The 72,089-nt window shown below is 40.1% G+C and overlaps 1 protein-coding gene across 1 annotated transcript; it reads left to right on the forward strand.

Moving 5' to 3' along the window:
- The first annotated feature begins 10,654 nt into the window (after nucleotides 1–10,654).
- TESPA1 (thymocyte expressed, positive selection associated 1) lies at nucleotides 10,655–50,844 on the forward strand. The gene is made up of 11 exons (XM_063115673.1): nucleotides 10,655–10,817; nucleotides 11,711–11,753; nucleotides 15,974–16,023; nucleotides 17,077–17,130; nucleotides 17,880–17,916; nucleotides 18,189–18,287; nucleotides 19,971–20,179; nucleotides 20,687–21,495; nucleotides 22,564–22,657; nucleotides 47,942–48,088; nucleotides 50,675–50,844. Exons 1-11 carry the CDS (start codon nucleotides 10,655–10,657, stop codon nucleotides 50,842–50,844), a joined length of 1,875 nt encoding a protein of 624 aa, XP_062971743.1.
- Nucleotides 50,845–72,089: the final 21,245 nt, after the last annotated feature.

Genomic DNA, 72,089 nt, shown 5'->3' on the forward strand with positions numbered 1-72,089 from the left:
GCCTTTGGCTCAGACCCCTTTCAAGGGGGCTATAGGGCCATAAGCATCCTCTCTGAGGTAAATGTGAGGTAAGTTTTGAGAGAGAGGTGGCCCGTTCTCGACACCTCTTCTCCTGAGGACAAAAAGCTTTATCTGCAGCAGTGAGATCCTAGATATAGGTAGGAAGACTTTCCTACACACGCATCATTAAATGGGCTCTACCTTTGCCTTAATAGGAGAAGGTCTGTTGTTTTGGAAAGACCGAGGCAGCTCTCTGACAGGAAGGGCCCCCTAGTGCTGAGCTCAGTGACTAGACCCGTTGCTCTTGTCAGTCCCCGAGCCAGAGCAAAGGATGTGGCTGGGGCGGGAGGCGGGACTGTGTCTACGCGTGTGTACGTGTGTGTGTGTTTTCTCATTTCCACTTCCCCTTTCGAGTGGGCAACAGCAGATGAATGAGACCAGAAAGGCACAGTCTACAACATGATACTTTCTCACTGTCCTCACTTCTGTCCCCGCTCTGGGGAAGGGCTCGGGCCAGCTTCAAGAACTGCCTTGCCTCAAACTCTTCTCTCCAGCAGCAGACAGGTAAGTACAGCGTTTACCTCAGGTTTAAGGTTGTACTGATATAGGATGATTCTAGGAGATAGAAGAAAACAGAGAAAAATCAGCAAGGCCAAGAAAAGGGAAAAGTCAAGAGAAAATCTTTCACCTCCCAGACTTCAACCTTAAAAACATTCATTATTGTGCCTATTGGAACAAGGAGATCCCTTCACTTTTTTTTCTCCTCTCTGTTACCACAGAGGTAATCTTTCTAGGGTCACAAAACATGGATGGGTTCCTTTGATGGCCTGAATTAATATTTAGGATTTTGTTTTACCTTTCTCACCTAGGAAGTTCTTCTCTTGCTGAACTCACTTTTGCCACAGCTTCAATCTGATTCTTACTTTGAAAAGTTCTGAAGGAGAAAAGTTTCCCAGCTTCACTGCACGTTCTGTTCTCATGTCCACAGCTCTGACTATTGGGAAGACCTCGCCTAAATCGAGCTTGCTTTCTGTGTGACCTCTTTCTTCAGAAGCTGTAGGAGAAAGTTGTTGAGGAGACAAACTTCAGCAAGATATGAGGGGTCTTCAAAAAGTTCATGGAAAGATTTGTATTGTCTTTTAATTCTATTTTTTCCACACACTTTGTGAAGTACCGTCATATGTTGAGGTTAGCGATGAGGAAGGATTTACACAGTCAGATCATGCCGGCCAAATTAACTGGGGGGCTCAAGATAGATAACCACCCATCAGGATTGATTTTTAGGCTTCATATCTCAGTTGACCTATCAATGACGGACATAATACTGGGGGGGGTCTGTTCTCCTCCAACACCCCCCTACCTCAGTGGTAGCCAGGCTGAGCATGTCACCACCTATATGAGTTTTGTGGAGGGTGGAGGATTGGAAAGATCCTCCATGCTGGGGCTTTCCCACACCCCTGCTCATCAGCCGCTGAGCTCACTGGTGGGTGGAGGAGAAGAGGAGGGTCCTTGAGGCAGAACTAGACAAGACGAGAGAGTCCCACCAAAGTGGTTTGATAAGGCTATGAGGGTTTAGAAGAAATATCCTGGGAAGTACTAGTGACTCTGTCTACCACAAATGGCCATGAGTAGGGAGGCAAGGGAGCTTTGCAGACAGTACAGGGAAGAACGTAGGATAGGGGATTAGAGGTTTGAGGCTTTCAACTTGTGTGTCCAAACTTCAGACTCAACAGTAGTTCACTTTGCGTAGTGAGAGATAAAGATCTGGTGTGATTGACCTGCAACATGAAGCATTATTAGGAAGAGAGGAAGACAAGTTTATTGTCTATCTCTACTGAGAACATCATCAGCGATAATCAAGCTGATGATATAACAGGAGGAAGAGAAAGAGATCTAGCACAGAATCTCGTATTCAGGCACTCCGAAGAGTTCAAACACTATTTGCAACCATACTAATAGCATGTTGTCATAACTCCTTTGTCCTCTGCAAGTTAAGACGGAATCCTTTGATTAAGCATTAGGTAGTGGCCGTGGAGAACCAACAGCCATTTTCAGTTCAAGGTTTGTGATTCGGATTCTAATAGAGAGTAGAGAGGAAGTTTGGTCTCAGCCCATAACATGGCTCACGAGGTTTGCGCTGAGCTACAACAAGGGGAAAACACCAAATGTTTATTTCCAAGTGCAAACGAATAATTGTTGTGTTTTCCACCTAAGGGCCAAGACTGAAGTGAGTACTCCAGTACCCGCAGTACTCCGTGCCCTGCCCACAACCTGGCCTAATGCAGAAGGGCTTAAACACAGATTTTGGATTGAGAATAGAATTTGATCAAACAAGCTGAGGGACAAAGAGAAGAGTGTGTCTAGATATTGAGAAAGAAAAGCGGGGGGATAAAAATAAGTACGTAAGGGAAAGAGCTTCATTACCAAGGAAATAAGACTAAAGATATGAATTTATAGAACTAACTCGATGGTCAAGAAATCTGCTCACTCTCCCTACTGTCTCTAGACAAAGCCATCTGTAAACCAGCCTACATGAGCTGCTGTTTCTTATTCTTTATGTCTTTGTAACCCATGCAGATGAAAAAATTTGGCGTTTCCCAAGACTGAGAACACAGGATTACTTTTTTTCTAAATGCATAACTTTAATATTTCCTGCAGCAATTTACAAGCCTTCCATAAAACTCGTCTCCATCATGAAAGTAGAAGTAAAGAAGAAAGGGAAAGAGACTGAAAGAGGTCTTAGATGGTCTTCTTTCAGTATTTAATCAGCTAAAATTATTTGTGGGAGAGAGGGTGTAAAAAGGGAGGGGGAAAAGAGTTATATTGATTAATTGCCATTTTTATTGCTATTACTTACCAAATAACATCCTCCTTTTCCCATGAAATAGATTGAACCGCTCCCTTAGTCCATAGGAGTCGCAGAATGTTCACTTGCTATACTCAGGATAATTTTTGTTCTGATGATCTTCCAAAGTACAGTGACATGGAAGAAGGTAAAAAAAGCTAAGATATTTCTTATCTATTAAGAAACGTGAGAGCCTGCTGCAGGTTAGGGATATATAGAATGGGGGACAGTCAGCCTGGCTTGAGGTGGAGTTTGTCTTGTCCACAGAGAAATGCTGGCTGTGCTGGGATCCCCCGCAGACCTTTGCGACGTGTGTCTTGGCTGTGGACGATGAAGGTCTTCTGGGCCACATCATGGAAACGCCATTTCCTTTTCTCTCCTCCCACGCTTGTTCTCACTCTCAGTCCCAATACAAAGTCACTGCTAGGGGAGTAGGCACAGAACAGACGGAAGAGAAGAGAGGTCTGTCTGATACATGTCGCTGGAAGGAGGCCCAGAGCATTTAAGGTAAACCTAGAGCCAGGCCCTGGAAACCAAGAGTGGCAGGAGGAGGGCTGTATGACACAAAGGAAAAAAGCACGCATCTTGGCCTCAAAACTGTGTTTGAGTCACTAGTATTATTTGCGAACCCAGACAAGCCTCTGCTCCTCCCTCTCTCTCTCTTTCTCTTCCCCTGCTCCGCTTCCATCTCTCTCTCTCTTTCTCTCTCTCATCCTCTATCTCTCGCTTCAGTTTCCTCAACTGCAAATTGAGTGACCAGAATTAGATGATCTCTCTGATCTCTTTGGGCATTAGGTAAGAATGAAGAACTTTTCATTGCTTAATTCTCTGCTTAATAACAACATCCCTCTTTCACCACCTGGATTTTGCCCTCTACTGTACCCTGTTGCTCACTTCTTCCTTCTGTCCTTATGCCTGAAAATGTTTCAACTTTCGTAAACGACTTAGACTGAGGGCAGATTAATAATAATCAAAGTTATCATTTATCAAGCACCTCCTTTTTTTATCAGGGACTTAATTACATTACCTGATTATAACCTTCAATAACCAAACAAATTTGTACATTATCTATTTTGCATATAAAGAAACATAGGTATAGAGGGGAAAATAATTTTACCAAGGACACATATGCAGTGAGTAAGCAGAACTATGATTCTAAACAAGGTTTACTCTGGTTCCAAGGCCCAAGTTCTTTCTACAATTTTCCTTCTCACTTGGTTTTGAAATAAAACTCTGGACTTTAAATAAAAAGAAGCATTGACCAACGTTAGTGGACCCCTTAAAAATATCCCAGTGATGAAATAGTGAACAGAGCTGATATTTGCAAGTTCAAATTAGTAGGCCCATACTTGTTATTAAAATATTAAAATATGTCCATAGCAAATTATGATAAATATCCATTGCTCCACACCTTCTGAGTGCTCATCACCAACCCAGCTATCCCAGCTCTTCCAGGAGGATTTCCCATGCTAGGCCCCAAAACTCAGTGCCATACCAGTCATGCACTTATAGGACCCAGCCACAGGGTTGTGACTGATGTCACGACTCCATAACCTTTGTTAATTGTCTAAATGCTGCACAATCTGAAAGTAACATGGAATTGCAAGCTGACTTTCTCTTCTCCACTAGAACCTAGCTGGTCCCTTGCCAAAAATCCCCTCTGCAAGCCTGAGGAAGATTCAACTGCTTCATAATCACCTAGTTGGAGTCAAGAAGAAAAACAACAACACAAACAAAGCAGCACATCATTCACTAGAATTGTTACAAAGTCAAATTACACTGGGTTCATGCTGCCTCTCCTATACTAGACTGTAAGATGAAGAGTTTATACAGCATGTAAAATACTTTACTAAAACAGTTTCTCCTTCCTTTATTCCAAATTACATTTACAAAGTTCCCTGGTGGTCTAGTGGTTAGGATTCGGCGCTCTCCCAAATTACATTTACTTTTGACACTTGGATGATATTAGGTTTTCTTTTTCTATTATTAAAGGAAAGATTATACTACATGGAATCAGACCCACTTTAGTTTAAATCTTAGCACTACGAGGTCCTAAATATATAACCTTAAACAAGTCACATATCTCTCTGAGCTTCACAAGTGGTTGTCAAGATTAAGTGAAGTGGTTTACAGGAAGGTTTATGGATAAATATAAGGCACTCTGTACATATCAATTATTATGAGTACCTATTGCTCTGACTTGCCCATGTCAATGTGTAGTGAGTCTCTGACTGCATCCCTTAGGAAACAGAGACTGGAAGCAGGTGATGTTCTCAGTGTAGTAGTAATGACATACCCCTTAAGGTTTTCTACTGCTACTACAGATATTGTTCTGAAGAAAATTTCTGTTGGAAGATACTCATTTCACAGCTCTTAACTTCCTACACTTAAACCACTAGAGGTGATTTCTCTTGTCTAACCTCAGTCCTCTCTGATACAATTTCTGCTTTTAATTATGTTAACCTAAACAAACAGGGAGAGGCTCTCTAGAAAAATAATGAGTTTAACTGGGAATAAAACATCGCAATGGGAATACATGTGTCATAGTAAACTATGTGTGTATTCAGGGAGGTAAAGGAAGACAAAGGTATTTAAAGGCAAAAGAGAAAAGTACACATAAGTTGTTTTGAAACAAGGAAAACATTGGTTACCAGCCTTATTGCAGGAGCCGACACCAATTCATTAGTAAAAACAGTATCAGGCCAAGAGCTGTTTTACACCTGACTGGCTGTCCTTGTGATTCCTGTGACAAGTTGTCCTTTGAAAAGTCCCTGGCAAAAGTTTTTGTTACAGGCATATGTGCGTAAGAGAGTCTTTGTAATAGCTTCTGTCATAGGCATGGAGGCCTGAGGGTCCTGTCTTCTCAGCCTCGCGCTTATTTATTTATCTTTTCTGGGCGTTTGACACATTTTGTTAGAGTTTGACTCCACTTTGATTCTGACGACTTTCACAACTATCACATCCTCAGAGCAAGGAGAATTCTCTCCTTCTCTATTTGGTTATATTCATATTTCAGAACTCTTGACAGACTCTGGAGAAGGAGTTAGGGAATGAACCTCTAGAGAAATGTAGAGAAACGGACAAAGGGCTGGAAATGGTAGCAGGTGGTGAAAATAAGGCTTTGAGGTGATTCAGGCAAGAAGCAGTAGAACCAGTGTGGGGTTTTTCTTGGGTTAGTAAGTGGGAGAAAATCTGCAGACTTCCAACTTCCATCCTCGCAGAGAATAGATTGAATACAATAATATAATACAAACCAGTATCAAGAAAGGTGGTAGTCAGATTCCAGAAGTAACTTCTGGCTTAAAAATAAATGAAACCTGAAATAGGGAACTCTGAAAAAACAGTGTTTTTTAAGATAAGAGAATTTTCTAGTTTAAGCTTTATTAAATTTAGTCAGATTTGGGTGCCCCCTAAAAGGAATTGGAAAGACTATGCCCCAAGCCTTTTCCTTTTCACTGCAAGTTATACAAAGTACATACATTAGGATCTGAGGCCATGAGGAAAGTCAGAAACACCTGTCCTATGACCTGTACTAGTTGAGAATAATTTTCCAGTGCCGGTGTGATTTTTGCTCCTCTTCAGGTACAGCATTTACTGAGCCCCTCCAGATACAAAGTGCTGTGCTATGCTCTGAGATGGGGTTTAGGGGAGAAGTTACAAAGAGTGGTGCATAAGGACAAGAGAGGTCACCACTTACTCTCCTGAATATGGTACAGGTACATGTGCTAGTTGCTAGAGGTGGGTCAGAGAAAGATGATTTCAGTAACCTTCAAAGGTGAATAGAATTTGTTTGGGGAGAAAGGAAGATGGTTGAAATTGTAAGCTAAGCAAAGAAGCAGAAAAGTTCAAGAAGTGCTGGGAGTCAGTGAGCAAATCCTGCCTGCCCCCCCTCCCCATTTGGGTTTCCTCTCAGCCTCCCTTATCCAGGCTCACCACCTTTCTGGATCAGTGAAAGCTGCAAGTCCACAAACCCCATAGTCACTGTTAATTTGCTCAATGGGAAGTACCTCCAGAGACCATTTCCTAGTTTTTATGGGGAAAACTATATAAATACATTATCTTTTACTGGTACTCTATTCATATGTATTTCATACTCAGCTAAAATGCATGAAAATAAATTCATAAACATTGGCACTGGAGGTAAATTTATACAACATCAATTCATTTTCACCAATTCACTTTCTGGAGGATGAAACTGATGTCCAAATTGAAAACCTAATTTAATTGCCAGAAGTCAATTAATTGGACAAAAAGGTTGAAGGACGTCCACATCTCCTAATCTCTAGTCAGTGCTCTTTTCACTGTACCAAACTCCATTGTGTTATAGGTGCATGCATTTGTATGAATAATCTGAAGGAAATGTCTTCATTCTCTTCTCTCTATTACAAGGGGCCCCAAGAGCTTGAAAGCTGTTATCTTGATTTCTGTGTGCACCTGTCCTTCATTTCTCTCTAACACACGTGCTGCTAATGTGCTTGTCTGTGCACTTGCTGCTTCCTCTAGATTTCCACGAAGAATACCCAGTTTCTTATCTCTCAGCAATACAGTTTCTTCCTGTATCACTAACCAGACACTTCCTGCCTCCATATATTGCTGTACTTACAGTATTCCCATATAACACCCCTTGGATAGGTCTCATCAACCCATGTGTGGCAAAAATTAGGCAAAATTAATGTACTCAATTCCCCAGTCCCATGTCCAAGGTGGTACAGTTGTGAAGATTATCTTAGATCTACCTTGTATCTTTTCACTTAGACTTGAGATTATTGTTGCTTTTTCAAAAGAAAAAAATTATCCCATTCTCACCCAAGTTGCCTGGAAAATAGCTGTCATAGTCTGTGGGCAGCAGAGTGCTTAACCTGTCTAGATTTTTGTTGTCATAACTGTAGTAGCCATTTATTCATAAGCCTTTCTTTGGAACTCTTAAGCACTAAGAATTGTTTTTGTAGGCATTTTCTTTTAGGTATTTCCATTAAGTAAATCTTCTATACATAGGACATAGAAATAGACAGTAAATAGAAGTATTCAAGAAAATACTACTTCTGTTCTCAATAGGAACTCCTAGAGTAGAAACAAGTCATAGAATAACCCTCTCTCTTTTCTCCAACTTTCAGCCCAAGACATTTTCACAAGTTCAGTAAGCACATGGTTATAAGTTTATTGTTACACTTTTGAAGCTGTTCTCTCTGCCTGTGTCAATGGTGACTCTGTAAGGCACTGGGCTCCTTTGAAGAATAGTCACCTACTAAATATTTGTTTAGAGAATAAATTTTCATTAAGCAATTACAATGGGTTAGATTCCATTTTTTGAAACACAGCAGTGAACAACCCAGACAAAAATCTCTGCCCTCTTGGAGCTTATACTCTAATCAGAAGAGCAAACAATAAATTAAATAAATAAATAAAATGTAAAGTAGTTAATGATGAGAACTAAAAAGAAAAAAATCAAGCAGGGAAGGAACTCAGTGAAAGTGATTGCAAGAGACTGCAGAAGCCAGGCCTGGCTTCCTGGAGGAAGTTGATTAAGAACTGGGATTTGCATGTTGAGTATGGCAAAGACTGAGGAATAAAAACAGGGAGGGGGAAAAGAATATGAGAAAACTTGGGGTTGAAAGAAGGAAAATTGGAGAGGGAATTAGCCTATATTACTGTGATATATTTTCAAAGATCTGGAAGGAACATAAAATAGATTCATATCACCAAGGATGTTGAAACCCTCTACCTACCCTCTCAGTTAGTGAGATTCTGGGACTGTGCTAGGCATTATGGGGATTCAGCTGTAAAATGGCACATGCGTAGTTTATAGTATGAGAAGCATCACATCTTAGGGCTGTAATGTCCTTGCTGACAAACTTAGACCAGAGAAGGGGATTGAATTTTCCAAGGTTACACCGTTAGTAAGTGGCACAGTAAAGTGTGGGAGTCAGATATCCCTCTCTCTTCTCTCCTTCCGTGCCTTCCTTCATTCGTGCCTTCCTGCTTTCCTTCATTCCTTTTAAATTCTCCTAAGCACCAAAAGTGTTTTTGTGAACTAAAGATTCCCTGTGATTTAGGTGAGGTGCGTTGCCTCTGGAACTAAAGACAATAGGCAAGTCAGCCTTTGCCATTTTCTTCTCTGGACTGACTGGAACCAAGTTATTAAATATTTTGGAGGAATGAAGCAAACAAACTCTGATCCAGGCTTTTTAGACTCTTTTCCTAAGTTCTTCCTAGTGGCAGTTTCTTCCTCTCTTTATCACCTCACAATAGTTCTGATCAAAGGACAGCAAGTCATCTCTGCTACCCTCTTTATAGGTTCTCTAAGACACAATCTTAATTCAATGATTTAAATTCCCCTAAATGGCACAGGCAGTAGGCCCAGGGTTAACCCTCAAAGTCTCATAGTGCTTGCTAACTGCTCCCTCTCCTGGGAGAAAAATATGTCTTGGACTGGTCCTGATGCGAAGGAATTTAGATCAGATGACAGTATTTATGCATAATATAATTTTCTGGATGTGTTTTGTCTGTAGCAAGCAGAGGCATCTAAAACAACTTTACTGCCCTAGGAATGCATTTTATGTTGAGGATGTTCTTTTCAAAAATATCTACGTTAGTGCCTAAATCATTAAATGCCTCACTAATGATTTTGTTTTTAAGTGCTGGAAGAACAGAAGTCTCTAGAAACTGGCACTCTTCTTTTTTTTTTTTTTTTTAATTTTATTTTCCCTCATTCCACAGTTAAAAATGTAGCTCTGACGATAAAATTGTTTATGGCAGCTCGAGGAAATACAGAGATAAGATACTGAAGAGTCATGGTCCCACTTCTACTTATTCACTCTGGTGGGATGTGAATGTCGCCCATGGGGAAGAGGCAACAGGCCGATGAATAGACATTAGCCTCAAGCCTTTTTAAGCTCTACCTGGACAATTGAATGATTCTCCCCTCTTTGTTCCTCTTGAATATGTGCCTAGTACCAGCATTCTGTACCTTTTGGAGGAATACAGATGTGTTGTTCAGGTAGTGTTAAATGAAATATAAATCTATGGAATCAGTAATTGCTTTAATGAACTGAGGAATTAACTCGTAGTTATGTAGAAATAAAAGTTAAAAATTAGAAAGTGATCATCCTCAAGGTGCTGGCTGCTAATTGCTTAAAGCATTGTCTCCTTGTTTTTATCATAGGATCTTTTTTTCTGAGAGAAATCCTACATGAACCCCAAGTATATTCAACAGGAAACAAAACAAATCAAGACAAAAAACAAACAGAAACAAAAATTAATGTAGTTGAAGTGGCTTTCCAGTTGTGAGACTGTTTAACATTTGAGATCCTAAACTTTTTCACGTATCTTGATGAGGAAAAAATAAAGTGAATTTTATAAATTGTAAATTTAAAGATATTTTAGTTTTAATGGAAGATTCTGAGGGACAAAATTCTTAAGGATTAAAGAAAAATGTTTTCTAAAACAGCATAACAACTATCATAAGAAGTAGAGATTTTTTAAGTACAAAGACCTTTCTCAGTGTCCCTTAAATCCTACAATGCTTGATGCTTCAAAGACTGCCCTGGCACTTATATATCTCAGAGCAATTCTTTTTTTTGCAGGGAGACAGAAGATGAGCTAGGCTTTTCCTCCCTCCTCCTGACTGGGCAGAGAGGTCAAGCTCCTTTGCACAGCGACAGGAAGATTTGGGGGTGGGGGGAGGAGGAGATTTGAGAGTGGAGATTTGAGAGTGGTGATTTCTGAGCAGAGGATGAGGGTGTTTCATTATGTTTCAACTCTCAGGACAGCGTTAGCGTGGTGAGAGGCCCTGAACTCTGAGCCAGGGCCATGCAGGCCTCTGTGCTGAGCCCCACATCCTGGGAGAAGCGGCGGGCCTGGCTCCGTCAGAGCCGTAACTGGCACACCCACGTCCTGGAAGAGGAGGCTGCAGCCGCCCTGCAGGATGTCTCAGATCCTGAGCCTTCCAGCCTGAATGACGTTTTCCAAGAAGGTAGGAGACAGCTAGAGATCACACAGACTTCCGCGTGGTCTTGTGCAGAATGTGACAACAGCGTGGGTCTACCGTGTGGACAGTGGGTCCCTTGTTTAGGCTAGGCTCTCACTGGACTTATTTTGACAGGTTTAAATGAGTTTAAGGGAAGAGGTGTAAAGTAATGCAAGATAAGAATTATGTGAGAAAGAGACAGGCATTAGAATGGGAAAAAGAAAGAAGCACATTTTTTGCATCATCCTGAGAAGCTCCTGTAAGAACTCGAGGCTAGAAGTTCTCTATGAATGAATTTGTCAGGGTGTTTCAATTTTGTCTATGTAACAAGACTATACTCAAGCTGCATGCCTGGACTCTGGCCACAACTCTGTCACTAACAGGCTATGTGACCTTCGGGAAGTCACTTGCCTTTTTCTAAGGTGTACTTTTCCAACTGAAGTAGTCGTACCTTTTCTACATGCCTCTCAGAGCTTCCTTGAGGTTCAAATGAAGCCACAGACATAAGAGTAAAAATTTCTGACAGAAATAAATTATTCCCTGCTTATTTGGCAGGAAACAAAAAGCACAAACACAAGATTGTGCTTTTCTTTTTTCTTTTTTTTAAGGAGAAGGATCCACCCCATCCCCAAAACTTGGGGAAGAGAGAGCAGTGGGCCTGACATCTCGGGCATTTTCCAGGTTCCTGGGAGGAAGGAGAAAGGGAGGCAGAGAGAAAAGAAATATCCACTGTTTTTATATATGAGTATAGTCCTCTCACCTTAGAGAAAAAGTTTATGGGGGGGGGTAGATTAATAGTGTGGCTTATATAAGGATAAACTTGTGGAATGGGGAGAATTGCAGGGAGGGGGTCTGGTTTCCTTCAGGTCTCACAGTGATCTGGGGTCTGACTTTTCCAGGGAATCCTATCAATAAGATTGAAGACTGGCTGCAGGAGTGTGGGTAAGTTCTGGACGGGCAATGGGCCAGATGTGGTGACAGCTGGATATGCTAACAGGCACAACTCTTAGGAGCTCAGAGACAGGCATATGGCTTGAATTGGGTCTAAAGATAGGAGGTTGAGAAGGCGGTGGGAGGGGGTGTTACAGGGGGTTGGAGTCAATTGGTGAAGGGGCTGTGAATCTGGTGCAACTTTGTGCTAAGACTAAATTAAGCTGGAGGTCTGGAAATATAGGCTGGAAATAGTCTAAAGCTAAGAATGCAGGGGAAAATGCATCCATGGGGAATGGCTGGGCTGAGTTCCAGACCCCTATTCCATTGATTTTCCCTTCAGACTGGAGTGTTATATTGTGTAACAAAAGGAGTTAGAAACCTGACTATTCTTACTGAAGAACAATTCATCACTGTGTTTCTTTCTGCTACAGAACATAGGAGGAGGGGCTAAGGGTTTACCACAGTCATTCAAAGCAGTGAAGAACTAGAGCAGGCACTTCAAAGCAAAGTATATCATCTCTGTCCTCAGAAATACTTTAAAATATGACACCAGCACACCATCAGCCTGTACCATTTTAGGCTCAGTCTACCCAGACACAAAGGGAAAGTTTCTGTGACCTATTTAAGCCCGATTGTTCATGTGATAATGAATTCTCAGAATGTATAATTCCTACCTGCTCTTTATTTTCACTCCAGTAATGTTTCAAGCTTTACACAGCCTTAATCTAAACTCATCTATTAACTGACATAAATAAACCCATCTTTGATTATTTGGTAGGAAATAAATAGCCCTGAATAATCCCAAGGTTGTTTATTTCAATTCTGCTTGTAAGGCAGTGCCAGGAAGGATTTATTTTGTGTTTGTTTTTGTTGCTTACAAAATATATTGTCCTTATTGTTCTAATCTTGTTCACAATTCATAAACTTCAAAGTTAATTAGAGTGTCCTCAAAATACTGGAAGATAAAGGGGTGGTGGTAATAGGAATGTTTGCAGATTTTGGTGAGAAACCTAGAATGAAAACTGCCCTAGGATTTAAAATGCTTTACCAGATATGTACAGGAGAAACAGTTAATGTCTTTATCTTATTAACTACTCTTGAGTCTTATCAATTCACATCAACGATTATTAATTGAGCATTTGCAAACTGTCTGATTGTCTGAGTGGCCTAGTGGGGTGCCAAATAGTTTAAAAAGTGCCTTGACTTCAAACATACTACAATCAAGTTGAAAAGAATAAATTCACAGAAATACAAGATTGTAAGCTCTAGGAAACACCTTTTCCCACCCATGGTCTACCAAGATACCTGAACCAAAACATAATGAAAATGTGGTCTGGTGAGTGAAAAGGCTCCAAGATGTGAGCCTAATTCTTACGCTACTACCTGTACAACCACCTGTAAGCAAATAATTAAAACTGTTTCCATTACAGGATCCTGATCTATAAAGTGGGAAACTAGAATAATAAAGTTTCAAAGTTTCTAGCGAGGTTTAAATGAGATGATACATGTGTATGTGCTTTATGCTGTGAATAGTGTGTAGTGCTGAGGCTTATAAAGGAGGAGCTTTATGTCTATTTATAATTTCACAAAATTTGTCTATGTGTCTATCTATCTACATTTCTTTATTTATCAGAAAAGGTATGCCCAGAAATGACACACACTGACTCTTGAATAGTGGTTACCTCTAAACAAGAGAAGAACAGGAAAGAATGGGAGTAAAATAAGACTTTAGTTATATCTGTAATATTTTATTTTTTATTCTATTCTATTACATATTATTTATTATTTTATTTCTTTCTGAAGAAAAAAGATGGCAAAATGTTTACATGTGTGAAAATAGGGTGGCAGGTTCAAGGGTATCTGTCATATTTTCTTGGGTGATGGCCATGAAGTTTCAAATCATCATGCTCAGTGAGAAGGCATCAATACTGCTGTGGTAGATCCTACATACAAATAGAAAAACCCACTGCCCCAAGGCTCATCCTGGGTTGGTCTTCATAAGGAGAGTATGAGATGCCTGCCAGAGTACAACTGCAGAAGAGAAATGCAGGATGAGCACCCGATAAAAACTTATCTAATAAACAACAGTGAGTTTTACTTTAGACAAAACAGGAATTTTATTAGTGGTATTTTTTAATGCAAATTTTATTGAAGTATAGCATACAAACCAGTAACATTTTTCTTTTTAATATAAATTGTATTGAAGTATCATATACTTAATAAAAAATAAATGAGTATTAAATATATAGCTCAATGAATTTTTGCAAAAGGAATACATCCAAGAAATCTGAAGCAGAGCATTATCAGCATTCCAAAAACCTTCTTTGTGTCCCCTTCCATTCACTACTCTGCCTCCATGGGTAATTAATACCCTGACTTGTAACGTCATAGATACGTTTTGGATTTTTCTAACTTTATGTAAATAGAATCATACAATATGTACTATTTTATCTGTGTTTCTTTTGCTTAGCATTATGTTTGTGATGTTTGAGCATGTATTTGCATGCAGCAGTTACTCATTTTTTTTATTGTCATGCAGTATTAAATTATATAGTTATCATACAGGTTTTTTCTATTTTACAAGAATTAAAGATTTGGTGGCTTCTATTTCTGGGTTATTATGACTACTGTTCCTTTTGGTGAACATGTACAGGCATTTCCACTGGGTACAACCCAGAAATGAAATAGTAATATGTTTTAATTGTAGTTTTCATAATAGTAGGCCTTAGTAGTTGCATTACTGTGTAGGTACAACACAAGCATTAAATGCAGTAGTAAATTGCAATATTCTAGTAGTTGACTATATTAGTTATCATAGTGTTTTTAGTAGTAATAGTAAATGTAAATTTCCATTAATATTTTTAATATTATCTACATTAACACATTTATATTATTATATTACAACATATTTTATGTAATTATATATTAGGAAGAGAAGTATATATTTGTACTTTCAGTTGTATTATTAGAATTGTCCATTCTAAATTAGCTTGGGTATCATTTCAAATTTTATAATGTATTTTGATGTGTAGTTGTGTTTCATGAAGACATATACAATTTAGATTTTGGAAAACATGGACGATTTTTTCACTATTGAAAGGAAGGTACCAGCGAAAGACGTCTAAATATGTTATGATTTACTTGGTAAAATTTATGCACAACTGAATCTACAGCTGCTCAATTAGTAAGCCCGTTTCCATTGTTAAACATTTCATGAAGTGATGCTCCAACAGCCTGAGAGTTATTGGGTAGCTGGAGATGGATAAAGAGAAAGGCACCTTTAGGGCTAGCTTCAGTGGATGCACTCCAGCTTCCCTGCTAATGCACTTTACCAATACTTCTCCTCTCCAGCCTCCACTTGAGATTACATTCTAAGCATCATGTGCAACTGTTATTTTAAAACTTTCAGGAAAAGCAAACTCTACAAAATTCACAACATATCAGTGTTTGAAGCAAACTTAGATGATAATTTCTAGGGATCCAAATCCCCTTACATAATATATGAAAACATAGCAACAGCGAGTTAGGACTGGGATCCAGGTGCACTAGTCCCAGTTCAAAGCTTTTTCATAGACTACTTCACCCACCTGTTTTTAGACAGAGAGAATTTCTTCCTTGTTTTTAAAACTGAGTTGTTTCTCACTACCGTTTATGCTGATTTCCGTTTGTTCTTCTGGTTGAGCTGGTAAATGTGTGATAACATCGTATCTCAAAATCTACAAATATCTCTAACGAGGATGCAGTTTCTGCTATTTCCTGAAAGACATGATATTCAGCAAGAGCGTGATTCAGAGAGAAAGCGTGGGGTGTGGGTAGTTAAGGCAACCTCCTACAAGTTTTAAGAAAACCTCCATGTTTGTATTTGTGATCTGGAAATTATGTCACCCACACCCCTGCTTCTATAAATGTATTTCCCCAGTTTTGCTTCTATATGTTTTCTTTTTTATTTTACCTAAAGACTGAAGAATCATTGCTAAGCTTACTTTAAACAATGTGGTCAGGACAATGGCAGCATGATCTAAATTATAGTGCATTTCAGTCCCAACTCCCCCTGACTATCTCTATGAATTTCTCAGTCAAGTAACCACTCTTAGTTTCTCCAGTATAGAAGTAAATTAAATACTACCAACTCCCATGGCAATATAATATGAACATGTGGGAGATATTTGAGGAAAAGCCCCTTGGAAAATGTAGTGACTTCAACCTATAAGATTATTTTTGGGTTTTAGATACTCTGAGGAAGGACTTTCTGAGGAAGCAGGACAGGCAATCTACAGTGGTGAGTATGGGCTCTGTTCTTCCATTATTCTTCTACCTAGATGTTGATATAGCTCTGTGTGTGTGTGTGTGTGTGTGTGTGTGTGTGTGTGTTAGTGTTTATACACATGCTCGTGCATATGCATGCATAAGACAGCCTCAGTGTCTTTAAACTATCTGAAAAACACCCTTTAGTGGTCACAAGGCTGTCCAGAAGGTCCAGAAGAAAGTATTGGGTCAGAGCCCACAAGCTCCTTAATACTCAGAGGTTATCTTCTATTAGTGGTTGCTCAGCTAACAACCACTGCTATGGGGAAAGAATTTTATAAAATGTGTGTGTTTATGTGTGTGAGTACATACCCCCATGTGTTTACTATTTGGCAAGGGATTTTGTACATGACTGTGATACAGGGTGCAGGTTAGTTATATGTGTATATCAGTCCGTTTCTGTTGCTCATAACAAAATATCTGGAACTGGGTGATTTGTAAGAAAACAAAATTTTTTGCTTACGGCTTCTGAGACTGGGAAGTCCAAAGTCCAGGGAACACATCTGGTGAGAGCCTTGGTGATGGCAACACTGATGGCAGAGTGTCACATTGTGAAAATGGTGGAGCAGAGAGAGCAGAGAGACCAACCTCCTCTTTTATGCTCCTTTTAAAGCCCTCAGAACTAAGCCAAGACCACCATTTTTAATCCATTCACTATGGCATGGTCCTACAGTCTAATCACCTTCCCAAAGCCCCACCATAATAGGATTTCCCACCCTCTTAACACGGTCACAGTGGGGGTCAAGTTTTGGGGGGACACTCAACCCAAAGTATGAGTGCATGTGTGATTCTTTCTGAATCAAAACATGAATTTGACTTCTGAGAAAGTATGAGTATATGTATAGCAAACATGTAGATATCTAGTATGATTTTGTGATTGTGCAAATCTAAGGACATGTGTATATGTTCATGTTTGCAGTAATGTGTGTGTGTGTGTGTGTGTGTGTGTGTGTGTGTGTGTGTGTGTGCATACATGTGTGCGTGTTCCAGACTGATTTTCTGTGCCCGTCGCCTGATTATTTGACAGGGTGCTCCAGCCATGGGACCAGCTTTGAAGATGACTTAACTCTCGGAGCAGAAGGTAAGTGACAAAGATTTCTAAGATTGCAGTCAGGGAAGAGGCTATGAATTAAGGACAGGATGGAAGGGGAAAACTTCAGAAAGAAACAGGTCATCCCTAGATTCTTATCTATAGGGAAAGAGCATCTCTTTATGATCTAATATAACATACAGAAAGTGTCATATGCCCGGAAACACTTCCTTACCCGTCTATCATGACTCCCACTTGTCCATCATTGTAGCTTTCCTTTGGCCCCAGGGAAGGTAACATAAAAGCTCCGTAACATTTGCTGCCCAGACATCTTTGAGACTGTTTTCTATATAGAAAGCCCAAAGAAGCCTAAGTACCAGTTTTAAGAGAAAGACAGCACTGCAGGAGGATAAAGGCTTCAATATCAAAGGATGCAGGCACTGCAACCTAGCAGTGTCTCCCATGACCTGAATAGACTCAGGTGCTGGGGCAGGAACACTAGCCTGGGGGGCTGACTGACGCCATCCTCCACAGGGGACAGAGGCTCTCCCCTAGACATCATCATGGGCTGAAAGTTCAGAGGCTCAAGGCCAGTTGTTTTCTGTTTTATCTGTCCCCCTTCCAAGGATGTGTCTGATAATCTTGAGACCTCATTAAGAGTGGAATTTATGGGGTTCAGCTAACCTGTAGTACAGACAAAGGAAGACAGAGAGGGCTGGAGTTTCAAGTTCAGAGGAGCAACTCAGGTGATTTTTATTTTCTTTTCTAACTTACTCTTTGCCTTTCTTTTCCTTGTGCAGCCACACTGCTGGCCACCAATGGCAAACTCTTCTCCAGGTAAGTGTTAGGTTCAGCCAGGCTGGATGGGGCCTTCTTCCGAAGACAGTGAATTGGGGTGGGTATCAGAATTGAAGAGATTAAAAACAAAGAGCTAAGGATTCACAATAGGGAGTGAGATTTTTCACTAGCAATGAGAACACAGACTGAGTTTCCTCAGCACGTGGTTCAAAGGAACCCAGCAGGGGGTGAATATGCACAGCTGGGGATGTCTTGAAGCCAGGGTAAAGACTGGTGACAAAATTGTATGACATCAGCTTTGATTTCTGCAGGAGCTTCCTAGAGACAGCCAGGCCTTGCCATCTGCTTGATCTTGGCTGTAGTTTGGCTTCCAGCAGCATGACCGATGGGACCAACAAGACTAGTTCAAGGTAGGTACTGAGTTTGGCAGGAGTGGGCAGATAGGGAAGAGGAGAGGCAGAAGAGAACAGAACCGAGAGCCATTATTCATATTTTCCTGGAGCTTTTATGCACTTTTTATGCATACTTGAGAAGTGTGACTATATTTCTTCAAGAATAGTAGGGGATGCAGAACAATCTTCCTCTCAGCTGGATGCTGCGTGTAAAACACAGGCATATCCTCCCACTGATCCTGTACCCCAGGAGGTGTGGTATTGGCACCATCACAGTTTCTGGACTCATAGTCGGTGCTTAATAAACAATGTCTTGATTAATTAACGAATTCGTTGATTGAATGTAGCAATAAAATATTAATTAATGCAGACAATTTTGTATCCCCTCTGTAGGCCATGTAATGAGCATATGGAATTTGAAAAGATAAAGCAGACAAAGAGCTTGCCTCCAGGAGCTCAGTAATCTAATAGGGTGGACAAGATATACACACAAATAACTCTAAGACAAGATGGAAAGTGATAAAAACTAGTATGGTATAATGAAAAGTGTCTGAAAGTTGGAGTAAAAATTTGAATTCAGGACCTGGTTCTGAGACTTCATTTTTGCCATGGACTATGTTTAATAATTTATCCTCTCTCAGCCTTCGCCCTAGCCACAACCCAGATCAATTAAATCAGAATGTCTGGATATGGGATTCAGGTATTTGCATTTTTAAAAGTCCCCCAAGTGGATCCTAATATGCAGCCATGGTTGAGAACCACTGATCCAATTGTATGCCCACAATTCAGAGATAAAGAAAAAGGACCATGGAGATAAAATGAACACTTGGCTGGCAAGCTCAAGGCTAGAACAAGGGATTCCAACTGTCCAGATATTAGTTAAACAAGATGGTCGCGATTTGAATCAAAAAGCCCAGCATCCTTTGTGAAAACAGTGACAGTAGTTATACAAAGCCTCAAATAATTCACAGCTCTCCTTTGCCCCATTGTTGGGATTGCAGTTATTGAGCTCTAGTGTCACCCAGCTTTGTGGTACTCAGATTTGGATATAGATACATGTTGGTGCCATACCAAGAGAGAGACAGAAAGAGAGACAGAGAGCTGGATCTTCTTTGACACAGGGCTTCTGAGCTAAATAGTACTTGAAAGGGATATGCCTCTCAAAATCATGTTTTGAACATACCTATTGAGTAATTGTTACCTTCAAGGTGAGAATAAAATGAGTTATATGTTCCTTACACAATCATTGCTTAGTTGTCCCACATTACCACTGGCACAAGTCGGGCGTCAGGTTGCAAAGCACCATGTGCAAGTAGGAACCAACTAGTTAATAGTGCAACCCCAAAATTTCTTTTGATCTATACAGATTTTCATTTTTCAAAATGCTATCATATTTACTTAAATTTTATTCATCTGCAATAAGTTGTCCAAATATGCTGTGCTAAAATTTCATTCAGTTTTTATAACCAGGGCTGGATTTTATTTTTTTTTATTTATTTTTATATTTTTACAGGGCTGGATTTTAATTCCCGTGTTTTACATAGAGAGAATTTAGGTACAGAGAAGTGAAAGTTTTTCTCACAGTGGAACATAGAGAAATGGCCAGAAAGGAATTGCAGTCTCCTGAAACTTTTACTAGCTATTCTGGATTACCACGTGTCTCAAAGTTGTCTCCTATTTACTCAGACTTCCTTTTCTCAGCATCTCAGAGATTCTGGACAAGGTGCAAGAAGATGCGGAAGATGTCCTCTTCAGTCTGGGCTTTGGCCAAGAGGACCACAAAGACACTTCTCGTATCCCTGCCCGATTCTTCACCACCCCCTCTCAGGCCAAGGGCATTGATTTCCAGCTCTTCTTGAAGGCCCAGGTGCGGAGGATTGAGATGGAGGACCCCTGCCTCATGCTGGCCAGTGAGTGTCACCACAGATCCCTGCTCCACTTCTCCCCCAGCCTCCAGACTTTCACAACAGGGCTCAATGGCTCCAAATTCTACTTTCTCTTGGTTAGCTTCACCTGACCCTTTGTCTCTTGTGTCTGTCTCCCTTTATGTTATCTTCAGTGAAGGTGGAGAACTTTGACATCTGTTTCCTTCTCTTGAAGAAATAGTCTTCAAGAGACCTCAGACGACTGTTGCTTCCTTTAGGCTTTTTCTCTCTTAGCTGAATCAAATCAGCACAATGTCTTTAAATCTTATCTCTGTTCTCTATTTCCCAGTTGGAATATCTACTTGGAATGGGGATTCAAGAAGTCAAGAAAGGGGACCCTGGTGTTAGCGATCTAATTGGGAGAAACACTAGTGAGGAAACTGGCAGCTTTTCTCTGAATTCTGAGATTTGGAAAGGTTTTTAAAAAGGAGAGATTTAAGAGATAATTTGCTGATGAGCCCCAGACTCACCATTTTCAATTCTTGTGCCCAGGTAGGTTTAAGCAGGTGCAAACACTGGCTGTCACTGCTGATGCCTTCTTCTGTCTGTATTCCTATGTGTCTAAGACACCTGTCCAAAAGTTCATACCATCCCGCATGTTCTGGAATTGCAATCCAACTGATGTGCCATCCATCAGGATTCTGGCCCCAGAGCCTGAGCCCCACTCACCTAGAGAGCGCCTCCGGAAAGCCATCTCCAAGATGTGTCTATATACATGCCCCCGAGGTCAGCTATCACCACCCCACAACACCCCCACAAGGAACAGTATGGACCAAGTGGTGTGGGAAGTAATGGACAGAGTGAAAGGAGAAAAGTCGGTCCTCCAGCAAGACTCTGAGTTTGGGAAAGGCCCACAGGAAGATCCTGTGCCTTCCATTGGGGGTACAAAGCTGCCCACTTCTCCCTGTCCATGTGTCCTGTGCTATAAAGAGGAAACACACCAGGGGATGTCCACAGTGCTGGCACCACCACAAACTCTGGATTCTAACCCCAATGTACCGTGTTGTACACATTCTCTGCCCAGAGCAGATCCACAGTGGAGCACAGACCCTGCACAGATAAAGAGAGAACTGTGGGGTCTGCAGGCCACCAACAAGGAAGCCCATTCAGCCAAGGATGAGACTTTCTGGAAAAGAAAGACCAGAGCAAGAAAGAGCCTGTTTCAGAAAAATCCCATGGGCAGGAAGGTTAAGTCTTTGGACCTGTCCATTATTCAGCAGAAATGGAAGCAGGCTACAGACAGACCAGAACTGCAACGACCTCTAACCCAGCAGCTGCCAGACACTTCTGACTTGGAGGAGGTGAGTGGCTTGGAGGTAAGGGAGAGGCTGGCAGAGAAAAGCTCTGGATTCTTTCCTGGAGGATAGAGTGTTAGGACCCTTGGGCAAAGGAGATCCAGGCTCCTTGTCCTCACCAGATATGTAATTTCTTGAATTAAGTTCAGAAACGTTTAGAACCATAGAAGGTTCTCATCAAGAATGCCTGCCTTTATCATTTGCAGGGATCCTTATAAGAGTACAAATGGAGATCAGTTATGTGCAAAGTTAAACACTCAAATAAAACATGTTCTCTCCTACCTTGATGAATATGTAACCATAAAGACCCAGAAGTCCAGGTTTCAGTCTGGAATTCTCAGACTCCTAGGACTTCTATGGTAGAACATGGCAGTGTGGGCAGAGCCACTTCCTAGCCTCTGTCCTTCCCCCTGCTCTTCCCATGGCCAGATCTTTCCTGCACCATAAGGAACCTTGCACACTCATGTGTAGGCACCCCAGCCTGCATATTTAAATGTCACAACCCCCATCACACACAAACAGCCATCCACCAGTCATCGGTCAGGCCTAGGAGTACACGTATTAGTGGAGAGGCCAGCCCTGGTGAGGGCAGACACCAGGCAAAACCACTGCAGTTCCCTGCAGCTGACTCGGGTCCATTTGACCAGCATATTTAGTGATTATGGGTAACCAGAACATGTTTTAGAAGGGATAGTGTAGGATCCAGGTGGGCACATTCTCTAAGCCCACCAGCTCTCATCATGTGGTGCCCCTAAAACTCAAGATTCCTCTTGCCTGAGTCTATGGACAGTACTGCCACCAAGTGTTGGGATCTTTTGAAAGAGCTCTCAAATTCTGGCAACAAAGAGATGCTGTGAGTATTTGAAATACTATTTTCATGTGCATCCCTTTTCACTGAATGTAGAGCTGCACCTCAGTCTCGCTTTTCTTGCTGCTGGGTCCCTGACACAAGAGAAGAGGCCAAGCCTCTCAAGTACTCACAGCCTCCTTCCCCTACAGCTACCTGCCACCCTGCACCTTTCCTGGGCCCCCTCCTTGTATCTCTGACTGAGTTCTGTGGGCTCTTGGTTACAGGTGCAAAGCAACAGTGAGGAGGAGGAGAGCTGCTGGCCCAGCAGACCCAGACACCCTCACCTCTCCCAGAATTTTGCTGGCAAAGAATCAAGAAGTAAGTGGGCCTGTCTCTCAAGCAGTGGTTCTCAAATCCGGCTGCACATTGTGATTACCTGGGGAGAGTTTATTTAAATGCCTGTGAAAAGGGGTCCCCCATTCTGCAAGTCTGATTTAATTGGGATGGTATGTATACCAGTGACTGATTTTTTAAGTTCCCCAGATGATTCTAATCTGGCTGGAAAATACTTCTTAGACAGTAATGTTCGGACTTTAGCATGCATCAGAATCACCTGGAGGGCTTGTGAAAAAACAAATGTCTGGACCCCTACTCCCAGAGTTTTTGATTGAGGAGGACTAGACAGGGCTCAAGAATTTGTTTTTCAAACAAGTTGCCAAGTGATACTGCTGCTGGTAGTCTGATGAGCACAGTCTGAAAATTGCTGTTCTAGGGGAAATTCTGTAGAACCTTAATATTCAAAGTGTAGTCTGCAGGCAAGCATCATTAGCATCGCCTGGAATTTTAGAAATCCGAAATCTCAGCCCCCACATTAAACCTAATGAATCACAATTTTACCAAGATCTTTAAGTTAGGTAATTCATTTGCGCATTGAAGTTTGAGAAGCATTGTTGTAGAAGTTTTGTAACAGATGACGGACTAACCATGACAATCCATATGCTTTATTCTTTTTAAGAAGGTCTGCCCTTGGGAAATACTTAGTTACCCAGAGCCTAACCTGATGGGGTTATCAGAGACTAACTGACCTGGGGAAGGGAAACACCCAACTGCAGCCCACTCTAACTATCTGTCCCCCCAAAGGGGAGAGAGGTGATTGAGTGGCACATGTGAAAAATCAAAATCCAGAGGTACAGACTCACTAAAAGACATAGACCTAATCATGGGACTATAGAATACTCCCCTTCTCCCCAAACCTTACCATTACATTATTAAAGGCCTCTTTGTAGCTATTTATTGTACCCAGTAAATCAGGTCTGTCTATCAAGAAAAAAGTATAAGACATACTAAAAGGCAAAAACATAGGTTGAAGAGACAGACAAGCATCAGAATCAGACTCAGATATGACAGGAATATTGGAATTTTCAGACAAGAAATTTAAAATAACTGTAATTAAAATGCTAGGGTCACTAAAGAATAAAGTAAACAACATGCAGTAATAGGTGGGCAATGTAAGCAGAGAGATAGAAATCTTAGGAAAATTAAAATAAATGCAAGGGATCAAAAACACTGTAACAGAAATTAAGAATGCCTTTGGTGAGCTAATTAGTAGACTGGATATGGTTGAGGAAAGAATCTCTGAGCTTGAGGATGTAGCAATAAAGCCCGCCAAAACTAAAAAGCAGAGAGAACAAAGACTGAAATGAACAGAATAGAATATCAAAAAAAAAAAAAGTGGAACAGCTGCAAAAGGTGTAACATATGCCTAATGGAAATTCCAGAAGGAGGAGAACAGAAGAAATTTATGAACAATAATGACTGAGAATTTCCCCAAAATGAATGTCAGACACCAATCCACAGATCCGGGAAGCTAAGAGAACACTGACCAGGATAAATTCCACACACACACACACACACACACACGTACACAGACACACACACAAATCTACACCTAGGCATATAATTTTCAAACTACAGAGAATTAAAAATAAAGAAAAAATTCTGAAAGAAGCCAGAAGGAAAAAATACCTTATCTATAAAGGAGAAAAGATAAGAATTACATTCAACTTTTCAGAAACCATGCAAGCAAGAAGAGAGTGAAATAAAATATTTAAAGTGTGAGAGGGAAAAAAAAAAGCATTAACAAATAATTCTGTACCCTATGAAAGTATCCTTCAAAATTGAAAAGGAAATAAAAGCATTCTCAAACAAATATTGAGAAAGTTTGTTGCCAGTAGATTTGCCTTGGAAGAAGTGTTAAAGACATTGTTTTAGAGAGGAGGAAAATGATAAAGGTTAGAAACTCAGATCTACATAGAGAAAGCAAGAGAATCAAAAGAGAAATAAGTAAAGATAAAATAAAAACTTTTCCTTTTTATATTGATTGATTTAACAGACATCAGTTTGTTCAAAATACTAACAGTAATATATTTATATATACTCATATATGTTAATGTATACTAATATATAAATGAAATAAGTGACAGCAATGATACAAGGGAAAGGAGGAAAGCGTCAGGATTATTTTATTATTTTGAGGTACTCATACTACACACAAAGTAATATAGTGTTATTTGAAAGTGGAGTTAGATTAGTTGTAAATGTATATTGCAAACTCTATGACAACCACTGTAAAGGAAAAAAAAGTAGCTGATATGCTGATAAAGGAGAGAAAATGGAAACATATAAAATTCTCAGTTAGAAACACAAAAGGCAGAAAAAGAGTGGAAGACAAAAGTAGGAACAAAGAACAAGAGCAACCAATAGAAAACAGTAACAAATATGGCAGATATTAATCCAGCTATATTAATAATGACTTGGAACATCAATGGTGTAAATATACCAATTACAAGACAGAGATTGTCAGAAAGGATCAAAAACAAGACCCAATTATATGTTGTCAATAAGAAACCCATTTTAAATATAAAGGTACATATAGAATAAAAGTAAATGGGTGAAGAAAGATATACCACGCTAATACTAATAAAAAGAAAGCAGAAATAGCTACTAATTTCAGACAGAGACTTTAAACCAAGGAAAGTTATCAGAGACAAAGAGGGGCAGTATATACTGATAAAGAGATCAATTCTCCAAGAAGACATAACAATATTTAATGTGTATGTACCTAACAAAACAGTTTCAAACTAAGTTAGGCAACAACTGATAGAAATGCAAGGAGAAATAGCTAAATTAACTCTTATAGTTGGAGACTTCAACACCCTTCTATCAGAAATGGACAGATCCAGCAGGCAGAAAACCAGTAAGAACATAGTTGAACTCAACAACCCATCTTTCAACTGAATATAATAAACATTTATAAACCACTTTATCCAACAAAAGCAGAATAAACATTCTTCTCAATGTCACATAGAATATCCACCAAGATGGACCACATTCTAGCCCATAAAACACATCTAAACAAATTTAAAATAATAGAAAGCATATAATCTCTGCTCTCAGACCACAATGGAACTAAACTAGAAATTAAAAACAAGAAGATAGTTAGAAAATACCCACATACTTGGAGATTAAACAGCATACTTCCAAACGACACATACATAAAAGAAGAAATCTAAAGAGAAAATTTTAAATACTTTGAACTAAAAGAAAGTAAAAACATACCTATCAAAATTTGTAGGACGAAGCAAAAGCAATGCTTAGAAGGAAATGTATAGCATTAAATGCATATATTAGAAAATAAAGAAGACCTAAAATCAATCACCTGATCTTCCACTTTAGGAAACTAGAAAAACAGCAAAGTAAAAAATAAACAGAATAAAGAGTCAAAATCAATAAAATGAAAAGAAAATCAATAGAGAAAATCAACAAAACCAAAAACTGGTTATTGGAAAAGATAAATAATTTAATAAGCCTCTATCAAGGCTCAATAAGAAAAAGAGAGAGAAGACACAGATTACTAATATCAGAAATGAAAGAGCAGACACCACTAAAGAGTCAACAGACATTAAAAGGATAATAAAGAAATACTGAGAACAACTCTATACCCACAAATTTGATAACCTAGATAAAATAAACCAGTTCCTTCAAAGACACAATCTGCCAAAACTCACACAAAAAGAAATAGATAGTATCAATATCTTGTATGTTTTAAAGAAATTGAATCAAAAATTAATAACCTTCCAAAACAGAAAGCACCACCCCATATGGGTCCACTGGCGAATTCTACCAAACATTTAAGGAAGAAATTATGCCAATTCTCTACAATCTCTTTCAGAAGGTAGAAGTAGAGGGAATACTTTATAACTCATTCTCTGAGGCCAATCTTACCCTAATACAAAAAATGGGCAAAGACATTATGAGGAAAGAAAACTATAGACCAATAACTCTCATGAACATGGATGTAAAAATTCTCAACAAAATATTAGCAAATAAAAACCTAAAATATATAAAAAGAATTATACACCACAACCAAGTGGGATTTATTGCAGGTATGCAAAGCTGGTTCAACATTTGGAAATAAATTATTGTAATTTATTACATCAACAGACCAAAGAAGAATAGTATCATTAGATGCAGAAAAATTATTTGAAAAAATTCCACACCTATTTGTGATTTAAAACTCTCAGTAAACTAAGTAATAGAGAGGAATTTCCTCACTTTGATAAAGAATATCCACAAAAATCCAACTGCTAATTTTATTAAATGATTAGAAACACAAAGCTTGTTCCATCAGGAATAAGACAATGATGTTCCCTCTTACCACTGTTTTTCAGTGCTGTACTAGAAGTCCTAGATCTTGAAATAAGACAAGAAAAGGAAATACAAGGTATGCATATTGGGTAGGTAGAAATAAAACTGTCTTTGATCACAGATAACCTCATCATCATTTATGTAGAAAATCCAAAAGAATTGACAAAAATCTCCAGGAACTAATAAGCAATTATAACAGGTTTTCAGTATAAAAGGTTAATATACAACAGTCATTTTTTTAAATAAGTGAAATTAAAAATTTAAAACACAAAACCACTTAGCACCCCCCAAAAATGAAATACTTAGGTATAAATCTAACAAAATATGTACAGGATCTATATGAGGAAAACTATAAAACTCTGATAAAAGAAATCAAAAAATAAATAAATGGAGAGATATTCCATGTTTATGAATAGGAAGACTCAATATTTTCAAGATATTAGTGCTCAACTTGACCTACAGATAGAATGCAATCCCAATCAAAATTCCTGCAAGTTTTTTGTGTATATCAATATACTGATGCTAAATCTTATACAGAGAGGCAAAAGACCCAAAATAGTCAACACAGTATTGAAGGAGAACAAAGTTGGAGGACTGACACTACCCAACTTTAAGACTTATTATAAAGCTACAGTAATCATAGAGCATGGTATTATTAGAAGAATGGGCAAAATAGATCAATAGAACAGGGTAGATATTCCAGATACAGATACACATAAATTTAGTCAACTGATCTCTGACAAAGCAAAGACAATACAGTGGAGAATAGACAGTCTTTTCAACAAATACTGGAACACAACAGGACATCAATATGACAAAAAAGTGAATTTAGGTACAGACCTTATACCCTTCACAAAAGTTAACTCAAAATGGATCATAGACCTAAATGTAAAATGCAAATCTATAAAACTCCTAGAAGATAACATAGAAAAAAATTTTAAATGACCTTGGCTTTGTTGATGACTTTTTAGTTGCAACTTTAAAGGCACAATTCATGAAAGAAAGAATTGGTAAGTTAGAGTTCATTAAAATTAAAAATTTCTCTTCTGTGAAAGACACTGTTAAAAGTATGAAAAGACAAACCACAGTTAGAGAAAATATTTGCAAAAGTCATGTCTGATAAAGGACTGCTCCCCAAAATATACAAAGAACTCTTAAACTCACTGATAAGAACACAAACAACCAGATTTTAAAAATGGGTCAACAACCTTAACAGAAAACTCACCAAATAAGACAAACAGATGGCAAATAAGGATATAAAAAGATGTGCCACATCATATGTCATCAGGAAAATGGAAATTGAAACAGCAATGAGATAGCCTAAACACCTGTTACAATGGCCAAAATCCAGAACACTGATAACACCAAATGCAGGTGAGGATGTGGAACAACAGGAACTCTCATTCATTGCTGGTAAGAACACAAAATGATACAGCCACTCTGAAAGACAGCTTGGCAGTTTCTTATGAAACTAAAGATACTCTTATCATTCATTCCTGCAATCACACTCTTTGGTATTTACCCAAAGGAACTGAAAACCTATGTCCACACAAAAACCTGCACATGAACGTTTATAACATCTTTACTCATAATTGTCAAAACTTAGAAACAGCCAAGATGTACTTCAGTAGGTGCATGGATAAAGAAACTGTAGTACATCCAGACAATGAAATATTATTCAGTATTTTAAATAAAGAGCTGTCAAGCCATGAAATGACATGTACGAAACTTAGATGCATATTATTAGGTGAAAAGAGCCAATCTGAAAGGCTACATAGTATATGATTCCAACTTTATAACATTCTGGAAAGGGAAAAACTATGTAGACAGTGAAAAGAGGAGTGGTTGCCAGGAGTTAATGGGGAGAAAAGGAAGCATAGGAAAAGCACAAAGGATTTTTAAGGCATTGAAACTACTCTGACTGGTACTGTAATGGTGAATACATATCATAACACATTTCTCTAAACCCATAGAATATCCAACACCAAGAGTAAATCTAATGTTAACTATGGACTCTGAGTGACAACAATGTATCAGTGTAGGTTCATCAGTCATAACAAATATACCACTCTGGCGGAGAATGTTAATAACAGTGGAAGCTGTATATGTGTGGGGATGAAGGTGTATGGGAAATATCTGTACCTTCCACTCAATTTTGCTCTAAAACTGCTCTAAAATATAAAGTCTATTTTTAAAAGTTTATGATAGCCTCACCCACTACCCAAAAAGTGGCTGGCCAGGCCCACTCCCTGAAGTCCTGACTAGCATCATTGCCCACCACCCAAGAAGCAATGCAACAGCCTCACCCTTGGAAGACCCACTCCTGAAGCACCCAAGAGGAGCATGAAGTCACACGTGGCCCCAAGAAGTGCTGCAGAAAACTGGCCCTGGCATACTGACACCCAGCTAGCCAAGCTAAAGTGTGCACACACCCCCAGCTAGGAAAAATAGGCCAGCTGTCATGCCCCAGGTGAATCCACCCCTGAGTCTTTGAGCCATCACACATGCATGCACCCAAATGAGAAGCAGTCTGATTGACATGCTCCTGGTGGGCCCACCCATAGTCAGAATATCAACATGATGACTTTGCCACTGGCCAACCAGTCCCAGAGACCCACCCTGACACACCGTAGGCCCACACCTCCAAACTGAGAATCCAGAAACCCCATCCCCAGTGAGCTACTCCCAAGATGACTGACCCACAGTGTGCATGCAAACACACCTAGCCTCAGAACCCAAGCAAGCCCACCTTCAGCAAAGCTGTGCCACCATAGTCACAAACTTCCCAAGCATAGGCCTCTGAGGCACTCACAGACATAGCAAAAGTGGATGGATTACAGTCGAAACTCAGAGCAAAGCCATTGCACTCTACCCCATCAGCACCCTAGGATGTATTTGCAAATAAAGTCTTTCCCTATGAAAGCCACTTTACAAAACTCAAAGAGATGACTGTTCCACCAGATGCACAAATACCAATACTGGGAAACAAGAAATAGGAAGAAAAGAAAAAAAATGTCAAGGAAACATGGCACCACCAAAGAAAAGAATAATGCCCCAATAACATCCAAAAGAATCAGAAAATGCTGACCTGTTGAAAAAGGAATTCAAATTAATAATATTACAGAAACTCTCTGAGATACAAGAGAATATAGACAAACAATCCAATGAATTCAGAAGAACAATTCATGATCTGTATGAAAATTTTATTTTATTTTATTTTATTATTTTTTTTTTTTTAAGATGACTGGTAAGGGGATCTTAACCCTTGGCTTGGTGTTGTCAGCACCACGCTCACCCAGTGAGCGAACCGGCCATCCGTATATGGGATCCGAACCCGGGGCCTTGGTGTTATCAGCACCGCACTCTCCCGAGTGAGCCACGGGCTGGCCCTGTATGAAAATTTTAAGAGATAAATATTATTTTTAAAAACGAAGAAATCTTAGAGTTGAAGAATTTATTGAGTGAAACAAAAACACACCTGAGAGTCTCAACAAAAGACTAGATCAAGCAGAAGAAAAAAATTCTGATCTTGAAGACAGCTGTTTTGAAATAACCCTAGAAAACAAAAAGAGAGAGAGAGAGAAAGAATTAAAAAGAATGAAGAAAGCCTACAAGATTTATGGGATACTATTAAGCAAACAAATAAAAGTTAAAGGCATTCCAAAAGGAGGGGAAAAAACAAAAAAAGTTATTTAAAACCTATTTAATTAAATAATAGCTGAAAACTTTTCTATTCTTGAGAAGGATGCAAATATCCAAATCCCAGAAGCTCAAGCATACCCAGATAAATTCAACCCAAACAGGTCCTCTCGAAGACATTGCAGTGAAACTGTCAAAACTTAAAAACAAAGAGAGAATTCGAAAAACAGAAGGAGAAATATGACAAGTCACTTACAAGGGAATTGCCACTAGACTAATGGCAGACTTATCAGCAGAAACCCTACAGGCAAGGAGAAAAAGGGGTGATATACTCAAAGTACTGAAAGAAAGAAACTGCACCAAGAATATCATATCCAGCAAATCTATCCTTCAGAAGTGAAGGAGAAATAAAGTCTTTCTCAAAAAGCAAAAATTAAGAGAATTCATCACTACCAGACTGGCCTTACAAGATGTGCTTAGGAGACTTCTACATCTAGAAAAGAATGATAACAACTATCATGAACACATCCAAAATATAAAACTTACTGGTAGAGTAAATACACAAATTAGGAAGAGAAAGGAAGGAAACTTTATCAACATAGAAAACCAGTAACCCACAAGAATAAACAATAAGAGAGAAAGAAAAGAACAAAGGATACACAAACCAAGGGAAACAACAAATATAGTAACAGGAGTAAGACCTTATATATCAATAATAACCTTGAATATAAATGGATTAAATGCCCCAATTAAAAAACATATAGTCACTGAATGGAAAATAACATAACCCATCCATATGCTCCCTACAAGACATACATCTTACCTACAATGACACACATAGACTGAAAGTGAAGGGATGGAAAAAGATATTCCATGCAAATCAGAAACAAAAGCAAGCAAGACTAGCTATACTTATATCAGTTAAAACAGACTTTAAACCAAAATATGTAATAAGAGACAAAGAAGGGCATTATATAATGAAAAAAGGATTAATACAGCAAGAAGTTATAACAACACAAATATATATGCGCCCAACACCAGAGCACTAAGATATATAAAGCAAATATTATTAGATCTAAAGGGAGAGATAAACAACAGCACAATATTAGTTTGGGACTTTAGCACCTCACTCTCAGCATTAGACAGATCATTCTGACAGAATATCAACAAAGAAACATTGGATTTAAATAACACCATAGACTAGATATACCTAATAGACATTTAAAGAACATTTTATCCAACAGTTGCAAAATACACACTCTATTCATCAACCCATGGAATATTCTCCAGAACTGGCCATATTTTAGGTCACAAAACAAGTCTAAACAGGTTCAAAAAATTCAAAATCATATTAATTATCTTTTATGACCATAATGGAATAAAATTTTATATCAATACCAAGAGGAACTTTTGAAATTACACATGTACATGGAAATCAAATAACATGCTCCTGAACAACCAAAAGGGTCAAAGTAGAGATTAAGAAGAAAAGTTTTAAATTCTTGAAACAAATGAAGACAGAAACACCACATACCAAAACACATGGGATACAGCCAAGGTATTATTAAGAGGAAAGTTTACAGCAATAAATGCCTACATCAAAAAAATAGAAAGATTTCAAATAAAAAACCTAGCATGCACCTGACAGAACTAGAAAAGCGAGAACAAACCAAACTCAAAATAAGTAGAACAAAAGAAATAATTATAATCAGAACAGAAATAAATGAAATTGAAACTAACAATATAATACAAAAGATCAATCAAATGAAAAGATGGTCCTTTGAAAAGAAAACAAAATTGACAAACCATTTGCCAGACTAACTAAGAAAAAAAAGACCCAAATAAAATTAGAAATGCAAAAGGAGGCATTACAACTGATACCAATGAAATGCAAAGGACCATTAGAGAACATTAAGAACATCTATATGCCAATAAATTTGAAAACCTAAAACAAATAGAACAATTCCTGGACACATATGGCCTACCAATTCTGAACTAAGAAGAAATAGAAAACCTGAATAGATCAGTAGCAAGTAATGAGATTCAACCAGTAATAAAAAGCCACCCAACAAAGAAAAGTCCAGAACCAGATGGCTTTATTGCTGAATTCTTAAAGAAGAACTAATACCAATACTTCTTAAACTATTTCAAAAGATTGAAGTGGGTGGGATTCTTCCAAACTCATACTATGAAGCCAACATTACCCTGATACCAAAATCAGGCAAAGACACAACAAAAAAAGAAAACTATACGCCCTTGTCCCTGATGAACACAGATGCAAAACTTTTCAATGAGATATTAGCAAACTGAATCCAATAGCAAATCAAAGAGATTATACACCATGATCAAGGGGGTTTTATGCCATGGATGCCAGGATGAGTCAACATATGCAAATCAATAAACATGGTACATCACATCAACAGAATGAAAGAAACCATATAATTATCTCAGTAGACTCAAAAAAAAACCATTGGATAAATTCAACATCCTTTCATGATAAAAACTCTCAACAAAGTAGGCATAGAGGGAAAGTATCTTAATACAATAAGGCTATGTACAACAAACCCACAACTAACATCATACTGAACAGCTAACATCATAAGTGGAACAAGATAAGGATGCCCACTCTTGCCATTTTTATTCAACATGGTATAGGAAGTCCTTGCCAGACAATTAGACAAAAAAAAAAAAAAAGAAAAGAAATAAAGGGCATCCAAATTGGAAAGGAGGAAGGCAAATTGTCCCTATTTGCAGATGACATGATTTTATATATAGGTGAACCTAAAGACTCTACCAAAAAACTCCTAGACTTGATAAACAAACTTAGTAAAGCTGTTGGATAAAAAATTAACATACAAAAATCAGTAACATTTCTATACATCAGCTGTGAACTAGCAGAAAAAGAAAACAAGAAAGCAATCCCATTTACAAAAGCACCAAAGAAATTAAATACCTAGGAATAAATTTAACAAATGGAAAGAAGACCTCTACAAAGAAAACTATAAAACACTGATTAAAGAAATTAAAGAAAAAAGAAATGGAAAGTCATCCCATGCTCATTGATTGGAAGAATCAATATAGTCAAAATGAACATAGTGCCCAAAGCAATCTACAGATTCAATGTAATTCTTATCAAACTACCAATGACTTACTTCACAGAAATAGAAAAATTAGTCCAAAAATTTACGTGAAACAACAAAAGACCCTGAATAGCCAAAGAAATTCTGAACAAAAAGAACAGAGTAGGAGATATCACACTAGCTGTCTTCAGAATATACTATGAAGGTATAGTAAAAAAAAAAAAACATGGTACTGGCACAAAAACAGAGGTAGACCAATGGAACAGAATAGAAAATTCAGAAAGAAATCCACATATACACAGCCAACTGATTTTCAACAAAGGCGCCAAGAATATACACTGGGGAAAGGACAGTCTCTTCAATAAATGGTTCTGAGAAAACTGGAGATCCATAAGTGGAAGAATGAAACCAGACCCCCATCTCTCACCACATGCAAAAATGAACCCAAAATAAATTAAAGATTTAAATGTAAGACCTGAAACTATAAAACTTCTAGAAGAAAACACACAAAAAGTGCTTCAGGACATAGGACTGGGCAAAGATTTTATGGATAAGACCTCAAAAGCACAGGAAACAAAAGCAAAGATAAATGAGATTATATCAGACTACAAAGGTTCTGACAGTGAAGGAAACTGAATGAAGAATCAACAGAATGAAGTGACAATTTGCAGAATGGGAGAAAATATTTGCAAATTATGCATCTGACAAAGGATTAATAACCAGAATATACAAGGAACTCAAACATCTCAATAGTGGAAAACAATAATCCAATCAAAAATGGGCAAATGAAATATGTTTTGTGATGATGAATATGCCAACCATCCTGATTTGATCAACACATATTGTACACAAATACTGATAGTCAACTCTGTACCCCACAAATATGTATAGTCAATCAAGTTTCAATAAAAAAATGGGCAAATGAGATGAATATACATTTCTCAAAAGAGGACATACAAAAGACCAAAAGGTACATGAAAAAATGCTCAACATCCTTAATTATCAGAGAAATGCAAATCAAAACCACAATGAGGTATCATCTCACTCCAGTTAGAACGGCTATTATCAAAAAGACAGACATTAACAAACGCTGAAAAGGATGCAGAGAAAGAGGAACTCATATATTCTTGGTGGGAATGTTAACGAGTATGGCCATTATGGAAAATAGTATGGAGGTTTCTCAAAACACTAGAGACAGAACTACCATATAATCCAGCAATCTCACTACTGGATGTATATCTCTAAAGGAAAGGATATCAATAAATTGAAGGGATACCTACACTCCCATGCTTATCGTGACTCTATTCACAATAGCTGAGATTTGGAACCAACCTAAATGGCTATTGTGCATAGAGCCAACAGATGACTGACAGATGATTAGATAAAGAAAATGTGATATATATGCACAATGGATTACTACTGTAGAGAGTTAGGAAGAACAGATCTAGTGTTCTGTAGTAATATAGGGAGACTACAGTCAACAACAAATTACTGCTTAACTTTAAGTAGCTAATTGAGGGGATGTTGAATGTTCCCAACAAAAAGAGGTGACAAATGTGTGAGGTGATGAACATGTTAAATGCCCTGATATGATCATTATACACTGTATAAATGTACCCCCAAATATTACACTGAACTCCAAAAATGTATACAATTATCATGGGTTTATTAAGAATTTTATAAAAAATTTTTAAAGGTTATGATGTGAAGTCAAATGCCCTGCTCCATGCCAATTCAATGATCTTGGGACAATCACTTAACTTTAGTTTTGTCCTATGTAATAGGAGAATAATAACAATAATTTACATATATATAGACACATATACATGTATACAGATTATATATTTACATAAAGTTTCAACACCTTACAGGGAGTATGTGTAGGGGCTATAACATATTGGGATAACAATAATGATATTGCTGGTGCGACTGAATTTTAGTAAAGGTAATCATGAGCATAAATATGTAGGTCAGTAGTTCTCAATCCTGCAAACTTTTTAAAAATAACTGTTTCCTGGGATCCACTCAATAAAACTAAATGCAAGTTTCTTAAGTTGGGACCTGGGCATTGTTGTTTGTTCTTCTTTCAAAGCTTTTCTACAGACTCTGTTGTTTAATGGAGTGGCAAAGTCCCATTGTTAAAAGGCATGTAGGATGGGATGGTCGCGATTCTGGTGCACCCTGATGGTTAAGAATAACCAGTTTAATTAAAGGGTTTTATTCTTCACATATTAAAGACTCACTGAGAGTAAGCTCTTGTTCTAAAGCTTATTCAACTCGGCCATGGCATACAAAATTTGAAAAGGAAATTAACTGCTAGGCTCATCAAATTGAAACATAAAATGTGTAGTAAATACTCCACAGCTAGATTTCCTTGCTAGGACTTTAATTCACTCTAAAATACAAAGCTTTGCTTTGGTGTTATTTGTCCAGGAGATGTCAGCCTCACACAACAGAATGCCAAGATATCCTGAGAGGCAGGCTGCCTGCAGTGTCTACATGATTATTCTTCTCTGGGCAATCCATTCAATGCCCAGAACACCAGTTCCTCTCACAAACCTGACTAAATTTTGACTAAATGTCAATATTCAAAAATATTAAAATTTTATTTCTGGTGAGAAAGTATTACTAAAAGTTATACATTTAAAGTAAGTAACTAGGGCCATTCTCTGACAGTTGTTCAAGATGGCGGCGGCTGCGGCGGCTGGCGCGGAGTAGCTGAGGTGGAAAAAGTGGCCACTGGGCCTCAGGCAGCCGGGAAACTTGTGGTCCTTCCTCTCACCATCTCTTAAGGGAGGACTGCTGCTGCTGACCGGTCGTGGGGGGTGACCGCCACTTTGCCCCCGGCAGGAAAGGCTGCCTCATTTACAGGCAACAGCTTTGAAGTGTGGAGCAGGAAAAGAACTGTTTCTTAGCTGCAAAAGCGAGTCTCGAAACAGGGAACACGGCGCCAGGGCTGCTGTGGATGCAGCCAGGATCCCGGAGGCCGGGGCCGCGCTGAAGGCGGCCAGCTGCCCTATTCAGGATTCGAGGTTTCAGACCGGCATTAAAGAAGATTCCTGGGAGCGCCCGAGCCGCGCCGCGACTGAACAGCCCGAGGCGGCAGCGGCCGAGAACTGGGAAAGGCGGCAAATCAGAGACAGAGAGCGAGCACCCGACCTGGCACAGCACTGTGAGTGATCCCTGGCACAGCTCTGTTCGGGGGGTGGATGCCCACGCGGCTCCTGCCTGCACCACCAGGCCACTCACCGCCTGGTGCTGCCTCCATTTTCCCAGGTGCGGGCAGCTCCGCCCTGCTCGGCCATCACTGAGCCCTCCCACTTGCTTGGCCTGGTGCGGGGGCCTCCGCTCCCACTCCCTCCGTGGTTCTCTGGCGGGGCTGGTGGAGGGGGTGTCCCGGGCCAGTGTCGGGACGGCAAGGAAGTACGGGCGGGCCGACTGTCACTCCACCATACCCTGGATTCCGGCCCCAGGTAAACTCCCTGTTACTGGGAGGCAGATACCATCTCTGCGGCCACCAGTTTGGAAAAAAGCCTAACGAATGTCTGGTTGGGAATAGTGTGGCAGGAGAGTTCCCAGGTCCGCTTGAACCTGCCGGAGACCAGGCTGCAGGTGGGCGCTAGACTCGGTTTATACTGGGGGGATACAAAGGTGAACAAGACCCGAGGAAGATCTACATAGTGCTACAAAGGCACCCAGAGAGACCAGTCGTCTGTGCCCAGCAGAAACCTGGTAGACTTCCTGGGCGAGGCGGTGCCGAGCAGGCTCTTGAAGGCCCAGCTGATAGAGGAGGGGTGCAGAAGACACGCGCCAGCCCAGCACAGTGTGCACAGAGTGGGGAGACGTGCGGCCAGGGAGGGGGAGACTCGACAGAAACCACACACCAGGTGGGGTCGCCACTGCACGATCTAACAGCCTGGGCCAGAGCACACGGAACAGGGAGAAGTCCTGCACAGGAAGTGAAAGCTCAACAGAGATCACACACCCTGTGGTACGTGATCCACCAGCCCAGCAGAGTCCAAGCTGACCAGAAAGGTGGCTCCCCGGAGAAGCCCAAGACCCGAGACAACCACACACACAAGGCACTAGAGGCCAACTGAGCAGTCACAGAGGGAGCCATACGAAATTGGCAACCACAGCAACATCCTAGTTAGTCATTAGTCTCAAACTGGTGGACTGTGAAACCCCCGGCAACAATGAATAAACACCAAAAAAAAGATACCAGAAATACAAAAAATCAAGAAAGTACACCACCAAAAGTTAATAAATCTCAAACTCTAGATCCTATAGAACAAGAAGCCCTTGAAATGACTGACAAGGAATTTCGAGTGATAATTCTAAGGAAACTGAATGAGATACAAGAAAACTCAGCTAGATATCATGATGAAATGAGGAAAAGTATACAGGATCTGAAAGAGGAAATGTACAAGGAAATCAATGTGCTGAAAAAAGATGTAGCAGAACTTGCTGAACTGAAGAAGTTATTCAGCGAAATAAAAAACACAACGGAGAGTTTAACCAGCAGGCTTGTCGAAGTTGAAGAGAGAACCTCTGAACTTGAAGATGGGCTGTTTGAAATAACACAAGCAGACAAAAAGAAAGAAAAAAGAATCAAGGACATTGAAGAAAATCTGAGAGAGATATCAGACAACCATAAGCGATCAAATATCCGAGTCATGGGTATTCCAGAAGGGGAGGAAAAAGGAGATTCCATTGAAAACATATTCAACAAAATAGTGGCAGAAAACTTCCCAGGTATAGGAAAAATCACAGATCTTCAGATCCAGGAAGCTCAACGATCTCCAAATGTATTCAACCCAAAAAGACCTTCTCCAAGACATGTCATAGTCAAATTGGCAAAACTCAGAGATAAAGAGAGAATCTTAAAAGCTGCAAGAGAGAAGCGTCAAATCACCTATAAGGGAGCCCCAATCAGGTTAACATCAGACTTTTCATCACAAACCCTAAAAGCTAGAAAGGAATGGGATGATATTTTCAAAATACTAAAAGACAAAGATTGCCAGCCAAGAATACTCTACCCTGCAAGGCTATCCTTCCGAAATGAGGGGCAAATAGTATATTTCTCAGACAAACAAAAACTGCGGGAGTTCACTACCACAAGACCACCCTTACAAGAAATCCTCAAGGGAGTACTGGGTTTGGTTCCTGAAAAGTAACTACCACTGCCATAAAAACCCAAGAAAAATCTAAAGCCACTAGTATAATAAAAATGGCATTCATGAAGAGAAAACAAGCTAACAAAAACACTATCTACAACCTAAGGAACCAACAAACACAGAAAACAAACAGTCAATCAGAAAGCAAGGAACAAAAGACACCTAAGACAACCAAACAACCAATAAAATGCTAGGAATAAATCAACACCTTTCAATAACAACTCTTAATGTAAAAGGCTTAAATTCCCCAATTAAAAGACACAGACTGGCTGACTGGATCAAAAAGCAGGACCCAACTATATGCTGCCTACAAGAGACCCACCTCACCCATAAAGATTCACATAGACTAAGAGTGAAAGGATGGAAAAAGATTTACCAAGCAAACAGAAAAGAAAAACGAGCTGGAGTAGCTATTCTTATATCTGACAAAATAGACTTTAAACTAAAAACCATAAAAAGAGACAATGAGGGACACTACTTAATGATAAAAGGACTGATCCATCAAGAAGACATAACAATCATAAATATGTATGCACCCAATGTTGGAGCAGCCAGATTTATAAAAGAAACTCTATTAGACCTAAAGAAGGAAATAGACACTAATACCATAATAGCAGGGGACCTGAACACCCCACTGTCAATATTAGACAGATCATCTAGGCAAAGAATCAGTAGAGAAACACAAGATCTAAACAATACTCTAGACCAATTGGAATTGGCAGATATCTACAGAACATTCCACCCAACAACCTCAGAATATTCATTCTTCTCAGCAGCACATGGATCATTCTCCAGGATAGATCACATATTAGGTCACAAAGCAAGTCTCAATAAATTCAAAAAAATTGCAATTATCCCATGTATCTTCTCAGACCACAATGGATTAAAACTAGAAATTAATAACAAACAAAACTCTGGAAACTATACAGACACATGGAAATTAAACAGCATTCTACTTAATGACACATGGGTCCAAGAAGAAATCAAGCAGGAAATCAAAAAGTTTATTGAAACTAATGAAAACAATGATACATCATACCAAAACCTGTGGGATACTGCAAAAGCAGTATTGAGGGGAAAATTTTTTGCATTAAATGCTCACTTCAGAAGAATAGAAAGATGGCAAGTGAACAACCTAACACTTCACCTTAAAGAACTAGAAAAACAAGAACAATCCAAACCTAAAGTTAGCAGACGGAAAGAAATCATTAAGATCAGAGCAGAACTGAATGAAATTGAAAACCAAAAAACAATTCAAAAGATCAACGAATCAAAAAGTTGGTTTTTTGAAAAGATAAATAAAATTGAGAAACCATTAGCATAGCTAACAAAAAAAAGAAGAGAGAAGACTCAAATAACAAAAATTAGAAATGAAAAAGGCGATATTACAACTGATTCATCTGAAATACAAGGAATCATTCGAGACTACTATAAACAACTATACGCCAACAAATTTGAAAATCTGGAGGAAATGGATAAATTTCTGGACACACTCAAGCTCCCAAAACTGAACCGTGAAGACGTAGAAAATTTGAACAGACCAATAACAATAAAGGAGATTGAAGCTGTTATCAGAAGGCTCCCAACAAAGAAAAGCCCAGGACCAGATGGATTCACAGCAGAATTTTACCAAACATTCAAAGAGGAATTGACACCGATTCTTTACAAACTATTCCAAAAGATTGAAACGGACGCAAATCTCCCAAACTCATTCTATGAAGCAAACATCATCCTGATACCAAAACCAGGTAAAGATATAACCAAAAAAGAAAACTACAGGCCGATATCCTTGATGAATATAGATGCAAAAATCCTCACTAAAATACTAGCAAACAGAATACAGCAACACATACGAAAAATTATTCATCACGATCAAGTGGGATTCATCCCAGGGATGCAAGGTTGGTTCAACATACGCAAATCAATAAATGTGATACACCATATTAATAAACTCAAACACAAGGACCATATGATCATCTCTATAGATGCTGAAAAAGCATTTGATAAAGTTCAGCACCCATTCATGACAAAGACCCTCTATAAGTTAGGTATAGAGGGAAAGTATCTCAACATAATTAAAGCCATATATGCCAAACCCACAGCCAATATCATCCTGAATGGGGAAAAGCTGAAAGCTTTTCCTTTAAGAACAGGAACTAGACAAGGATGCCCACTCTCACCACTCCTATTCAACATAGTGTTGGAAGTACTAGCCAGAGCAATCAGAGAAGAGAAGGAAATAAAGGGCATTCAGATTGGAAAAGATGAAGTCAAACTGTCCCTGTTTGCAGATGACATGATCCTATATATCGAACAGCCTAAAACCTCTACAAAAAAACTGCTGGAATTGATAAATGATTTCAGCACAGTAGCAGGATACAAAATCAACACACAAAAATCAGTAGCATTTCTTTTCTCCAATAGTGAACATGCAGAAAGAGAAATCAAGAAAGCCTGCCCATTTACAATAGCCACCAAAAAAATAAAATACTTAGGAATTGAGTTAACCAAGGAGGTGAAAAATCTCTATAATGAGAACTACAAACCACTGCTGAGAGAAATTAGAGAGGATACAAGAAGATGGAAAGATATCCCATGCTCTTGGATTGGAAGAATCAACATAGTGAAAATGTCCATACTACCCAAAGTGATATACAAATTCAATGCAATCCCCATCAAAATTCCAAAGACATTTTTCTCAGAAATGGAAAAAACTATTCAGACATTTATATGGAACAATAAAAGACCACGCATAGCCAAAGCAATGCTGAGCAAAAAAAATAAAGCTGGAGGCATAATACTACCTGACTTTAAGCTATACTACAAAGCTATAATAACCAAAACAGTATGGTACTGGCATAAAAACAGACACACTGACCAATGGAATAGAATAGAGAATCCAGAAATCAACCCACACACTTACTGTCAGCTGATCTTTGACAAAGGCACCAAGCCTATTCAGTGGCGAAGGGACTGCCTCTTCAGCAAATGGTGCTGGGACAACTGGATATCCATATGCAGGAGAATGAAACTAGATCCATACCTCTCGCCGTATACTAAAATCAACTCAAAATGGATTAAGGATTTAATTATACACCCTGAAACAATCAAACTTCTTAAAGAAAACATAGGAGAAACACTTCAGGAAATAGGACTGGGCACAGACTTCATGAATACGACCCCAAAAGCACGGGCAACCAAAGGAAAAATAAACAAATGGGATTATATCAAACTAAAAAGCTTCTGCACAGCCAAAGAAACAATTAAAAGAGTTAAAAGACAACCAACAGAGTGGAGAAAATATTTGCAAAATATACATCTGACAAAGGATTAATATCCAGAATATATAAGGAACTCAAACAACTTTACAAGAAGAAAACAAGCAACCCAATTAAAAAATGGGCAAAAGAGCTAAGTAGGCATTTCTCTAAGGAAGATATACAAATGGCTAACAGACATATGAAAAAATGCTCCACATCACTCAGCATCCGGGAAATGCAAATCAAAACCACATTGAGATACCATCTCACCCCAGTTAGGATGGCTAAAATCCAAAAGACCCTGAACGATAAATGCTGGCGAGGCTGCGGAGAAAAAGGAACTCTCATACATTGTTGGTGGGACTGCAAAATGGTGCAGCCTCTATGGAAAATGGTATGGAGGTTCCTCAAACAATTGCAGATAGATCTACCATACGACCCAGCCATCCCACTGTTGGGAATATACCCAGAGGAATGGAAATCATCAAGTCGAAGGTATACCTGTTTCCCAATGTTTATCGCAGCACTCTTTACAATAGCCAAGAGTTGGAACCAGCCCAAATGCCCATCATCGGATGAGTGGATACGGAAAATGTGGTACATCTACACAATGGAATACTACTCAGCTATAAAAACGAATGAAATACTGCCATTTGCAACAACATGGATGGACCTTGAGAGAATTATATTAAGTGAAACAAGTCAGGCACAGAAAGAGAAATACCACATGTTCTCACTTATTGGTGGGAGCTAAAAATTAATATATAAATTCACACACACACACACACACACACACACAGAAACCGGGGGGGGGAAGAAGATATAACAACTACAATTATTTGAAGTTGATATGACAAGCAAACAGAAAGGACATTGTTGGGGGGGAGGGGGGAGGGAGGTTGTGGTGATGGGGAGCAATAATCAGCCACAATGTATATCGACAAAATAAAATTTAAAAAATAAATAAATAAATAAATAAAAATACAACCCACATAAAAAAAATAAATAAATAAATAAATAAAGTAAGTAACTAGATTTCCTTTTCTGCCAGAGTGGTGGGATTTTATCACACCAGGAGAGATTATGGCTAGAAATGTTGTATATTGTTGATTCTGAAGCACACATTTTTCCTCATTTTAACATCTCTGAAATCAGGATGTGTCTTACAATTGATAGTGTCAAACAATTTAGTTGTTTGTGTTTCTGGGGGTTTTTTGCCTCCTTAAGTTGGAATATAAAATAATTATGAGTCTTGCAAAATATTGTTTATAAGATTCAGTAAAATACAGTAACTCTAGAAATAAATGCACTTAGTCTCTCAAGTAAATGAGAAAAAGATTTTGTAGATTTTTCTTCTATGATTACCTAGAAGAATGAGAGATCTCTTCTTTGCTGACACAGTCTTTGGCTAAGGCAGGGGGTTACAGTGGTTCCCAAATCTTTCCAATGTTCTATGAATTTGTTTAATTATTTTTTCACAATGCTATAAACTATCTCTCTCAACCAACTCTTCTATCATCCTTTACGAGATCACAAGAAGGAGGATAGCAATGAAAACTGAGTACTGCCAAGAGGAAAGCCCATGTAATAAATATGGAAGGGGAAATTTACAACCATAATCAAAGTCAGAGCTAGATGGGACAGTTCCTCAGTTCTACTGAGAAACAGTCTGACTTCTGCCTTTTCCAGAGTCTGTAATTATCTCCCCGAGATTAATGATTTCCCATTATAGTGCCATATCGTGTCCCAGGTGCTAATCTACTACTTGTTACATTTAGAGGGGTATGAGCATGGGTAGGAAGTATAACAGCACTCAGCCAGTTATGGCATATAGTAGTACCATCCATGCATTGCCCAGACACTCAGCTGAGTAGGCAAATAGGAGTTAGAATCCAGTCTTACTAGCTTGCCATCCAAAAACTCAAGGGGTTTCATTTTCTAAGAGGATGCTTCATCTTCATCTTTTTTTTTTTTTCCTAATTCATCTATGTAAAGTGAATGCCTTTCTGTAATTAGCACAAGGGCATGTCTTCTGTTGAAAGAAGACCTGGATGCCAGACATTGTTGCTTTGCATTGTTTCGCCTCCCACGGATTTGTCACCTGACTTCCCCTGGGTGAGGGAGACGCAAAAGATTACTCAAAGCCCATCTCTTCTGAGCAGTGAGAAGCCCCGAAGAGGTTAACTTCCCTGAGAATGCTCAAGCTAGAGCCAACCCTTCCATTTGGGAAATTAACACCAAATTGGGGTTCTCTTCCTGCATTTATTTTCCAGACCAGGAAGTTACAGGAAGAGAACAAAGGCGGGGTTATAGTTTAACAGTATAGGCTGGTAACTTTCAGTGAAACAAGCCAGATGACATTCCAGTAGACAATTAAGTGACCTTATCAACACAAGCTTGATCTTAGCAAACATTCCTTCTTATAGCAATTTCTCAGTATCTTTACATAACAATCAGTAACTAGTCTGCCTTTGAGCCAGCAACCTGCTGTACCACAATCCTTATCTTGCAACAGAGACTTACAGCCTGAGGAAAATTTCCTGTCCTTGCAAGGTCAATATTTGAAACTGCAAGGCTTTGGAAAATCAGGCCATGTGAAGTACATATGCTTTATAGTATATTCCACAAGCCATCAGCTTTCTGTCTTTCCCACTTTCTCTTTTGGTCTCTGACAGGGAAGAGGTCTTAATCTTCCTCCAGGTTTCTAGAAAAAGATGACCTTCATCATTCCTTATCATTTCCACCATGCTCAAGAATTTTATTTGTTTCTTGTTTTGTTGGCTGGCCAGCACTGGGATCCGAACCCTTAACCTTGGTGTTACAACACCTTACTCTAACTGAGCTAACTGGCCAGCTGAAGAATTTTAAATTCACAGCCCTTTCTGTTGATGTCCTGTTGCTAAAATTTAAATCATTTGGCTTTTACCACAACTACAAGAGGAAGGACCAAGGAGAAAGTTTTTATGTGTTCTTGTGTTTATTTTTTTTTTTTTACCAGATCTGAGGTAGTACAAGGCAGTATATATTGTAAGAGTGTACTTCAAAAAGTTCATGTAAACATTTGTACTATATTTTAATCCTATTTTTCCAAGAACTCTTTGAAGTACCCTTGTATTTGTGAAGTGACCATATCTAGTGGTGGGAGCTTTCATTTTATGGTCAACTCTGCTGGTGGCAGTGGGAGAAGAGATAGGAGGGATTAGGTGGCAAGGGTAGTGCAGAGCACAGAGTAAAGAAGAAAACTAGTCTGAGATTTCCCCAAATGGTAACTCAAAGCACTATCTGTTTTCTTCTAGGAGCAACCTGCGTGAGCTGGTTAGCTACAGTCTTGCTCCTTGAAGTAAGGTTTTCCCGTATGATAATATTAACAATAATAACAAATATATGTTGTGATTACTACATGTCATACACTATCCTTAGCAGTTATGAGTATTAGATCACTTAATCCTATTATATAAGTTCTTTTATTGTTCTCCATTTAACAGATGATGATACCGGACACAGTTATTTTTATACCAAACTAAATTCTCAAGAGAGACTATCAGATGCGAAGTGTACAGAGAGACTAGAAACGGGAGAGGATACCATGAGAATGTAATGATTATTTTTTCCCATCTTGTTTACAATTCTTACCAAGGTTGTTTTGCCTCTGTTGGGGAAACATAATTAAAAACAAAATCTCCTGTCACTTCAGAGCATCTCTTCACAAATGGTGTGAGAAAGAGGGTTTTATTTTTGAATAAGCATGAAACCAGAATATAATGTATATCACAGAAAATCCACTACAGAGGTTGAATAGACACAAAGAAATCTCACCCTTTTATGTAGCCAAGCAGATACAATCCTTTATACACATATTCTCAAAATAAACAATAATTTGTCCTCAACTAAGACTTCACAGCACCATTTGTCATACATAGTTCACCCTAGATTCACTTGGTAATTGAGGTGATTATCTGTGTTAGCTAATTGGCTTTATCCAAAGGAAAAATAAACTTCTCACATCTTTTAGGTATGCTTTTGCAAGTTAGAGCAAAGTGCCTAAGTCAGACTCCCATCCTCCCATGGAGACAAGGAGATAGAGGCACTGACTTCATTGATAATTATATTTCAAAAAGATGAGTCCCAAGACCTTTGCCCATTTTTAATCAGGTTATTGGGGGGGGGGTTCTGCTTGTTCTTTGTTTTTGTTTTTGTTTGTGTTTTGTTTTGTTTTTTGCTATTGAGTTGAAGGAATTCCTTATGTATTTTGAAATAATCATTTCTCTAAAAAAGACTTACAAATGGCCAGCACATATATCAAAAGACGCACAGCTTCACTAATAATGAAGGAACTGCAAATTGAAATCATGATGAGATATCACCTCACACCTCTTAGGATGGCTATTATTTTTTTTTTAAATGATAAGTTTTTGTAAGGATGTGGAGTTATTGGAACTCTTGTACATGGTTGGCGAATGTAAAATAGTGTAGGTACTATGAAAACCATTATGAAGTTTCCTCCAAATTTTAAAAATAGAACTTCCATATGATCCAGCAATCCCTCCTCTGGATATTTATCCAGAAAAATTGAAATCAGGATCTTGAAGCGATATTAGTACTCCTATGTTCATTGCAGCACTATTCACAATGACCAAGATGTGAAAACAACCTAAATGTCCATAGATGGATAAATGGGTTTTAAAAATATGACATATATATGAAATGAAATATTATTCAGCCTTTAAAAAAGACGAAAATCCTGCAATGTACAATGACATGGATAAACTTTGTGGACACTGTACTAAGTGAAATAAGCCAGTCACAGAAAGACAAATACTGCATGATACCACTTATATGAGACATGTAAAACAGTCAAACACACAGAGGCAGAGAGTAGAATGGTGGTTGCCACAGGCTGGGCACAGGGGGAAATGGACAGTTACTATTCAACAGGTATAAAGTTGCAGTTATACAAGATGATTAAGGTCTGGAGATCTGTTGTACAACATCAGCCTATAGTTGACATTAATATATTATACACTTAAAATTTTGTTAAGAGAGTAAATCTCATGCTACGTGTTTGTATCGCAATAAAAAAATAGAGAGAGGTGGCTTTAAGGTCCTCAAGAAAGACACGTTCCTGGGTTGTAAAGGTGGCAAGAGGCTATTTAGCCTTTAAAAAGATATACCTGGATTTCAAAAATACAGAGAAAGAATTTACAAGAAACTGCTCCAAGAAAGGAGGGGGAAAGTTCTCTTTTCCTTTTTATACTAGAGAAAATTAAGCCTATTTTAAATTTGTATTTGCCTTTAAACCGCTGTGTATCTTCTTTTTTTGCCCTCAGCCTCCCCTTTATCTATATGCTTTCATTCTTCTTTAGGCTGTGGAAGGCAAAAATATAATTTCTGTCTGCATTACATAATGCCCATTTTCTGAGTTGTAGTTCAAATGGATCTCCAAGGCTATATCCAAGGCTGTCAAGCCACAGAACTTCATGGGTCAATGCCCACCTAGAATGCAATGTAAGCATTGCTCCTGGAGATGTGCAGAGCGAAGGCCCTGGCTCCATCTACACTACCTTACACAGCCCTTCAGTAGAAAGAGCCTCTAGTGATTACATAGCACTTTCTGAGATATTATCTCATGTAAGTCTTATAATAGAAAGCTAAAACCATTTTATACTTGAAAAGACTGAAAGAAAAAAAATAACTTAGCAAGATCATGCAAGTAGTTATCAGAGCCAGAACCGTAACCCAGGTCTCCTGACTCCCAAGCTGGTGCTCTTTCTATTAGAGCACTGAGCCCTGATTGTGCAGGAATCCAGGCTGTGGTTATGGATCAGAGCAAACCTTACCACCTGCACTTGGATCTGGCCTTCACTAACCGTGTGCCTGTACCCTGCAGCAATATCCTCACTACCTTCTTCACCACTGGTTTTCACTTGCCTTCTTCTAAACTTACTGGCAAGAGGAGCATTACAAAGATTAAAAAGGAATGCTCACAGGATACTTGGAGTTCATAGTTTACTGAAAGATACGAAAGGAAAATCAACAATAACTTTTCATTAAATGCCATGAGAACACAGAGAAATTAACATCCCAGGTGGTAACATTGTTATTTTAAAAAGAAAAATATATATATTGGCAAGAATGTGGAGAAAGTGAGTCTGTACAGATGAGTAAAGGTTGAACAGAGAAAGGGTAGTTGGAGGAAGTAGAAAATGGAGAAGCAGAACTTTCATTTTCTAAGCAGAAAAACATGTTCAAAGGTAGAAAGGAATGGACTGTCATAATATCTTCAGAATCTACACCTTGTGCCTAGTGGGAGTAAGATCAAAAGTGAGAATAGAAAAGACAAAAATCAAATTATGAAAAAAACTATTTTATGTTATTTTTAAGTGTTTTGACTTTGTCTAAGAAGGTAGGAAATCACTGAAATATTTATAAAGGAAGTGATATGATTAGATTTGTCTTTTAGAATATCATTCTGACAGAGGTAAGGGAGGTGGGCTGAGTGGAGTAAGGAAAATAATTTAAGAATCTACCTCAAAAACCTGAGGAGAAACATGATGATCAGAAATGAGGTGAGAGTATTGGGAATGGAGAGGAGGAAGAGTGGGATTATGAGATATTTATGAAGTAAAATGGCTAAGCCTAGGAATTAGTCTTATGCTTGGGGGAAGAAGTGAGGAATGACAAAAAGAAAGAAACATCGGGCAACTTCCAGGTTTCTTCTTGGGCAACTAGGAGGACAGTAATGTCCTTTTGTAAAGAACAAAGTACAGTAGGAGTAACAAGTTAGAAGGCAAATATTTTAAAGTACAATTTTCTAAAAGGCAAAATAATGACTGTCATGAAAATATAAGATAAACGTTCAAAGATTTTATTTAACTCATTAATTAATAAAGGTACCAGCAATATGTGTGAACTGGTGCAAAGAGTGTTTAAGAAGTTAGTTTACATAGAGAGACAATTATATAATTATATATACATATACACGTATATATATCAGGTTGCCAGAACGGATTAATATTCAACAACACTATAAACATTATTTATGGGATTATTGGTTCCACTGGACAGAAATTGTTTGTATCTCTACCCAACATAAATCTGTCAGGTAACCTCTGTCCCCACAGAGTTGTAAAATAGCCCTGCAAATAGAAAGTCAAGGCTAACACCAGACTGAAAGAACATCTGGTAATTTTGTTTGCCTATTTTTAAGTTTAGCATGACTTGATGAATTCAGATTAGGATGTGGTGAGTTTGAGATATTTCTGAAATACTCAAATAGAGACATCCATAAGGCAGCTGGATATACAAATTTGAGGTTTTCGGAGCTGAAAACTAACTTGTAATAGGTGAAGGCATCAGAAAAGTTAGTTCACCCAGGGAACGTATGCAGAACTAGAAGCTGAAGTCAAAAAGGAATGCTTACAAACATTTAATATTTAAGAACTGATCAAGAAAAAGCGGTCCATAAAGGAGCAGCCATATTAAATGGAAAAAGAAAGCTGCAAATAGAAACCAAGTGAAGTTTGTTTCAAGGAGAGTGTAGTCTTCAGTAATATATGCCATAAAATATCCAGTAGGAAAGAGAGTGAAAAGATCCCATTGGATTTGCAACCTTGATAAGAGTATTTTTATTTGCGTGACAGGGTTTTAAAATATTAATGTAAAAAGCAAATAGGAACTAATGAAAAGTAAGTGAGTAAAGGGTCAAAACACTCTAGGGGGTGTTTTGGTGGGTTTTCTTTGTTTTGTCTCTTTTTTTTTTTTTTCCCTACAATGGGGAAGATTTAAGCATATATATCCTCAAGGGAAAAAACCAATAGAATGGAAGAAGACATGATTCAGGAGGAAAGGGATAATGATGGGATGAGTTGCAATCCAAAGCCTTTGGAGGGTGTAGCCATGAAGTAGTGGTACGGATCTTTATCTGAGATTACAGAAAAGGAAAAATGATAGGTGCGAATACAGTTATATTGCCTGTCTGGAGAGGAAGTGAAGGAAATTTTTGCCTTTTGGTTTTCCTCCTTTTCCTGTGGGGCCATCACTAAAAAGTGTGAGGCAGGGGATTTGAGGCGAATCATAAAGATTTTTGATTGTCATTATGGAGAAAGGGCAAGAGAAATATTTACTAATAGATACATGCATTGATAGTTGAATAGGTGAATAATGTCAGACTCAGCTCAAAGTGAAGAACGTGAATTGGTGGTGGCTTGGTGATTTTTTCCAACAGTGCTCAGCAGTACATACAGAATAACATAAAAGAGTAAGAATAAAAGTGTAAATATATACTTTTATAAGTACTAAAGAGTAAGAGGTGGACTCTTCCAGGAATCTCACCTCATGGTGAGAGAACAGAAGCCCTAAGTCACATGACTCTTTGCTGCTGCTGCTGCTGCTGCTGCTGCTTCTGCTAATAACTTTAAATATTATAGTAGTGAGAAACATTTCCACAGATAGGGTATAAAAGTTCCTACCACCCTGAGTACCCAAAGTTGTTTCAGAAATGCATGATGTATTTCTTTTTAATTCCCATTGCAGGCTTTCTTCACCACCACAACAGCACGTGCTCTGATCTCAGCAGCTTCACAGAAGAACCTAATTCTCACATCTTCTTGCCAGAAAGTATACTGACCTCAAAATCCAGCCCCTGCTCCCTGGCCTTCCAAACCCCTGAACTCAGTAGGAGAAAGGCAGCATGGTACACCTGAAAGAAAACCAGACTGAGAGACTTAGAATCTACATCCTGATGCTGCCACAAACTGCATGCACAGAGCACATCACTTCATTTCCATTTCTCTGCACGTTGGTTTCTCTACTGTGTGGGTATTAGAATGCGTGATATGGACAATGATGAACTGAACAAAGACTTTATTTTCTTCCAAGCTTTGACATTGCCAAAGGCAGTTAGAGGATTTAAAGATGACCAAGTTTGGGGAACAAGGGTTGCTGCTGGAATGCTCTCAAAGGTCTCGAGCTAAAAGAGGAAGAAGAAATCTCATCTTCGGGATCTAAAATCACGGTGCAACTCACTGTGGGATTCCCTCTGAACCTCTATTTATCCCTGTGTGTTCCTAATTACATTTCAGAAAATCTACAATACCAGAGTCCTAATTTTCTTCTTGAGACCTCATCCAAAGAGACCCACTTGGACCCTCCACCTATCCAGCTTCTTCCTCTATCCCAAACTTTGTATCTTCATAGAAGAAGAGGTAAATAGGACTCAGGGTCCTTCTCACAGCCATTGCAAAAAACTCACAATATTTTCTGCTGGCAGAAAACAATACAAATAAAATATTTTTAAATAGTGGCATGTTTTTAAAGGTAATTAAACATTGTGGTTTGCTTTGGAGGGAAAATGTTTTGTCAGCAAATAGGGCTTAAGCACCTACAGTGCTCTACTAGGCAGTTCGTGGTACAGAGCATCTTATACATGTTCTGCCTCCAACAAAATGTTAGTGGAATGGGAGAGGTAAGACACACACATTTCCAGTAATGCATTACTTTGTTGCCTAATAAATTGCAAAGGCCAGAAGAGAGGGATTTGAGTAAATTTTAGGAAAATCATAACCATGAGTGTTAAAAAGAAAAATCACACTGGACATGATGAGTAAACAGAAGTTGATTTTATTCTGATACTATTGCCAGCAACAGGGGAGAAAACACAGACTAAGTTTGAGTACCTAGCTAAGTGGAGACAAAGGGATGGAGAGCTTTTAAAAGCTGGGGTGGGGGAATCTTAGACCATTTGCATTTACTAATTTGCCTAACTAAAGAAAAAAATAAACTTTCTATCCTCACTACAGGAGATAATTTTACAACTTGGAGGGAACACCCCTAAGGTCCTACCCTTTCCTTCCACAGAAGCTGGGAGATAGGGGCACTGTCTTCCTTGATGTCTACATCTCAAAGAGATGGTTCTCAAGCCCTAGAGAAACACACCTCTGGGCTGTAAAACTGGAAAGAGGCTGGGAAAAAATTTACATCTCAAAGGGATAGAGAAAAGATTTATGATAAATTGTCGAAAGTAAATGTTCTCAGGGAGGCCAGGGGCCTAGAGTCAGGAGGAAACCTGTTTAGTCAAGCTGAGGGGAACGTTAAGGCTGTCCTGGCCAAGAAAGAACAGAAAGATCTAAGATGATTTTATTTAAAAAACTTATGAAGTCTCTTAAGTATCACATTTGATCCCTTCTCCTTGAGGAAACAGGTTGGGGCTACAGAAGGTGGCAGTCCCCACGTCCAGTTTCCCCAGAAGGTACTACTAGGGAATGGATAACTGAAGGCCTATAGGGAGCATGTCTGTCTGGAGGTGGGGATTGTATCCTGGAGGCAGAGCATGACTGAGATAACCTCCTCTGTTCCCTAGACGCTTCCTCGCTCTCTAGTCTCTCAGGCTGTGCAGGGCACACAGGCTGGAGGAGTAACTATGGATCTGCACAGACATTACAAGGGAGGGAGAAACAACGCATCCCACCTATAGAGCTATTTTACCTGCCCATAATCCTGCCAACTGGGCCAACTGTTGTGCTAGGCTGATGTAAGAATCCTGCCGACTGGTCCAATTGTCAAGCTAGGGCTGGGTCTGGAGCTCACAGACCCCTCAAGCCCATTCACAGACTGGGTTACAAACCCTTCACATGCCAGGCTGGGTCCCCAGACCCCTCACACACAGGTCTATGAGCTATGTAACCAGCAAACAGGTCCTTGGAAGCCATAGGTTGGAGAGCATAGCCGTGTGGGCAGATGCGCAAGGCCAGCCAAGTCGCAGTGCCGCACAGGTGCACTAACTCCACCCACACACGCACAATTTGCTTACAAAGAATGCACTGCACCACCCCCAACTGGACCTAAGGCGAGGGGCCCTGATTAAAGTATTCTATTTTCCCAACAATCCACCTCTTCAGGGTCCCTCACCATACAATCTATGCATTCAGAATCTTCCATGATATTCCCTTAGCAAGGATAGATGACCCTTACATTCACATATTACACATTGCATCCCAGTCCCAAAAGTCTTTAGATTGTTGCAGCACCAACTCAAAAGTCCAAAGTCTCATCTGAGACTAAAGACAAAACTTCTTTCAGCCGTGAACCTGTAAAGAGTCAAAAACAAGTTTATCTACTTCCAGGATACAAGGGAACAGACATCGGGTACACACTCTCATTCCAGAAGGGAGGAATAGAAAGGAAAAACAGGCCCATGAAAAAATCCAAAACCCAAACAGGGCAAACATTAAGCACACTGGGGCACCTGGGCCCCTAAAGTGTTGGGCAACCTTGCTCCTACAGCTCGGCCAAGTGCAGGTCATTTAGCTGCCCTGGTGCCTGCAGCTTTTCCAGGCTGGTGCTGCACACTGCCAGTGGCCCCACAGTTCCGGGGTCCTGGTGGCAGTCCTGCCATCCTGGCTCCAATAGACATTTCCTCAGTGGGGGTTCTCTGTGGGGGCTCTGACCCCACTTTTCTGCTCCACATTGCTCCATAGATGACCTCTGCAATGGCTCCACCCCTGAAGCAGGTCTGAGTCCCCCAGCTTTTTCACACATTTTCTGAAATCTGGGTGGAGGTGCTGAGGCAAGATAGCTCTAGCCAGAACAGCTGGGATGCAAGGAGCAGTTTGCCAAGGGCAGTGGTGCCCCAGGTCTGTCCTCCAGAGAAACTCAGTTCTCCATGATGGAAGGGGCATTCTCCCAAACTTCTGAAATGCCCTTGGGGTCTTTTCATTGTTTTGACTATTAGTATCTAGCTGCCCTGTCCCTGGCTCTTGAATTACTTGAATCAGCTCAGCTCACTCTGGCTATTCACTCACAGTCTCGAGCAGTTCTGCAGCATTCACCCACAGTTTGAACAACTGCATTCACTCAGTCATCTCTTTTCTCAGGTTTATATGGCACCCGTTGAGCCATCTGCTTTCTCAGATTTATATGGCACCTGGCCAGCCATCGGGTTTAAGTTGCACCCTCCGAGGCGTCTGCCTTCAGACATGCATTTACTATATCATCTCCTGTAGTGGGTTAAAAATCTTGATTCTCATTTGATTTTAGAATAAGGTTTTTAGGTAAATGCATGTATGGGGCAAAAGCCCTCGAACAGGGGACCACAGCCCATAGATAGCGTGGCCAAAGCCCATCTAATCAACTTTTAATCACTGGTTAGGTATGGGATTGTATACTTTAATTATTTTAGAGATGACAGGTGGTTGTCATACTGATCCTGCTAAGAGATTTTAAGAATTGCTGAAGGGAAAGTTGTGGAAAAAATGTTTGCTAGGGGTAAGCCGTCTATTGGGGGAAGCTTTAGAGATAATTGTATTTAGATTTTATCATAAGAGTGCAACTTTTGTTTAAGGAGAGGTTATATGTTAGATAATAAGCCAGTTTGTCCAATTTGGCTCTTTACTAATTGTACTTTGGAATGTCACTTTAATTTACCAATATTACTAGTTTCCATTGTTAAGCTATACTTAGCCATGGACAACTTTTGTAACATTGCCTTTGTCCTTATGTCCTTCTTTGATGATAGAATCAACTGATTTTTCTTGTGAAACTTCCTTGTCTTGTCAATAAAAAGAAAGGCTGATTTTGGATCAGGGCTGCTCCCCTGATGAGTAGCAGTCCCTCTAGGCCTCATTGATGGTACTTTGAGCAAATTCTTTCTTTCTCTTTTCTCCATCTCAGTTATACAGAGGAAAGTGTAACAATCTCCAGAGCACGTTACACCATCCACCCCTAGGTCCCATAGCTGCAGCAGCCAAGGGCTCTCCCTGTTTCTGCTGCTTTACTATCTCCCTAAGCCAACCAATTCATCCTGGGTAGATGGGACATAGGTGGTGAATTGGAACACCTGTCAATCACCCACCAGGTGTCTGTCTGGTCCTATACGCTGCTCATGCTTCATTTTCTGATGCACAACAAGTCATGCCTGGAGACGCACAGTTTCCCCCAACTCACCACTGGGTGGGTCGTCTTCCCTGTGTGAGAAGCAGGAGTGGCCAGTCACTGCATGTTGTCCTCCAGGATATTCATCTATGCTTCCCACAACTCTGCTTTCTGCCACAAATCCTAATCGGTTTGCAGCATAGTGATCAGCAGCCAGGCTCCGATCAGCAGAAAAGTGGCCACCGGGCACCACATGCTCAAGGATAGCCACATTTCCTCCCCCTCCCAAGGGGTTATGCATTGTAGTACCTGGTCTATGCTGCCTTGCAATACAGTGAGCAGCAACCAGATCCCAGTCAACAGGAAGGTTGCCATAGGGCAGAGCATATTCACAAGTAGCCACATTTCCTCCTTCTTCCAGGGGGCTTTTGGCTCCCGTACCTGCTCAGAATCCTGTCACAGACTACGTCAATTGTCACGCTCTTTTATCTGCTCATAATCCTGCCTACTGGGCCAATTGTTGTGCCAGACTAATGTAAGAATCCTGCCGATGATGTCAATTGTTGAGCTAGGGCTGGGTCTGGGGTTCACAGACCCCTTAAGCCTGTTCACAGACTGAGTCACAAACCCTTCACATGCCAGGCTGGGTCCCCAGACCCCTCACAAGCCAGAGCCAGGCTGGGTCACCAGACCCCTCACCTGCCAGGCTGGGTCACCAGACCCCTCACATGCAGGTCTATGAGCTAGGAAACCAGCAAACAGGTCGTTGGAAGCTACCAGTTGTAGAGCATGGCCATGCAGGTGATGTCCAAGGCAGATGCCAGCCAGGTCGCAGTGCCACACAGGTACACTAACTCCACACACACACAATTTGCTTATAAAGAATGTGCTGCACCACCCTCAGCCAGACCCAAGGTCAGGGGCCCTGATTAAACTATTCTATTTTCCCAACACTACACCATCCCCACCCAGCAGATTCTGAGGAATTGAGATGGTGAGGCAGAATCTTTTGCAAAGTTTCTATTATTAGCTCTGGGAACCAAGGCTCTCCTTGCTCCTCTGTCACCTTAGCTTTCTCCAGCAGCTGCCTCAGCTCCACCTCCTCCTGTTGGCTACCAAGGAGGACCAGCTCCTCTGCTGGCTTCCCCAGCTGCAAACTGTCAGAGCTCTCAGGGACTAGATGGTCACATCTGTACAACTGCTAATTGTCCCCAAGCCAGTCTGCAGTTCCCTCCTCTCTGATGTCGGTGAGAGGAGTTGGTTGGATGGCAGAGCCTCTGCATTGTTTAGGAAAAATGGGTCAGACACATGGCAATTCAGTTCAGTGGAGCACAGCCACTGCAGTCTAAGTAACGCTCCTAAATCTGGGCTGTGCACTTGTTTTCAAGCAGTAAATAAGTTTATAAACTGAATAGCCACACTCCTATGAATTTAGCAGGGTAGAGGCTAGTATCTCCATTCCCAATAGGAAAATTAGGCCTGAAATCACAGAATAGCACAAATCAAAAGAACTAGCCCAGTTGTTTCATTGTAAAGGGAAAAAAGGCCAGGGAGAGGAAAGGAATGTGATGAAGAGCACAGGCTGGCAGTCAGGGCTAGAGCTCTGGTCCCTTGACCATGAGTGGGGTGCTTTTTCTATTACATGCAACATTTCCCCCAACCCTCTCTGTCCCCTTTCAGTGCTCATTTATCTCTGCCATGATTCCGCCTACCCTCCATTGCTGTCCTGGATATCTGAGAAGCCCTGTATAAGAGAAGCCAACCTGGGAGATAAGATATTGCAGAAAACAGGCTGGAGTTCAAACTTGCTGCCCAAAAGGCAAGGTGACAATTGTACATATATAAATTAGCGTTCCCAAGTAAATTCTAAGGGGAGGCCAAGGAAAATCAGGTCATTACAGGGAGTTGATTCAAAGGAAAGTAACATGGGTGAAGAAGGATTTAGGAGACAGCGTCTCTGAACTACAGAAAGGTCGCTGAGATTGGATAAGGGGCATAAAGAATAAGTATGATTTGTAACAACTAATATGCTAATAAAAAAAAAAAGAAAGAAAGGCCTCTGGAGGTTGCAGCATGGAAAAGGGCGGTGGGGAGAGCTGGAGTGGGGAAGGAGAGACCGGAGGTACTAGATTGGCTTGGAGCAGGTATAGGCTGGTAAATTAAATAAGCAAAAGGCCGTTAGCCTGAGGCTATCTCTGTACTTTGAATTTCTAACAAACAGCAATCTAATTTAGAAGTATTTTTTTGTAACACATAGCTGGGTTTCAGGCAATCACAAACAACCATACTACAACCAATCACAGGCAACCAATTAATAACACCATAACCGAATGAGGCAGACTCCTCATCTGCTGTGCCCAGATGAGGCTGATGCCCCACTGTGCTATGCCCAGATGAGGCAGACACCTACAGCTTTAGCCCATCAGGTGATTTCTCTATTTTTCTTCTTTTTCTGGTTTATAAAAGCTCACTGCTCACACTGTTGGGCCAAGCTCTCTGAACCTCTTCGTTTCTGAGTGCTACCTGATTCATGAATTATTCTTTGCTCATATAATCTCTTAAATTTCATTTGTCTAAACTGTTTCTTTTAACAAGGCTTACAGAGTTGCTAAAATCTGAGGATTGAGTGGTTATTTCAAGTTAACCCTTCCCAGGTATTTGGCTCTAGTTATATCCACAGACAGCTCAAGAGTTCAATGAGAACTTGAACCCTAAACGTTGGGTCCCTAAATTCATGGAAACAGATGTATTTACTTGGACCACTTACTAGCCAGCTCTGTGATTTAGGCAAGGTGTTTAACATCCCTACATTCTCAACTGTAAAACACAGGTACAAATACCTGCACTGCATAGTATATAGTATGTTGGGTAAAATAAAATAACAATACAAAAGTGCTTTTAACAAAGCAGTGTTCAGTCTAGGTTTACATGATACAGAAAGTCCTGACACACCGCATTCATATGGCAGTAAAGTGAGAAGACTAAAATCTAGCCACTCAACTAGGTGTGCGACCTTATGTAAGTTACTCAATTTTTCTGTGCCTCAGATTCTTTATTAGTAAATTATGAATAATGTAGAAGTAAAAATTGCACCAGACAAGGTTAAACAGTCAAAGAAGACTTATTCATGGCTATTGCAATAGGGGAGAGATGACAGAACCACATGTGAACTAAACTGTGCTGAAGCAGGGTTCAATAGGGTTGTTAAGGGCTGGGGTGAGCTAGTGGAAAAGTACTGGAGTACCTTAGGGGGAGGTAATAGATCATTTGTTTGTGCTAATTGGCTTTATTCAAAGGAAAAATAAGCAAGAGGTAGTTTACAACTTTGAGTTAGGTGCCTGCCAATGTTATGCACCTACCCTCCCACAGAAACTGGGAGATAAATGTGCTATCTTCTTTGATGGTCATATTTCAAAGAGATGACTCCCAGGTCCTTGAGAAAGCCATTCCTGGTCTATAAAACTGGCAAGAAGCTGGGAGGAGATTTACATCTCAAAGGGGCAAAGAAAAAATTTACAATGGTATGCTTTTTAAAGTAAAAGCTCTAAGAAAAGGTAGGTCAGGGGCCTAGAATCAGAAGGAAGTCTGTCTACCATTTAGTCAAGTTGAAGGGAATGCTGAGGCCCTCTTGCTCAGTGATGAAGTTTGGATGTATTGTCCTCCCAGAACTCACGTGGAAATCTGATCCCCAATGTGGCAGCGTTGGAAGCTGTTTGAGTCATGGGGGTGGATCTCTCATGAATGGATTGATGCTCTTGGGGGTGGGGGGCTGGTACTGAGTGAGTTCTTACTCTGTTAGTTGCCTTGAGATCTGGTGTAGTAAGTGAGTTCTCACTCTGTTAGTTCACATGACAGCTCGTTGTTTAAAAGACCCTGGCACCTCCCTCTCTCTCTTGCTTCCTCTCACCATGTGATCTGTTTGTACCCGCCAGCTGCCTGCCACTTTCCACAATGAGTAGAAGCAGACTGAGGCCCACACCAGATGCAGCTCTCCCAGAATCATAAGCCAAATAAACCTCTTTTCATTATAAATTACCCAGTTTCAGGTATTCTGTTACAACAACACAAAACAGACTAATATAGAAAATTGCTAAACAGATAACTGAAAATGTGGAAGTAGCTTTGGAACTGGGTAATGGGCAAAGGTTTGAGGAGTTTGGAGGACTTAGAAGAAGACAAAAAGATGAAGGAAAGTTTGGAACTTCTTAGAGACTGGTCAAATGGTTGTGACCAGAATGCTCATAGAAATGTGGACAGTAAAGACCATGCAGATGATGAGGTCTCAGATAGAAATGAGGAACTTATTGAGAACTGGACAAAAGATCACCTTGCTACACCATAGCAAGGAACTTGGCTGCATTGTTTCCATGCCCTAGGACTTTGTGGAAGATGGACCTTTAGAGTTGTGAACCAGAATGTCTGACAGAAGAAATTTCTAAGCAGCAAAGCACTAAGGAAGCTGCATGGCTACTTGTGACAGCCTATGCTGAGTTATGGCAGAAAAGGCATGATGGAAAGACAGAATTCAGAAGGGAAGCAGAGCATAAAGATTTGAAAAATTTGCAGCCTGGCCATGTGGTAGAGGAGGAGAAAGATGCAAAAGTGCAGCAGATAAACTGGTTGCTAAAGACATTCATTAGCCTGGCGACGAGGCAGCCAGGTGCTAATAGCCAAGACAATGCGAGAAAGGCCGAGGCATTTCAGAAGTCTGGAAGAGTGCCCCTCCCATCACAGGTTTAGAGGCCTGGGAGAATAGACCCGGCACATCACTGCCCTTGGGAACCTGTTCCCTGCATCCCTGCTGCTCTGGCTGGAGCAGCCCTGCCTCAAGCAGCCCCAAGTGTGGTTTGTGCAGCAGCTCTGGAGAGCACAAGCCAGAAACCTTGGTGGCATCCATGTTGTGTTAAGTCTGCAGGCTGGCAGAACATGAGAGCAGTGGAGGTGTGGCAACCTCCACCCACATTTAGGAGGAGGTATGGAAAAGCCTGGGGACCCAGGCAGAGACCTGCAAGGGCAAAGCTACCACAGAAGCCATTTACTAGAGCAATGCCGAGCAAAAATGTGGGGTCAGAGCCCACACAGAGAGCCCCCACTGAGGAAATGTCTAGTAGAACCAAGGGAGCGGGACTGCTATCAGGACCCCAGAATTGTAGAGCCACTGGCAATGTGCAATACCAGCCTAGAATTGCCACAGGTACTAACATAGCCCAGTGGGCTATTCCCAGCAGAGCTGTGGGGGTGGAGCTGCTTTGGGGACCCAGATGCCCCATTGTACCCAGAAGGCAGGACTTAGAGTCAAAGAAGGTTATTTTGGAGCTTTAAGATTTAATGTCTGCCCTGCTGGGTTTCAGACTTCTTTGGAGGCTGTTATTCCTTTCTTCTGGCTTATTCCTCCATTTTGGAATGGGAATGTATACCCAATGTTCATTCCACCATTGTTTCTTGGAAGTAGATAAATTTGGTTTTGACTTGTACAGGTTCACAGCTGGAAGGAGTTTTGCCTTTGGTCTCAGATGAGACTTTGGACTTGGAACTTTTAAGTTGGTGCTGGAACAAGCTAAGACTTTTGGGACTGTTGGGATGGAATGATTGTATTTTGTATGTGATAGTGAGATGAGTTTGGGGAGGCCAGGGGAGGAATGGTGGAGTTTGGATGTTTTGTCCTCCCAAAACTCGTGTGGAAATCTGATCCCCTATGTGGCAGTGGTGGAAGCTGTTTGAGTCACAGGGGCAGATCCCTCATGAGTGGATTAATGCTCTTCCTAGGGGAGGTGGGGGGCGGCAGGTAGTGAGTGAGTTCTCCCTCTAGTAGTTCACACAAGGGCTGGTTGTTTAAAAGACCCTGGCACCTCCCTTCTTTCTCTCTCTTGCTTCCTCTCACCATGTGATCTGCTTGTACCTGCTGGCTGCCTGCCACTTCCTGCCATAAGTAAAAGAAGTCTGAGGCCCACACCAGATGCAGGTGTCCCAAAATCATAAGCCAAGTAAACCTCTTTTCTTTATAAATTACCCATTTCAGGTATTCTGTTATAGCAACACAAATTGGACTAATACATTTGGTAATAATAATATTCACTTCATAAAGTTGTTGTGAGCATTAAATGTGTTATTCTACATAAAGAGCAGAGAAGAGGTCCCTGCACTTACTGAGCACTATGGAAGTGTTTGAAATTATTAATGTTATGAATGATGTTTCAGATTTCTTCCATTTCCAAGGTTCATTGATTCTTTAGGACATGCTGACTTTATAGTACAGGAAAACAATATTTTCTCATGAAACAACTGTATGTCTCAATTACCTGGGGATCAGCTCATATTCTTAGGCAGTTTTCCAAAGTGAACTTTCAATCTCCAGCCAGTTTCCTGCCATTGCTCAACACACATCCTCCTGCCTAACACATGCACAGCTCCTAAGGGACTGGGAAACATAAACTGATTTCAGATACTTAGTAATCCAGATCAAATTAATGACTTGAATCTTCTAGGGGAGGAGAAGGCTGGTGTTCAGTGCTTGCTGAGGTCTAATTCAAAATGATTGTTGTATTAACTGCTGATCAGCATGACCATTTTTCCTGTACCCCCTTCTTTGTTGGTGTGAAGAATGTGAGTTAAAAGTATGGGAGTGGCTAGGGCAGACACATCTGCTTGATCCATCTTTCCTCAGTACTATCTCCATGGGAAAAAGTTTCCAGACAGGGCTGTGTATTGGTCCATTTTTGTGTTGTTATAATAGAATACCTGAAACGGGGTAATTTACAAAGAAAAGAGGTTTATTTGACTCACAGTTCTCGAACAGCTGCCTCTGGTATGGGCCTCAGGCTGCTTCTACTCATGGCCAAAAGTAGCAGGCAGCCAGTGGGTGCAAGATCACAAGGCAAGAGGAAGCAAGAGAATGAGAGGAAGATTCCAGGGTCCTCTAAATAACCAGCTCTCATGGGAGCTAATAGAGCAAGAACTCACTCACTTCCCACCCCAGGGCATTAATCTGTTCATGAAGGATCCGCTGCCCATGACCCAAACTGCTCCCAACACTGCCAACTTGGGGATCAGATTCCAACATGAGCTTTTGGGGGGGACAGCATATCCAAACACTATCATTCTGCCCCTCTCACACAAAACTCATGTTCTTCTCAGATACAAAATACAATCATTCCGTCTCAATAGTTGCAAAAGTCTTAGCTTGTTCCAGCACCAACTTAAAAGTCCAAAGTCCAAAGTCTCATCTGAAAATAAAGGCAAAACTCCTTCCAGCTGTGAACCTGTAAAAATCAAAAACAAATTTATCTAATTCCAAGATACAATGGTGGTTGTCAAACTGGGCTGGGTCTGAAGCTCACAGACCCCTCAAGCCCGTTGTCCAGACTGGGTCACAAACCCTTCACATGCCAGGCTGGGTCACCAGACCCCTCACACGCAGGTCTATGAGCTAGGTAACCAGTAAAAAGAGTCCTTGGAGCCATAGGTTCAAGAGCATGGCCACACGGGGCAGCTGCCTGAGGCAGTAAAAGCCAGCCAGGTGGTGGCACTGCACATGCACACTAACTCCACCCACACACACAATTCGTTTACAAAGAATGCACAGCACCACCCCAACTGGACCTAAGGCAAGAGGGCCTGATTAAATTATTCTATTTTCCCAACAGTTGAACAAACATTGGGTACACATTCCTGTTCCAAAGGGGAGGAATAAGCCAGAAGAAAGGAAGAACAGCCCCCAAACAAGTCTAAAACCCAGTAGGGCAGACATTAAATCTTAAAGCTCCAAATCAATCTCCTTTGACTCCAAGTCCTGCATCCTGGGAACAGTGAGGGGTTTGAGACCCCAAAGCTTCATGCAGCCCCACCCCCATGGCTCTGCCAGAACAGCCCACTGGTCTGTGTGGGTGCCTGCAGCTTTTCCAGGCCAGTGTTGCATATTGCCAGTGGACCTACAGTTCTGGGGTCCTGATAGCAGCCCTGTGCCCAGATGCTACCTGTACCAAAGCTCTACCAGATATTGCTATGGTGGGAGCTCTGTGTGGGGGCTCCAACCTCACATTTCTGCTTGCCATAGCTCTAGTAGATGCCCTTTATGGTGGCTCCACCCCTGTGCAGATCTCTGCCTGGGCCCCCAGGCTCTTCCATACCTCCTCTGAAATGGGGATGGAGGCTGTGCATGCCTCCACTCTCCTTGCATTCTGCTGGCCTGCAGACTTAACATTACATGGAGGCCACCAAGATTTCTGACTTGCCACACTTGGGGCCACTTGAGGTAAGGCTGCTCTAGCCTCACAGCTAGTAGGGACTCAGGAAGCAGAGTCCCAGGGTGGGCAGGGCATGAGCACCCAGGGTGTGTCCCCCTAAACAATTCAGTCCTTCTAGGCCTCTGGGTTTGCAATGGGAGAGGCAGCCTGGAAGACTTCTGAAAAGTCTTCAGGGTCTTTCTCCCATTGTCTAGGCTATTAGCATCCGGCTGCCCCATAGCCATGCTAATATCTCTGGCAACCAGTCTCTCCCTGCATCTTTGAATTTTTCTCCCCAAAATGCTCTCTCATTCTCTACCACAGGACCAGGCTGCAAATTTTCCAAGTCTTTATGTTAAGCTTCCCTTTTGATTATAAATTCCTGCTTTACGTCATGCCTTTGCTGCCATAAGTGAGCATAGGCTGTTACAAGTAGCTGTGAAGTTTTCTGAATGCTTTGATGCTTAGAAATTTCGTCCACCAAACATTCTGAACTCTAAGAATTCACAACTCTTAAATCCCACCTTACACAAAGTCCTAGGGCATGGACACAATGCAGCCAAGTTCCTTGCTATAATGCAGCAAGTGTATTCTTTTGTCCAATTCCCAATAAGATCCTCACTTCTATCTGAGACCTCATCATCCACATGGCCTTTACTGTCCACATTTCTACGAGCATTCTGGTCACAACCATTTAACCAGTCTCTAAGAGGTTCCAAACTTTCCCTCATCTTTTTTGTCTTCTTGGTCCTCCAAACTTCTCAAACCTTTGCCCATTATCCAGTTCCAAAGCTGCTTCCACATTTTCAGAAATCTCTATAGCAAAACCCCACTCCTCAGTACCAATTTTCCATGTTAGTCCGTTTCTGTTGCTTATAACAAAATACCTGGAACTGGGTGATTTGTGAGAAAGTGAAATTTATATCTTACAGTTTCAGAGGCTGGGAAGTCCAAAGTCCAGGGAACACATCTGATAAGGGTCTTCTTGGTGTTGGCTTTATAGCAGTGCAAGGGTCTCACGGGGCAGAAAATGGCAGAACAGAGAGAGACTCTCATGTGCTCTCCCTTTAATGCCCTCAGAAACATACTCCTGACCACCATTATTAATCCATTCACTATGACATGGTCCTACAATCTAATCAGCCCTTCATGGCCCCACTTTTCAATTACCATGATAGGATTTCCTACCTCCTACAGTTAACAGTGGGAATTAAGCTTCTAATATATGAACTTTGGGGGAGATAATCCAATCAGTCCACAGCAGGTGGTGAGGGGAGAACTGAGCTTATATGACTGATAGTTTCAAGCATTTTGAATGAAGCTGTTTTGTAAAATTCTTCTATCCTAAGGAAGTTTCTTTCTCAGATTTTGTAATGTGGGAGCCCCAAATCTGTGAGGGCACTTGCATAGTGTCTCCCTATCCCAAAGAACTCACTCAGAGGTCCAATGAGTAGAGATAATGATTTATTAGACTTACGGGAGACACTGATGGCAGCTGGTCACTCAGATATCTGTGCCACCATGGAGTACATACAACAGTTATATAGTGAACAGATCAGAGTAGGGATGTAAATCATTTTCAGGCTTACATGCAGACCCTCACCCAGATCATATAACTCAAAGCGTGGGAGATCTGGCTGAGTAGGTAAATTAATCTACTCACTACTCTCCTGGTGCCAGAGTGCTAGTTCATTTACTTAGAGTCCCTGCTCCCTCCAGCCTTCTGTTTGTTCTGAAAGGGGATGTTCCTTCCTTGGGTAACTACCTTGGCCAGGGTGGTCTCCCAGGGGGGAGGGGGAGCTCTGGTATGCATGAGGTATTTCTTCATTTGGTTTTATTCCACCTTGTATAATTCTCCCTCAAATGAATTATAATGAATATTTGCACCATCCCATGAGCTTAACAACAGCAAGAATGATTTAGGTTAGATCTAAAAGCTTTCCCACACACTGAAACAAATTCTATGATAGATCCTACAGCAAAAATAGCTCTCAATTTATTCCATTTGAATAAAATTTACTTCCCAATCTGTATTAAAACTACTAGAAAACAGGTACTGGGTCCTTCTATTTATCTGTAAACTCAAAGGAACAAGGTAAGCAATTTGTAAGTAGGGCCTTAGTGTCCCAAAAGAATCACATGAGGGAAGACTGGGATTCATTCCCTATCACTGAGGATCCTAGTGCTTCAGAAAGAAGTAAGAATATCCCTCTGCCTGGCAGGAAGTGATCATACTCAGATGCAAGGAGTTAGGTGAGGGGAGGGGGGGAGGGAGAAGGGAGGGAGGTTTTGGTGATGGGGAGCAATAATCAGCTACAATGTATATCGACAAAATAAAATTTAAAAAAATAAATAAATAAATAAATAAATAAAAATGAAAAAAAAAAAAAAAAAAAAGATTTAGGTGAGATGGGGTTTTTTTCCTAAATTTTTCTGTTGCCAAAAGTGGCTTAAAAATAGTTTGGATTATTCAATCTGTCCAGCGGGTATCAGAATGACTCAGCTGAAGAAAGAATAGACTGAGTAGGAATTGAGTCATTGTTTACATTTCTAAGCCACATTGTTACTTGCAGAGAATAAGGAACAGCTATTTTTCCCTGCCAAAGAATAGGTGAAAAGAAATGAGCTAAGATTTAACTTAAAACCAGATCCAAAGAGGAACTGTAAGTAATAAATCATAAAGCAACATTACATGATTACTGAGAAAGATGCTAAAAATGTCTGCTTTGGAATTCCTTGCAAACAAACAAACAAACAAAAATTCTTCATAGAATTCAAAGGGCTGTGAGCTCCAAAAACTTCAAGAATTCACGGCAAATTGAGAAATGTGATGAAAGATCAAGTATGCTTGAAAGAAAGAAGTATTGGGAATGAAAAAGGGTGATTATCGTGGATGATCTATCTTTTCGGTCCTATCCAAAACTCTATTACTTTCTTCTTAGAAGAAAATGTTTGAAATTCCTTGTCCTTAAATGTTGTCATGCCCCTTTAGAGTTCCTGTAAAGGAAATAAACTATGACAGAGGGTTTAAAATGAGAGAATGAGAGAAGCATAGGCTGTCTAAAAGTCAAAGAGGCAAGTTTAAGAGCCAGGGGTCTTCTTTTGATAAATGAACTTCATGAGAGTACTTTAAAAAGTGCAAGGAAAGATTTATATTATCTATAAATTCTATTTTTCCACAAACTTTTTGAAGTTCCCTCATATGTTAGTAGGTATTGGTAATTAAGAGGGAAGATGGTGGCAGGTTGTAACGAGAAAACTCAACTAGGTCCCATCTGACCCCATGTTCAGAACCCTATGGTCACGCCCACATTCATCCAGACCCTGAAGACATAAGTGCTTTTATATTTATTGCTAATTTTTACTATTGTTACACATAATAATAATTAACTATTATTACTAGTACAGAAACATTTTTAAAACAAATTCACCTGTTATATTCCAGCTACTATTCTACATGCTGGATAGTAATTTTCTTGAATGCCTTATCTTTATAAGACATTGTACTAATAAGAATACTTTTAAATGCATATGCGGGGTGGGGGGGGATCTCAAACTGTCTGAAATAAAAATGGAAATTTATTGCCTTATATGCCTGGAAAGGCCAGAGGTAGAACTGTCTTCAAGTGAGCCTTGAGCTTATACTGCAAATGACAGGAACAAAACAACTTTTTCTAGCCATTTCTTGCTGCAGCTTCTTTGATGACAATTCTATTTTCAGTGGGTTTTCCCTTTCATAGTCCAAAATTAGCTGCCACTCAATCCTGGGCTAAATGATTCCTTGATTATATATAACATGGAGAGTGAATCTCTTCTCCCGTTTTTGATATGAATACCTTGGACTTCAGTACAATGGGTTCAACCTAGGTCACTTGCCACTCATCCATCCCTCCACCCCTAAACAATAGCTGTGACTGTGGGTTTGAGATTTAATGATTTGTTTAGGTTTCAGACACATGCTCCTCCCCTGAGTCTTGCACAAGGAGCTGTTTGAGGAAAAGAGAGACATTCAAATGTAAATCAGGGTGGTCTTACCAAGAAAAAAGGGAATCCATGCTGGACAGCTAAACTAACAAATATTTACTGAAGATATATCATGCATTTCAGAGTGCTTTTCTAACATTTATATAATGAGATCATCCCAACAACACTGTGAGGTAGGTCTTCTGTTTCATTTTTTTTTCAAAGAAAGGGAAATAAAATTAGAAATATGTGACATATCTAAGACCACACATTTAGGAGGATTCAAAAACTCCCATCTTCAACTAGCCATATCTCTGAGTCATTCACAGAAATAATCATCAAAAATGAATATTCCTTAACAGAAGTGTCCAGGGCCATTTTCATGGGTGAAGGTAGGGGATTGGAATATCATCAAAGTTTGAGTTTCAGACACTTTCTTGAAAGAAAAGGAGCAGATCTTCTGGTCAAGATGGCAGAATAGACAGTCCCTAGCATCACTCTCTCCCACAAATCAACCAATTTACAACTATTTAAAAGCAAAGACAGCCAAGCTGGGGCCACTAGAGCTCAGGGGAAGAGGAGGAGAGACCTATGGAGTACATGAAGGTGGGAGAAGCCACGATGAGAGAAAGAAAAGACTGCTCCAACCATTTTGAACCCTGTCTGCTTCAAGGCTGGAGCTGCTGAGCGCACAGAGCAGGAGCTGGCAGAAGCCACAGCTGTGCCATTCAGATGAAGTTGCTTGGAGGCAGCAGGGCAGAAGAGGGCCTTGGTGGCCCCCAGGCCAGCAAGACCACTAATAAGGTTCCCATGGACCCACACAGGAGGGAGGAGATACAACAAATGAAAAAAATGGAGCCACTCAGAGGCCAGTGAATCATTGCAAGGGACTAGAGCATGGCCTGTCCCATAGGAAGTGCTTGGAGCACAGGTGATGGAGGAGAAGGGCCAACCTGGGGAACACTGGGGCACAGCAAGGACAGCTGATCTGCCCCCCAATCAGCACAGGACCACTCAGAGGAGACTGGTCAGGAATATAGAATTGCATGGGATGCAGTTTGATGAAAAGACTCAGGCCCAGACCAGAGTGTCTACACAACCCAGGTGCACCAGATCTAACTAGAACCGGAAGTACCTATAAAGTCAGCCACTAAACCTGAGCTGCACAAAAAGCCTTCCCTAGGGAATCAGCAGCAAAGCAGCAATTTAGCTCAACCACAGAGCTCAAGTACTGGTCCCCACAGGGAGTTCCCCCATTTTAGAAGTAAGCAAAGGACAGCAAATTAGTTCCAGTGGAGAGTTTAAATGGTGGGAACAGCAAATAATCCAACACAGAAATGAAAGAAAAAACAAAGTACCCTCAACCAGAGACAGTTTCATATTAACTAGTAAAGGTCTCATTTCACCAAAGAACACCTATAACACCTAGAAGGACCAGAAGTCCCCTGGGCTACCAAGCCAGAAAGGAGGGAAGGCCGGGGGCCTCAGCCACACTCCCCAACACCCGCAGCCAGTCCGGAGGGTGGGAGCTGAGGGCTCGGCCATACCCTCCCAACATGCATGACCAGCCCAGAGGCAACCACCGAGCTGCAGCAAGAAGGGCCCTGTGTTCCTGAGCTGGGGTGGTGGGGGAATGAGGGATTTTGCCACACACCCCTGACAGCTGCGCCCAGCCTGGCAATGACCAAGCCGCTTCTGGAAGCCCCCTGGTCTCCCCTGTGTGAATGAGGAGGTGCCACAGGCCTCAATCCCACCCCTCCTCCTTCCTCCTTCTTCCATCACATTTCCTTTCCCTTTCCCCTCTCCCCTTCCCTCCCAACTGCTCCACAACAACTTCATAGAATGTAAAAACTAATAATATTGATAAAAAAAATTTTTAAACATCCTTTAGCAAAAAAAAAAAAAAAAAAAAAAGGAAAGGAGCAGCTTTGGGACTGCTAAATCTTTTAAATGGAGCACAATACCATTGCTATTTTTTGTCTCTAATTTAAATTTTCTTTCCCAATATTACTTCTTGCATTCACAAACACATACCTCAAAGAGTATCATAGCTGATCAGACCCAGGAAAATTAATATAAATGTGCTGTGTAGAGAGACTACTGTTTGCACAGACAAATTACTTCACCCAGAGATATTCAGAGGTGATACCTCGTAATGAAGTGGGGTGTGGGTGTGTGCATGCATGAGTGTGTGTTTAAGTGATTATGAAAGTTACAGAGTTACGAAAAATGTGCCGGTTTAATAAAATCTGTGGGTTTAGAAATGAAAAAAGATTCAAAAGTATTAATTCAAAGGAATGTTGTCAGGGAGATGACCCTAGGGCCAAGCACTTGCAAAATGAGTTGAAAACACTTCTTGCTCTTCCTCTTTTATGTTCTCATTCTTGCACAATGCAGTTCTCAGCCTAAGGACTACACCCAGGTAATCAGTCTTCAACAAACTTTTGTTTCAAGAAATATAGGTGCATCTGTACAATGTTTTTAAGAATTTTGTAGACTTGGATTAGCAATGTGATTGCCTTTTAGAACCGTCTAACCTGCCATAGAATGCAAAACCTGACAAGACTTTCAGCTGCAGGCATGAACTAGAATGAGAAGAATCCCAAGCATTTGGATTAGCAGGTGATAAAGCACCATTGATAGTGACAGTTAATTAATAGAAAGGGAGAAAGGGAGAAAAAGGAGCAGAGGGAGAGAAAGAGAGACATGGCTTCTTAATCTCTCTTACACCATCAAATACAGTAGAAGAGAAATTCAACAATACAGAATAGAAGGGTCAACCTACAAATAATAAAATTTACATCTTTTAATCTACTTCAAAGATAAACAACATGACCAAGACCCAATGTATAACAAGGGGAATGACTTGATATGTCAAGTGATTTTATAACTAGAAAGGAGAACCTTATTTATCATAAAGCCATATCATATAATTGAATATAATTTTAACGGTAAAGAAATAGATCTTGGACCTGGCAAGTTAGCTCAGATGGTTAAAGTGAGGTGTTATAACACCAAGGTGAAGGGTTCAGATCCCCATACTAGTCAGCCGCCTAAAAACAAACAAAAAAAATAGATCTTATCCATTCAATTTTCAACTATGCCCAAAATTTACGTAGTATAAAGACAAGACAGTTCTTCCACTCAAGTAGACCCAATCTAATAGAAAAGGCAGAATATAATAATGTGATATATGCACCAATACAAAAAGCCATGATATATTCTAGCAGCTGGATTTAGGCAAACTTTGCTTGGGGCTGTGAAAAAGAATGCAGTTGCATTTGAGCTGAACTAAGACAAACAACAAAGAATATACTAAATTGAGAGATTGAGGGAGAGAAATATTGGTCAAAAGAATAGTAATTACACAAATAGCAATGAAAGACCATGGTATTGCCAGGGAATTTAAATTTTAAGTTGTCAAAAGTACAATGCTATGAGTGGATAATAAGGAAAGCAACTTGCCATTTTACTATATAGCAGTCTAGTGCTTGTACTTCATATGCAACATTTTATTTTACCATCACAAATACTCTTGAAAATGCATGCTATATTATTGTTATTATTATTTATTATAATACAATTATTTATTTATATACATATTACTTATTTATTTTAAACATTTTTGTGAGCTGTGGTACACAGACCAAATCAGGAAACACAAGTGCATAGTTTAATACATTACAAAGTGAATAACTACATCAAGCATTTTATGTGAATAACTGCATCAAAATTTTACCAGCATTATGGAGACCCTGTCTGTTGTGCTTCTTCACAATCGCAACACCCACTCTCCCTATAAATGTAGCCACTGTCCTGACTTGTATGGTAAAGTCTTTTCTTTGTGGTACTGCTTTCCAAAAATGCATGACTAAATGCTAAGTTATAGTTTTGTCTGGCTTTGAACTTTATGTAAATGAAAGCTTTCAGTGTGTATTTTATGTCTAGCTTCTTTCACTCAATTGTAATATCCATGTCATGTTGATTTGTGTGAGATGAATTTTGTGCATTTTCACTGCTGTCTGATAGTCTGTTGTATGAATATATCAAAATTTATTTACCCACTCTACCACTGATGGAGTTTCGGTTGTTTTCAGTGCTTGGCAAGTATGAACTGAAAGAAAGTGAGCTGAGATGTCGGGTACTGTTCAAGCTTTATTAAAGAAAGAAATCTGCTGGGCTGCGCTCAGAGTGGCAGACAGCCCAGGGCTGCCCTGAAAATGGTGGACAGCACCAGGTGTGGGGATGGTAGAGCTTATATAGTGCACCTAGGGCTGGCTGATACCATTAAGGAGGGACATCATGCTAACGTAGATTGGGGCATAGAACTGCATCCTTGCAGAAGCAAAAGGGGTTTCTGTTTAAGTCAAGAGGCTTCTCGTAAAGGGAAGGGGGGAGGGGAGCAGAGGAGGTGGGAGGCACCATTTTGTACTTGGGCTTGTCTAAAGTGGTGCTGGTTATGTTGCAGATCTATTATGAACCATGCTGTTATGAGCATTCTGATGCATACATCCTAGTGTACTGAAATATGAATTATCATTAGGATATTTATGTTGGAGTGGGAATTACTGGGTTATAGTTTATGCATACTCTCAACTTTGGTTGATAATGACAGAAGTGTAGGAGATTGCCTGTGCATCACATCTTCCAACAGTTAGATTGTTAGTCTGTTTATTTATAGCCATTCTGATAGGTTGCAGTAGTACTTAATAATATGAACTTGCATTTCTCTGAATACTAGTGAAGTTGAGCATTTTCTTATACTCACTAGCCATTTCAATCACTTCTTTGTGAACGCCTGCTCAGGACTGCCCATTTTTAAAAACTGGGTTGTTTTTGTTTTTTATTTGTTTTTATAATCTCAAAGGGAAAGTTTTTAACATTTTGGCATGAAT

The sequence above is a fragment of the Cynocephalus volans genome, chromosome 12, assembly GCF_027409185.1.
Source record: "Cynocephalus volans isolate mCynVol1 chromosome 12, mCynVol1.pri, whole genome shotgun sequence".
Lineage (NCBI taxonomy): Eukaryota > Metazoa > Chordata > Mammalia > Dermoptera > Cynocephalidae > Cynocephalus > Cynocephalus volans.

Coding starts and splice junctions, on each gene's coding strand:
- TESPA1 (XM_063115673.1), top strand. CDS start 10,655: ATGCAGGCCTCTGTGCTGAGCCCCACATCCTGGGAGAAGCGGCGGGCC. Junction 11,754..15,973: donor GACTGGCTGCAGGAGTGTGG/GTAAGTTCTGGA, acceptor TTTGGGTTTTAG/ATACTCTGAGGAAGGACTTT. Junction 48,089..50,674: donor GCCTTCTTCTAAACTTACTG/GCAAGAGGAGCA, acceptor TTCCCATTGCAG/GCTTTCTTCACCACCACAAC.